At 40.7% G+C, this 60000-nt stretch overlaps 1 protein-coding gene across 3 annotated transcripts; it reads right to left on the bottom strand.

Annotated features, from left to right (window-relative positions):
• Positions 1-7053: 7053 nt before the first annotated feature.
• On the bottom strand, positions 7054-33814 carry LOC135208573 (zinc finger protein 91-like). 3 transcript variants are annotated; one of them, XR_010313191.1, is made up of 3 exons: positions 33659-33814; positions 23748-23885; positions 7054-13395 (listed from the first exon to the last, which is right to left on the bottom strand). XR_010313191.1 is itself a non-coding variant. In XM_064240905.1 (3 exons), exon 3 carries the CDS (start codon positions 18664-18666, stop codon positions 14935-14937), a length of 3732 nt encoding a protein of 1243 aa, XP_064096975.1. In that variant the 5' UTR covers positions 18667-19009; positions 23748-23885; positions 33659-33814; the 3' UTR covers positions 13422-14934. The 3 variants fall into 3 exon arrangements, 2 of the variants coding, with proteins under 2 accessions (XP_064096975.1, XP_064096976.1); XM_064240905.1 differs by lacking the exon at positions 7054-13395 and adding an exon at positions 13422-19009; XM_064240906.1 differs by lacking the exons at positions 7054-13395; positions 23748-23885 and adding an exon at positions 13422-19009 and having other exon boundaries at positions 33659-33805.
• Positions 33815-60000: the final 26186 nt, after the last annotated feature.

Here is a 60000-nt window from a genome sequence, read left to right on the forward strand (position 1 = left end):
ATAAGACCGCACCTGGAATGGTGGTTGCCCCCTCTGGAATGAGAACAAAGGGAGGGATCTCTCTAAGGACCAGAACAGACCTACCTAGTGTTTGTACTCCGACGTGTCGGAGAAGGGTTGGGGATTGCAACATTAGCTCGAAGGAGGTGTCAGGCACCTGGGAACCAGCGCAGGTGTTCTTGGCACATAACCTGCAAAGAGCTCTTCGCCGTGCATCTGGCTTTGAAGAGTCTAGAACCTCTGGTGTCGAACCAAAGTAGTGCAAGTAAACGTGGACAACACCACCGCACTGCCTACATCCGAAAACAGGGAGGGACTCACTCCTCGTTCCTTTACGAACTGACGAGAGGACCTTTTGCTTTGGACATCTCACAGGAACATCTCCCTTCTGACAAGGTTCGTTCAGGGAGTAAAGAATGTGAGGGCGGACAGACTCAGCAGGAGGAACCAGGTCCTTCATACAGAGTGGACCCTACACGAGGGGTGTGGTCAAGATCTCTGGTCGCTGTGGGGGCGCTGGGGGGACACCTCATGTGGATCTCTTCGCCACATTCATCTCCAAAAGGCTGGCAGTCTTTTATGCTCGGTCGTGGAAGACCCAAGAGCTCTTATGGTAGACGCCTTCCTGCTAGATTGGTCTCGCGTAGACGTCTATGCTTTTCCTCCATTCAAAAATCCTGGGACTAGTACTAAAAAAAGTTTGTGGCGTCAAAGGAGACGAGGATGACATTGATAGCCCCCTTTGGCCGGCCCAAGATGGTTCACGGAGGTGGTAGAGTGGATGTAGACTTTCCCAGATCCCTACCAAGAAGGATGGATCTTCTCAGACAGCAACACTTCAAGAGGTACATCAAAACCTCCCGCTCGCCTCTGACTGCCTTTTGGACTATCGAAGATCGTCAGAGCGAGAGGGTTTTTTCTCGCGAAGTTGCAAGCGCGATCGCGAGAGCACGCAGAACCTCCACTACGAAAGTTATATCAGTCGAAGTGGGAGGTTTTTTAGAAGGTGGTGTAGAACTAAGAAGTTGTCCTCCTCCACTACCTCTATAGCGGAAATTGCTGATTTCCTACTATTCCTGAGAGAGCAATCTCATCTAGCTGTATCCACAATAAAGGGATACAGAAGTATGCTCTCGGCAGTCTTCAGGAATGAGGATTAGATCTGGCAGATAATAAAGATCTCCACGATCTCATAAGGTCCTTTGAGACTTCAAAGTCAAAGGAACCGGTTCCCTCCGAACTGGAACCTAGACGTGGTTCTCAAGTTTCTTTCATCTGAAAGATTCGAACCTCCTCATCTGGCTCGTTTCGAGACATCACCAGAAAATGCCTATTCCTATTATCTTAGCTACGGCAAAGAGAGTTAGTGAATTACATGCTCTGCAAGATAAAGTAGGTTTCAAGGGAGACTCAGCTATTTGCTCGTTTAAGACCGCCCTGTTTTTAGCTAAGAATGAGAATCCCTCGAATCCCTGGCCTAAGTCATTCGAAGTCAAAGGCATATCGAGTCTCGTAGGAAGAGAAGCAGAAAGATCTCTATGCCCTGTAAGAGCTCTAAAGTTCTACATTCAGAGAAAGCATCAGATGGGAGGCTCTAGACAAGGTCTTTGGTGCGCGGTAAAAGACCCCACAAGACTGATGTCCAAGAATGCTCTGGCATTCTTTGTGAGGAACGTCATTACAGACGCGCATAAGGTCTGTTCTGACGAACAGTTACGACTGTTGAAAGTTAAAGCTCATGAAGTGAGAGCAGTAGCGACGTCTCTCTCGTTTTTCATAAGAATATGTCGCTTAAAAACATCATAGATACGACATTTGGGAGATGCAACTCAGTATTTGCATCTCATTACTTGAAAGACGTTCGTGTGACATATGAAGAATGTTTTTCTCTGGGTCCTTTCGTATCGGCGGATACGATTCTGGGTACGGGAGCCGACACCAATCCTTAAAAGTATATACTTTTCTTCTTTTTTTCTTTTTAGATATGGTCTGGAGTCTCTTCGAACAATGGAGGACTTGGTTTAGCACGGGCGGCCGTCTATGTTGTTCAGTAAGAGAATCTTGTCATATCTAATTAGATGAGTATAATTTTTTTTTAGAAATTATGTATGTGTGCGTAGTGGTTTTTGAGTTACGGTGTTGTGAAGAGTTCGGGGATAACTCGGAACAATCCTTAGTTCTAACATATGGTTAGGATCAGGTGGTCGGATGGTTGTGTGCTCTTCATAAGGTGTATTGTCATATAAGTGGATCAGCACCCCCATTGACAAAGTCCTTTCAGGCTCTGCCGAGTAAGCGGATAAGACCCCATCGGCAGACCCACAAGAACTCTTGGCCATAGATCATATATCTCGCTAAAGTTTCTTGAGGTGATGCAGACTACTGGGCTAACACCCACGAAGTCTACCACCTATCAGGTAGGAACCAAGGTTTTATTTATACCTACAACATAGTGTTTACCTGTCTATTCCATAGTAGCTGTCTCTTACCCTCCACCGAAGGGTGCCAATCAGCTATGTAATATCTCGACAGGTAAGTGATTGTATGAAAATGATAGTTGTTATGTTACAATAAAGTTTCATACATACTTACCTGGCAGATATATACAATTAAAGGCCCACCCAGCCTCCCCGCAGGAGACAGGTGGAAGAGAGAAAATTTGATAGAAAACGGGGATGGTTCCTAGTCCTGCCGCCCGAGGGCAGGCCGGTAGATCACCATGACCTACCTGTAGCGAGTGGCGCGAAAATTTTGAATTTCTGTCGGGGACGACGGAGTCTTAGCTATGTATATATCTGCCAGGTAAGTATGTATGAAACTTTATTGTAACATAACAATATCATTTTCACTAGCCTTACCTTGTAAGTCCGCCATTTTGGACTTCATGTCTCCAATAGTAGCTTTCAGATCGGCGATTTCCGAGGCCGATTCCGAAAGTACACTTTGTGAATTAGACACATAGGGAGAATCTAAATCATTAGGATTAGAATAAGCATCAATAAAAGGCTCAATAGGCCTTGAACTCACACCTTTCAGACGTCTAACCCTATCCCTCTCTAACTTCTTCAAATAAGAAGTTAAAGTCTTCCACTCTTCTGCATTTAATCCCTCGCATTCATGACAAGTATTAGTAGCAGAACACTGAAACCCCCTACATTTACGACATACAGTGTGAGGATCAACCGAAGCTTTCGGTATCCTCACCCTGCAGCCTACATTCACACACATTCTCACACTCACATTTGAATCAGACATACTGAGAAAAATCCAAAAAGCAATTCCAAAAACAGTCCACAGTAGCGAATGCCAAAAACATGATCCAGATACGTCACCAAAAAGCCGATAAACGATGATCAAAGGATGAAATAAGAATCTAAGTCAGGAGGTAATAGCAACAATGTTGATACCACCGGCGACAGAGAAAATATGATAGAAAACGGGGATGGTTCCTAGTCCTGCCGCCCAGGGCAGGCCGGTAGATCACCTGACCTACCTGTAGCGAGTGGCGCGAAATTTGAATTTCTGTCGGGGACGACGGAGTCTTAGCTATGTATATATCTGACAGGTAAGTTGATTGTATGAAAAGAGAAAGTTTATATATCTATGAAAAATACAAAATACATATCTTGATTTTGCAATTTTGGCATATCCACAATTTTGTTTTTATTATTTGTTTTTCATAAAGAAACTATAAAGTAACCCTTTACTGTTACTCTTATTTTTACCTACTTCTTAATGTTGGTTGAGATAATCCTTGATGAACGAGTATGTATTGTATATTTCGGAAGGAGACCCTCTCGTAGACATGTTTTGTTAAAAATGACTGCTGCTTCAGCACTATTAATCTTATAAAGAGTCTTCTCTATCTTTCTGATGACGGCTTTCTCGTTGTTGCTTAGACTGGCGAGCAACGCACCAAAGGGCATGGTAAAATTCGGTTGAGTCATTTGATTTATTATTACTTATACAATTCTCTCTCTCTCTCTAACGCGACGTTTCCTCCTGATCGACAGGACTTTACCAAGCGATAACTGCTGAGGGACTGAATTCCAGTGGCGAGTCCATCTATTTTTATCGTGGTGTTGCGAGCTCTTGAGTACGGTCAGAGCACGTCTCCGGCAGGTCGGGTTCTCATTGGTTCCCGGGAAGGTGACTCATATGGCGGGCGTTGACGAGTCTTGCAGACCTTCTCAGGTGGGGGCTATCACCGGGAGCCTCTTGATTGGCTTCTACCTGAGTGACGTCACCCCTGGTATTATTCTCATGTCCGGAGTTCGTTTCATGCGCGCTGGTACTTTCGTTAGGGGGGAGGGGTGTGGTCCTCCTCACACGTCGGTATCAGGGACGCTTCTTGGGTGGTATTAAGGGGAGGCTTTTCCTCGAGGATGAGCAGCGCTTCTAGGAGACGCAGACGTCGTGGGTCAGGTGCTCTCCCGATGATCTTAATATTCCTGACGATGTCGTCTCTCGTGATGTTTCTGCGGTGTACTACAAGGGCGTGCTGTCTAATGGCGCCCTCCTGGGCGTGGCAGGAAATCCTCTTTGACAGGCGCATCGTCGTCATGCCGATGTAAATCCCAGGGCATCCTTGGGCGGGGCATACATATCAGTAGACGACATTGGACTGCTTCAGGGGGTCTCCTACCGGTGGGGAGGGGATGTTCTTCATCAGGAGGTCTTTCGTACGCCGATTCTTGTAGTAAATAATGAGGGATACTCTCTTTCCTTCCTCCATGGGCCGGACGTGTTCCTCTATTATTTTCTTCATGGCTGCTTCTTCCTCCTTGTATTGGTGGTGCATGAAGGCTTTATAGAAAAGTTTGATATCCTCCGGGGGCGGAATGTTCCTTCTCTCTTCCTCCGTCATGTACCACTTGTCAAGGGCGGCTCGAGTTTCTCGGTTTACGAGTTTGTTCGAGTACCCATTGTTAATTAGCATCTGGGATGCTCGGTCGAGTTCGAGGTGTGTGTCCTGCCACGTCGAACAGTGCGAGAGGCCCTCCTGACGAAGGCCCTGACGGTGGTGGAACCACACGTCAGCTCCGTACCACCAGCCGTTCAGGGCTTCGTCAGGAGGGCCCTCTTGCACTGTTCGACATGGCAGGACCACACACCTCGAACTCGACCGAGCATCCCAGATGCTAATTAACAATGGGTACTCGAACAAACTCGTAAACCGAGAAACTCGAGCCGCCCTTGACAAGCGGTACATGACGGAGGAAGAGAGAAGGAACATTCCGCCCCCGGAGGATATCAAACTTTTCTATAAAGCCTTCAAGCACCACCAATACAAGGAGGAAGAAGCAGCCATGAAGAAAATAATAGAGGAACACGTCCGGCCCATGGAGGAAGGAAAGAGAGTATCCCTCATTATTTACTACAAGAATCGGCGTACGAAAGACCTCCTGATGAAGAACATCCCCTCCCCACCGGTAGGAGACCCCCTGAAGCAGTCCAATGTCGTCTACTGATATGTATGCCCCGCCCAAGGATGCCCTGGGATTTACATCGGCATGACGACGATGCGCCTGTCAAAGAGGATTTCCTGCCACGCCCAGGAGGGCGCCATTAGACAGCACGCCCTTGTAGTACACCGCAGAAACATCACGAGAGACGACATCGTCAGGAATATTAAGATCATCGGGAGAGCACCTGACCCACGACGTCTGCGTCTCCTAGAAGCGCTGCTCATCCTCGAGGAAAAGCCTCCCCTTAATACCACCCAAGAAGCGTTCCTGATACCGACGTGTGAGGAGGACCACACCCCTCCCCCCTAACGAAAGTACCAGCGCGCATGAAACGAACACCGGACATGAGAATAATACCAGGGGTGACGTCACTCAGGTAGAAGCCAATCAAGAGGCTCCCGGTGATAGCCCCCACCTGAGAAGGTCTGCAAGACTCGTCAACGCCCGCCATATGAGTCACCTTCCCGGGAACCAATGAGAACCCGACCTGCCGGAGACGTGCTCTGACCGTACTCAAGAGCTTGCAACACCACGATAAAAGGAGATGGACTCGCCACTGGAATTCAGTCCCTCAGCAGTTATCGCTTGATAATGTCCTGTCGATCAGGAGGAAACGTCGCGTTAGAGAGAGAGAATTGTAAAAGCAATAATAAATCAAATGACTCAACCGAATTTTACCATGCCCTTTGGTGCGTTGCTCGCCAGTCTAAGCAACAACGAGAAAGCTGTCATCAGAAAGATAGAGAAGACTCTTTATAAGATTAATAGTGCTGAAGCAGCAGTCATTTTTAACAAAATATGTATTGTATACTAATTATTTCGTGATAAGACTTCCTCCCTTCTGACTTTTACATAATTTTGTTCTGTGATATTCATTGTCTTATTTAATTTCTATCATGCACTGATCTTGGACTTCTTGTTGGGTTTTAGATCTCTACGTTGGTGGTCCCTTATAGATATTTGAAATACAGAATTGTTCTCTTACCTGTAATTTTGCTTCTTGCAATATTTTTCACTTTTGTATTTTACATATACAGTGGTATCTCAGCACTTGAATGGCTCCCAACTTGAACAATTTGCTTTGCTTGAGTAGAAAATCACATGGTAGTTGACCATTTGCTTGACACTCAAGTGAGTAAATATGAGATGTGACATGTCATGTGCAAGTTTCCCAGCCAAAAGAAAGGGAAAGTAGTCATTCAGTATGCAATTCTGCTAAACTCTCATGTTTCTTTGTAATTTTTTTTTTTTGTAAAAATATTATTGCTTTAATACATAACCTTTGGGTCTGAGAAGATTACAGATGAATGCAAATAAAAAAGAATAAGTAGAAAATTATAAAAATTAAAATATACTCATAGCAAGATATGACAGTGGTGTCTGCATCACTGACCTCACGAGAGTTGCACATGTCAAAATAATTTGCAAATAAGCAAAACTGCTAAGGGTTTTGTTCCTAACAAGTGCTCAATTTTGATGAGACAGACTTACTCTGGAAAAAAAAAATCAAACATGAGTAGTCATGCCAGAACAAAAGCCAATGAAAGACATATTCACTCATTGATTGTTTGGGACTAAAAGCAGGGATTTAAGTCTCTAGTCTGCTTCTTTACCACTCAAGAACCTGAGGATTTTCAAGAAAAATAGTCATGAAAAGTTAATTGTGTGAAAGGCTAATAATACTGCCTGGGTAACTTGCCAATTTTTTTTAATAGAAGGGGTTATTGAAATGGTTTGTTTTAGTGTCAAGAAATACCTTAAGGAGATAATTACAATTGTCTCTGAAGCCAGTATGTTGGAAAATGCTCATGCTCATCCCCCCTGGCTTGTAGGCTGAGTTTAATTCCATAACTGTGAAGTTCTTGTCCCCTAACACAGCTTCTCTCAGCCACCCCAAGGACCAGTAGGTCTTATCTAATATTAAGACCACTCCAAACCCTCATTCTAGAATTGCTTTGAAGTGACTGCTGATACAAAATTGACCCTCTGAAAATAATCACTTCAGCATCCTCCAATGTATAATAATCCTCATAGACAAAGCCTCAGGGGTAAGTCTTTTACAGGGACATGAATTCTGCCCAGCAAAAATATTGGTCAGGTACTGTAGCAAAAAGGGACTTTGAATGCTTTGAGGTTGAGCCTGCTGTGGAAGATAATGTCTCTGGGCAAGTCCGTGGGCATGGCGGGTGGTGATCATGATGTCGAGGAGCACCAAGTAGAGCTTACCATGGAAGAATTACAGGACCTTCAGATGGAGCAGCAAAAGATGGCCGCTCAAGAAATGTCTTTAGAGGAGGGGGGAAGGAAGAACGTCTCTAGTTCTTCCAAACATCATCTCTTCTTCACCTTCTCCCCATATTTCAAGGACTCTCCTAAGTATGAGCAAATTATTTTACCTATTCTATGTTGCATTTAAATTTTTATATTATTTCTGCATAAGCATTAATACTTCAAGTTAAATTATCCTTGTTAAAATGTTTGTATCTTGTATTTTTGGGGGTCTGGAACAGATAGTAATACAATTTACATTATTCCTGACAAAAAAGCAGTTCAGTACTTGAACAAGTCAGCACTAAGACATCTTTTATGTACCAGTTGAGGTTGAATATTGAGGTATTTATGTACCAGTTGAGGTTGAAATGACAAATTTTCTAAGACAATTTGTATTTTTCATAGCTAAAAACCTGAGGTCTTAACAATAGGATAATTTCTAGCGCCCAGCTGGATCCAGTCAGCACTAAGACATCTTTTATGTACAAGTTGAGGTTGAATATTGAGGTATTTATGTACCAGTTGAGGTTGAAATGACAAATTTTCTAAGACAATTTGTATTTTTCATAGCTAAAAACCTGACGTCTTAACAATAGGATAATTTCTAGCGCCCAGCTGGATCCAGTTAAAAAACAGATGAAAGCAAGGAATCTTGTGATATCTGGCAATGCATGCATAGATCGGGTGAAGAATGGTTGAAGACCATTCACCTATGATTGTGCTTCAGTCTTTCCCAACTCAGGATGTTGTAAGACACAGAGGGGCGGCTAGAGGCGGGCAGTATAATGTTAAGACCTCAGGTTTGTAGCTATGAAAATTACAAATTGTCTTAGAAAATTTTTCATTTGTTCATACGCGAACAAACCTTCGGTCTTAACAATAGGATAGACTCATACTTGGAGGGAGGTATAAGACACCCTAGACCAGCTGGGGGCCTACCCACCAGTCCAGCTCTCAAAAGGAATGGTTTTTGGAGAGAGACTGAAGCCCGTTGAGAAGCTAGATAAATTGATATCTAATGACTCGGAACCTGAGTGACGTACAGTGATATATGGGATAACCATTGTATAGGGAACCAAAGAGAAACTTTGACTGTCCAATAACAAACCAAGACACTAGGGTTTGTATTACTCCCAACCCCTTCTTGCCAAGGAGTGGAGCATATGCTACGAAATAACGGGTAAGATATTTGTATATTGCACGACCACACTATCAGTATGACTACCTTACTCACCTGTATCAAACCAGTCCAGCGAATGATGTGTCTATTCCTTAAACCGCCCAAAGGAAGAAGGAAAGGTACAAGAGAAAGAAGACCAGCCAACTCACTCATTCTCTCATCCACACAATCATCTTAGGTAAGATACAAAGGTGCCCTGTTATGGGCAACCATGAATTACACAACCTGTTGGGCAGCCACCACAGGACCCAGGGAAAACGTGTCCTGAGATCTGTGGGCAACATCCTTCAGATAGGAGATGAACCTGGACTGGCGCAACCAAGCACCAGCGCTCAGGACTAAGTACAGCCAAGTTCTTTTTGAAAGCCATAGAGGAACCAATACCTCTAAGGTCACACGCTCTAACTTGCACAGACGTGGTGGTAGAGTCATCAAGAGATAAGTATGCCTGTCTGATGGCTTCCCGTATCCAAAAAGAGATAGTATTCTTAGACACCTCTTTCTTTGTACGGCCTGTGCTAACATAAAGTCTGTGGCAGCCTGGTCTAAGGTGCCGAGTCCTTTTAAGATAGCAACGCAAGGCCCGGACAGGGCACAACAAAAGCTCTTGAGCATCACCGCCCACAAAGTCAGTCAGCGATGGAATGGAAAACGAAGTGAACCTTTCATCATGCACAGAGGGATTTTGGGTCTTGGCCACGAATTCCGGGACAAATTCGAAGGACATCGACCCCCAACCACTGGTGTGCTTCACCTCATAGCTCAGACCGTGGAGCTCTCCTACCCTCTTAGAAGATGCCAAAGCCAGAAGGAAAACTGTCTTGAGCGTCAGGTTCCTGTCAGATGAGTGACGCAAGGGCTCATATGGACTCTTAGTGAAGCTCTTAAGAACCAAGGAAACATCCCACGTCGGAGGCTTGAGTTCTTCAGAACTCGACTGCTCAAACCCCTTAACTAGCAGGGAAAGTTCCCAGGAAGAGGAGATGTCGATACCCTTAAGGCGTAACACCAAACTCAGGGCCGCCCTGTAGCCTCTAATGGTAGAGATGGACAAACATTTCTCATCTCTGAGGAAGAGGGAGAGACGCCTAACCTACCGATGGCCCCCTTTACCTCTGCCCCTTGGGCCCCTTCTCGGGTTAAAGGAACGAGACCGAAAGGGGCGATGATCTTCTGACTTAGGCTGTGTCGAACGGGAAGGCCCTGCCGAACTCGAGGTCCTCTTGACGGCCTATCAGGCAACGATCTCCTTGACTGCTGCTGGACCGGGGGAAGAGGAGGAGCCGGACGACTCCAAGGACAAGACTCCGACTTAGACACGGCCTGGTGCACCAGTCTGTCTTTGGTGTCAGCCCGGCGCCAGTCTATCACATTCTTGAGTTTTGTCCGAGGAAACAAAAACTGGGACTCCAACAGATCTCCGTTCCTCAATGCCAGCAAGGACTCAGTGTCAAATGATCTCTCCATCCTAGACGAAGCCGTGTCCCTTCTAATCAGAAGAAGATTAGCCCATAAATTAGCACCGAGGCGAGCCAAATATGAAAACGCCTTGTCCCCAGACTGCAACAGACTGGCAAGCGAGGAAGCACTCACCAACCCTTCTGGGAACCTGTCGGAAGCTATCTTGGCAATAACCACAGACCAGAGGTCCAGCCAAGAAAACGTCTGCAACATGGAGGCCGCCGTAGATTCCAGTGCTTAAGCATCTTGCGGAGACAAGGATGGAGCCACTGACCTCACCTGTTCCAAAGTCAATCCCGGCTTCAGGCGAATAACATCTGGGTAAAGATGGCGTAACAACAAAAATGCAGAGCTCGTAGCATAGTACTTCCTATGTCTTGTGAGAGGCGGGGGTAGTAGTTTAGTGGAGCCCCTAGAGAGAAGCGAACCGTCCCGGTCCAAAACAGAGGCATTAACCTTCTGCAAGACCGACTGAACGTGCCCTGACAGAGGAAGCTGAAGAGATGATTTGGGGTCCTGAGTAGCTCCCACCAAGGCTCGAACACTCGAGATCGAAGGAGAATCCCTTAGAGTCAAACTCATAGTACTTCCTATGTCTTGTGAGAGGCGGGGGTAGTAGTTTGGTGGAGCCCCTAGAGAGAAGCGAACCGTCCCGGTCCAAAACAGAGGCATTAACCTTCTGCAAGACCGACTGAACGTGCCCTGACAGAGGAAGCTGAAGAGAGGATTTGGGGTCCTGAGTAGCTCCCACCAAGGCTCGAACACTCGAGATCGAAGGAGAATCCCTTAGAGTCGAACTCTTGGAAGGACCAGTGAGAGAGGCAGGCAAACACTACTGCTGCACTAACTCCCCACTCACTACCTTCAACCTCTTGACAGGCACCTTGAAATCCTTACGGCGACGAACAGGCCTTGGAGAAGAAGGAGCACTAACATCACGAGCACGGGCAGGGGAGGTTGCAACACGCTCGCGATGTGCATGGATGGGGGGTTGGGGGGCTAACACGCCCGAGATTCGAAGCAGAGGACGAAGCATCTCCTGCAGATCGCACACCACTAACACTGCCCGAAACAACAGCACACTCGGGAACACGTCTGCATTGTTCCTCCCTTGAAGGCGAAGGAAGGGCAAAGTTCTTAGCCTTCCAACGCTTGATATGCCGACGGGGAATAGAAGGGGAAGAGGGAGAAGAAGACTGCACTGGTTTCTTATGCGCACTCTTCTCAGGAGGCGGGGACAAAGCAACACGTTTCCTACCAGTCCTCCCAACCGATAAGACAGCCAACTTCACATTCAATACAGAGTCCAACCTCTGAAGCACTGCCTGGCATATGACCTCGGACTGATGTGCCAGAGAAGGCTCCAATGACAAGCAAGGGAGACGTAGCGAACTGGGCGGCAGTGATAACTTCACTGCAGATCAGAGGAGACGACTGGGAGAGACGTCATCGATGGGAGTGACGTCACAAGTGGACGGCTTCCCCTTGGTGCGAGGGGGAAAGAGACACCACTGGCGGAGGAATACACAAAGACGAATCCCGTGACGTTGTCAACGGGGCTGACGTCACAGCGTCACTCCGGCTCGAAGCGGCAGCAGACACTGGTGGAGCCATACAAGATGGCCGACTGCTGCTACCCACGAAGACGAGGCCAGGAGGAGGGGGGATAGCCTGGCCAGACCATGGAGGGGGGGTGCGAGCCTCCACAAAATGCACTGGCAACCCCACCAAGGACGGGGGACCCCCTACCCCGAGCGTCTTCCAAATCGCCGTCATTTTGGACGGCTCCAACTCTGGAAGAGAAGAGATTGATGAAAAAGCCTCACCCCTCTCGGGAATCAAATAAACTCCTGAGGAGGAAGGGGCTACATTACAAACATTAGCCTGGTGGCCTCCCGATACTTCGATCGATGAATCAATGGAGGAAAAGGAAGAAAAGGAAGGAGATGCAGGGACAACGCTACTATGAGGGTTGACTACTGCAGGAGACGAAACATTGGTTAGAGGCGCCTAACCTTCCCAAATAGGAAGAGTCGAAACCCTCCGATGTTCTCTCTTGCCATAAAACATCCTCCACTGCTCTTTAGGCCATGCCCGGCATTCCATATAAGGATTCGTAATAGTACAAAAATTAGAACAATACCTACTGCACGTGATATGAGGTCGGTCGCTGCCGATGCCAGAAAACAAGAACACGGAAAACCTGGAACTCCGGGGGCACATACGCTGATGCCGAGGAGCAGAAAAAGCTATAATACCAGCCAAACACACACACACACTAAACAGAAGTGAAACGGGCAATGAACCGGAAAAAGGCCAAGAAAGGTTAACACAACTCTCGCCCAGGCGGTCAAAAGAAAGATTAATGCGCGATCATAGGTGATTGTCTTCGACCATCCTTCACCTAATCTACGCATGCATTGCCAGATATCACAAGATTCCATGCTTTCATCTGTTTTTTAACCAGATCCAGCTAGGCGCTAGAAATTATCCTACTGTTAAGACCAAAGGTTTGTTCGCTTATGAACAATATTGAGGTAACACTATGAACATTTTACATTTGGGCATAAAGTTTTTGAGCCACAGTTATTCATTTTTGTGTTCCAAATTTCCACCTAGTCAAGTGGTCCCTTCACCATATGCACAAAAAGGTTCACAGATGTATTTTACTTTCAGTAAATCTAGTGTTGAAATATTTTTAGCAGTGTGATTTGGGTGAATACTGTGTATGGCCAAATGTCTTTTTGTTCTAATACTTTTGTCCATTAACTTTAGATAATTATTAAAAACCAAATCTTCTATGTTCTCATATAAAATCAAACCCTGATTCACAGATGTTTTACATCACAAAAAAATAAGTTCTTGAACAAAAATTTGGAGAGAAAAATGCATTTACCTACTGTAAACAAAGGAGACAAAACATTTCCCAAACAGCTAAATTTTTACAACAGATCTTGCTTGCTTCACAAGTGTGCTGGAAATTCCACGAACTGCTTGTTTGTTTTTGTTTTACCCCTATAAAATAAGATGAAAAATGGGTGACTTCACTAAATCAAAAAGAAATCCAAAAAATAGACAGGTTGAAAAAAGATCATGGTGAAGAATGAAGCAGTTTACATGTGTCCAATGCCATCAATGCAGCTGATGTTGTGAAAAGTGAGTACTTAGGAAACAGTGATTGAAAATAACAAGGTGGAAAAACTTGCTGATTTGAATACACAACAAACAGTTATGGGGTGTGGTGCTTAAGAAGTGCAATTTTAGCTAATTATTGTTATAATATGAAAGTTTCATTACCCAATTTTCTGGGGGTGTGGAACGGCCATTTTATGTATCTTACTGGAAAAACTGCATGGGTGACTTACTGGAAAAACTGCATGGGTGACAAAAAAGGGATTTTGACGTAGGAAAAATCTATTTCTGGGCGAGGAAGCCGTGTCGCCCAGTGAAATGTGTCCCCTTTAGCACTATTTCTAGTAAAATATTGCTATGATACCAGAGAACTGCTAAATTGGACATGTCAGAAGTCTCTGACTCGCTCACCTAAATAAAAGGTGTCGGTATAGAACTGGGGCGAGTGTTAAACACTACCACAGCAACCCCTCCAATTAGCCTTTTCCTCGTCAAAAACCGTGTCTCCAGGAATGGATAAGCTTGTGAACCAAGGTACCACTGTAATTTTTTTTGTTGGGAATGCAGTTTTTCACTTTTGCTTAGTTTATCCTCTTTGTTATTATATCAGTTTATATAATACTAATCACTGTGCTATGTTATGTAACACATTCTTACTTTTATTAACTGACAAGTACTTCAGCTTCCTGACTTAAACTGAAGTGGTTTTTTAGCAAGTAATTTTTTTTATTTAAAATAACATTACGACCAAAAGTCAATCCAGAAAGAGTTAAATTGAGTAAGGGAGGAATTTTTGTTTAAGCTAGACAATGAAAAGTGTTACCATGAAATTACATGTACAACTTCTGCATGATATTTGATTGTAATATTCAAACCCCATGTTTTGCAAAACAATAGTAATAAATTTATTAGAGCTAGTGCATTCCCCTGAAATGAACATACCAGTGTTTCAGTGTTGGATACCATCCTAGTTTTAATTATTACAAATACTACATACGATTAAAAGCTTTGGTCATGAAACCTTCAAAAACAGCCTAGGCTATGTACTTTTCCTAGACACTGACAAACTTATGGCAAATGAACAGTCCTTGATTTTTTTAAATTGATTTACAGTTTAAATGTAGTAAAGCATAGCGTAGAATAAGAGCTAGTCTGTTCCTTTAACTGCATTTGCATTTTTTTTTTTTTTTTTGTTCTCCACTTTAAAACTACCCTAAAATCAGATTTAGGCAGTTGCTCCTCTTCTCTTTCCAACACCAACTATTCTTAATGCTAAACAAGGAAAGGTATAATGAAAATCTTTTTTACATATACCAATCTTTAAAAATGTCTTTCATTATCAATCTTTGTACAAAATATCACAATTTCATGTAAGGATAAAGACAATAAAACACTAAGCATATTTGGAAGTGGATGGAGGACTCACCGTAACCATAGTATCACATTTTTATCAATTCCTTCATCTAAGTTTTCTTCAATTTTTATGCTGTTGATAACTTTATCTGTTGAATGAGCTGTTGGTTCAAAATCTTTCAAGTCTGTTTTTTGAGATGATTTACCTGACAAAGTAGTTTTATTGTCCAATTGCATGGAATCTTGGTCACCTGATGGTATTAAGGGTATGAAAGGTTTACATTTCCTTAAAGAAACATGCTTATTGTAACCTCTACTTTCAATAAATCCCTTTCCACAAACTTCACAATGATAGGGCTTCGTTGTAGCATGAGTCATCATGTGTCTCTGAAGGGTGGCATTCACTGAAAATGCCTTGCTACACACACCGCAGTGATAGTTTTTCTCACCTGTATGAGTTATCATATGCACTTTTAAATGAATATTTTGAGCAAAGCTCTTACCACAAACCCGGCAAGCATACGGTTTCTCACCTGTATGAGTCATAAAGTGTTTACCTAAAGAAGTTTTTGTCAGAAATCTCTTATCACAAATGTGACACTGATGTGGCTTTTCACCCATATGCCTCTTTATATGCGTTTTGTAAACACCTAGCCTGGCAAAATCCTTACCACATTCTTCACACTGATATGGCCTTTCTCCTGAATGACTCTTCATGTGCTCTTTTAGTGAAGTTTTTAATGCAAAGGTCTTAAAACACACTTCACATCTTTTGGGCTTATGCTTGGAATGAGAAAGTAAATGTGTCTTGAGACTACTTTCAAGAGCAAATTCTTTATTACACACATGGCATGTGTGTGTGGGCTGTATTGAGTGTATTGGAATATGATTCTCCAGTTTTCTGTGAGTTTTGAATTTTTCCCCACAAACATGGCAACGAAAGTATTCTGGATCTTTAAAATAAATTGAGTTATTCTTTGGTTGTTTGTGTGTCTGTGTCATATGCCTTTTCAAACCTGCAGGTAACCTGAAAGTTTCACCACATAATGCACATGAGAAAGGTTGATCTTCACTGACACCATGAGTTTTAAGGTGCTTTTTGTAACTCACATGAAGAGCATATGATTTGCCACATATACTACAAACGTAAGGGTTCTCTCTTGTGTGTGTTTCCATGTGACGATTGTAACTATTTTTATGAGTGTATGTCTTGTTGCATGCAGTGCACTTAAAAATCTGATTTTTTTCCTCCACAAGAGTTACCATTGATAAATCTAGTTGGTTATCATCAGCCAAAGCTTGAATGCTCTCTTCTGGCTCTGTGGTCACCTGAATGGTCTCTTCTGGAACCTCGTTTATGTGAAGAACAGTATGGAGACTTTCCAGCTGATTCTCACTAGATATTTCTACACCACTTGATTCTATCCATGTTATATTTTCATCTGGATCATCACTTGCATTTGGAACCAAATAAATACCCTCTCCCGTGATACCATATGGGTCTGTCGCTAATGGAGCTGGTTCTGAAGCTTCTTCATTAATGATTGTGTTAGGTACAAACTGCATCTGATCATAAGGAATATCAGTTTCAGGTTGCTCTTGGAAAAATTCCACATGTTCAAGAGGTAAACTGTCTTTATCATTTGGTATATCACTATGTGTTTTTATATGGGCTTTCATGTTTCCTTTCTGTGCAAATTTCCGACCACAAACAGGACACTTGTATGGTTTAGCACCTGTATGAATGTCCATATGTCTCTTCAAGTGACTTCCTTGTGTAAAAGCACGCTCACATATCTCACATTTGTAATTCTTTTCACCAGAATGAGTGAGCAAGTGAACTTTCAATGTCATTGGCAATTTAAAACGTTTTCCACATAATGAGCATGCATACTTCTTTTCATCTGAATGTACAAGCATGTGCGTATAATACGCACTACGATGCTTAATTTCTTTATAGCATATAGGACAGGAATATGGAGGGCCCTGCTTTTGACCATGAATCTTGGTGTGCTCTAAAAGACACTCATTCCTTGAGAATGTCTGTGAGCAACTATCACAACTAAAGGTTTCATTTGGAGATGGAATCTGCATGTGGTCATTAAGTCTTGTTTTATCCATGAATCTTTTACCACATTCAGGACAAAAGAAGGATTTAGGTTTCACACAAGTATGTACCCTAAAATGTGATCGAAGACCACTTTTCAGGGCAAACCTCTTATTACACACTGTACAATGATAAGGCTTTTCTCCAGTATGAGTAGCCATGTGTGCTTTAAGAGTTCCCTTTAAAATAAATCGCTTCTGACAAACTTCACAGCAGTGTGGTTTTTCATCTTTATGATGGAAAAGGACGTGTAGTTTAAGCTGGACATTCCTGACAAATTTTTCTTCACATATGGAACATGCATACCTCTTGTCACCAGTATGTTCTCTCATGTGTGTGGCCAAAGTACCCTTCTGTCGAAATCTTTTCATGCATAAATTACAGCCAAAAGGCTTTTCATTTGTATGCACAACCATGTGGGTAGTCAAGTGAACTTTTTGGACAAACCTCCTCTTACATTTTTCACACTGATAAGGTTTTTCATCCTGATGAATGAGTACATGTCTGTCAAGGACAGACTTGGTGTAAAACCTTTTGTTACAGATATGACAAGGGTATCTCCTGTCACCTGCATGAACTCTTAAATGCTTAACAAGTGAGTTTTTGTGAGTAAATTTAAATCCACATTTATGGCATACAAATTTTTTCACACCTTCATGAGCATCCATATGTCTTGCCAAAGAACTTTTAAAGCGATACTTTTTACCACATTTTTCACATTCATAGTTGTATTTCTGTGAATGTCCCAAAACATGAAGACTCAAATAAGTCTGTCGTGTGAAGCTTTTATCACAAATGTCACATTTAAAGGGTCTATCTCCTGTGTGAATCATATTATGTTCTCTAAGGGATCGTTTATTGGAAAATGCTTTCCCACAATGCTCACAAGGATATGGTATGTCATCAGAGTGTAATTTTAAATGTTCTCTCAAGGTCTTCTTGTGCGAGAATTGCTTGTTACATACATGACACTCGTTCACTTTTTCACTTGCGCTTGGTATTGAAATTGCAGCAAACTTGCATTCAGTGTCATTTTTTTCCTCTTCAATAGGACTTTTTGGGCATTCACTAACTTTCTCCTCTTTCATAAGACTTTTACATTTACCAGTTTTCTCAACAGAGTGGACTTGCAAGTGCACTTTAAACTTCTTCTCTGATGTAAAAACTTTGCTGCACTTCTCACATCTTAGAGGTTTTAAATCTGAATGAGTAAGCTTATGTTTTTTTAGATTAATGAAAGATCTGAAATTTTTGCCACATTCATCACATATATAGTTCTTCTTTGCATGTATTTTCATATGATTCTGAAGATTAAACTTTAATGCAAACTGCTGGCCACATACACTACAATCATGTGATTGTTCTTTAGGAGGACTTACCTCATTTTCATATGTTACAGATCTCATCTGAACATAAGTTTTAGCAATTGCCTCAATTTTCTCTTCGTCATCTAATTGTGATAAAACTTCATCTTTAATATGGTCAACAGGGGTAGTAATAAATATAATTTCACTTGTGTGTGCTAACATATGCTTATCCAATTCTACTTCAGATGAGAAAACCATATGACAATCAGAGCACTTAAATGCTTCGCTATCATCATGACTTAGTAAATGAGTTTTCAAACTACTATTTAAAGCATATGTTTTCCCACACTTTGGGCAAATATGGGACATTTTGCTGCACTTTGACATTTCTTAAAATTTTTATAAATGCACTTGATCAATATTTTAATACTGGACATAAGCAAGCATCTGCCCATCAAATAAATGCATCACTTATGGATACCATTTATAAATGATTGCAACCAAATAGGTATCTCAAATTAAATATAAAATTTTACAAGTCTATAACTCAAATTCAGCCATCTCCTATGTGTGAAATTATATCAAAGTAGGCCAAAAAATATATATGAATTACTTGACAGCATTAGTGAAAACAAATTTTATCCTTGGTTGCACATAAAGCCTTGACATTTCTTCAGCTTACAGTGTCTGGGGTCCTTGACTACGCAACCTCTTACGACTTCTTATTTTCCTGAAAAATAAGAAAGGAGGTTGTTTACCTCACCTTCCTGAAAAATAACAAAGTTGTTTACCTCACCAACATGTCTGCAGCAATATTGCTACTTGAAAATGCTCTTATTAAAATTTATGTTTTTTGTGCAATTAGTATTTTTCCTAGGTATACAAACCAGAGCCTTTTACCAAGGAACAATTCCTCAGCACAAGTTGGAATGGGTCACTTGCGAGTTGGTCACTAAGCATTCTTCTTTTGGCAGCAGGTTCAAAGTTGGGTCTTTGCAGTGGGGGTAATATAATAAAATACTCTGGTTGGCTTGTATACCCAGGATTAAAAAAAAAAATCACTTAAAAATTTATTTGTACCTACAGAAACACAAACCATTGCCTTTTATTTTTATGCAAGAGACTCACTCCTTAGGTGGAAGATTGTCTCTGTAAACCAACTGGAAATTGCAGACTTACCCAAAAAGTTACTGTCTTGGCCCCAGATGCAAGTAAGTGGAGTTATGACTTCTGTTAACTTCCTACACAGTTTGTCATAGTGATGCCTGAGGTTCAGACAAGCATCTAAAGTGCTGAGCTCCAGGACAGTAATAGTGATGTGACCCCAATTAACCCAAGAGAATTCCATAGTGGCAGCAGCATCTTATAACCCCAACAATGTGCCTTAAGCTGCATGATACTAGCCCAAGGTCCATGAGCTGTTGATTAAGGGTCGACTGTTGTGAGTGCAACATAGGCATCCACTCAAACCTCTCATTCCAAAAGTATTCAAGACCATTTCATCAATACTATGTACCAGGGGCTGGTCATGAGCGAGTGCAAGCTGGAAGCATGGGACTGAGTCAAGCCTGTCCCTCCTGTAAAACCAGAGGTATTTCTAGGACAAAAGTGCTGGTAATCAATCAGCTAAATGACTGACACCAAGCATGATGCTGATCCTTGTAACAGACATTGTGACATTATGAACAATGCATGTTACCAGTAAATCTTCCTTGAAGGAAATCCTGTAGAGCAGAGGACCACAACTTCTAGTTGGGGGGACCAACTACTTCTCCCTGTACTTGGTTCCTGAAAGGAGCAAGACCAGTGCTCCTTCTGCAGCAAAAATCTGGAGAATCTTAGCAGATGACCCCTGAGATCCTCACTGACTTAATGACAGGTTGGGCCAGATGCAGAAAATTGACAGGCCAGGGAAAAAGAATCTAATGCTGCAACAGTGAAGACCTGGAAGACAGCAACCAAGGGTTTGACTAAGCCACAACCCTTGGGGAAAAGATCTTGAATGAGGTCAAGACTTCATGGGGAGTTTTTGTACAACAGACTTCTCTTTTCGTAAAGTGGGCACAAACCTGTGTGGAAGAAACTGTACATGTGCTTCACAATCATAGTCCTGGCAATTGGACAAGGAGTTCAGAGTTTCCCTTACTCTCCAAACACCATGTGCAAAGGGCAGAATTAGGAGATAAGAGTCCTTGGGAAGAACAAGAGAACCACCAGGTATGAATCTGTGGTTAAGATGAGTACAAGGAAGCAGGCAACAATCTTTACAGTTTTTAGCTCTCTACCATCATCCTCCTTTACAACTGCCATCTCCAAGGACTAAGGGAAACATCACCTATTGATGGGTGGTCACAGTCTCAGAGAATGGTCAGGGAGGACACTGAACTAGACCTCCCAGAGAAGTCAAGCTGGAGGTTGGTCATAACTATGGAGACACCTATAGCTTTTCATGGAGCTTTAGTCCCACAGAAGGAGTCAAAGCCCATTGCCACTTCTACAGAAGATGGAAATACTTAAGTGAAATCCCAAAGGATAACCCTGAGAAGACTTGGGGAAACTCTCAGCCTTTCTTCAGCAGTCTGAAGAGCTAACAGGAATGAGAGAGCAGGACAGAACCCAACCCAGGCACTCCTCTGGAATGTAGCAAACAATCTACACCTACAAAAGAAAGTATTTGATATTTATCATAACTAATAAAGTTCCTCTAATGCTGTCTGTGATGAAGAATTAGATGAAGTAGTATATGTATTCTGTAAACCAAGAGACTTAAGAGAATTTTGTTAAAAGAAAACAAATATTACATGAAGCTAAATTCATTTGCTGTTAAAGTATCCCTAACATTAAATAACCACAAACGCAAAAAAAACTATTTAATAAAACGTTATTAGCAATTGTTTTTCAAGCAAGCCTGGTATTCTGAACAACCACCAATACAAATATGACTAATGTTGTCAGTTATCTTTATTTTTGCTAGGTATACATTCCAGAGTCTTTCATGTAAGAATATTCCTAAGCATGAGCTGGAATCAGTCCTTAAAACTTGGTAAAAAGGTAGTTTACTTGGAAAAGATTCTGGTATGTATACCTTATTTATTAGGGACTTTAGCATCTGACATTATTTTTCAGCAAATAAAGAGGAATAATTAAAAATAATGGATTTTACTGATCCCAAGAAGAACCTGCCACTGGTGAGCTGGCTGTTCAGCCTGTGACAGGAAGGAGTGAGCTACAGACCTGAACATCTGCAACCTCTGGTCCAGATAAAGAATCCTCTGGCTGAGAAGCTGACTGGACTTTTCCAGGTTTACCACAATGCCTAGGCTCCAACAAAACTGGAGAAGACGATCCCTGTCCCAAACCAGCTTCTCTCTGGAACTTGCCAAGACCAGCCAGTCGTCGTGGTATCTCAACAGGCAAATCCCTCGAGCATGACCCCATGTTGAAACTAAGACAAAGACTCTTGCGAACACTTAAGGGGCTTTAGTCAAACTGAAGCAAAGGACCTTGAACTGGAAGACTTGCTCTCCAAGGCTGAAGCAAAGGAATTTCCTGGATGAAGGGTGAACTGGAATCTGGAAGAGATGACAAGGACTCAGAACCCACCAACCCTGCACCTTCGACAAGGCTGTGTTGCTCCTAACCAAGAGAAGGTTGGCACCACAAATTAGCACTGAGATGGCCCAGGTAAGAGATGGCCTTAGCACCAGACTGCAGCAACCTGAAAAAGGAGGGCGAGCTAATGGAACCTCCATCAGAGTGACAAGACAAGTAGACCATAAGTCCAGCCATGACATGTCTGGAAGACAGAAGCAGTAGACTCCATAGTAGAGGCCTCTTGAGAGGTCTCTACTATGGAGAGGTCAACGAGGGGCCCTCAGCCCTTACCTGATCCAGGGTCAAGCCAGGTTTTAGACGGATCACGTTTGAATGAAAGAGACAAGGCATCAGTTGAACTACATTAGTAGAATAGTATTTCCTATGCCACACGAGAGGAGGCGGGAAGAAGCTTAGATGACCTATCAGAGTGTAGAGAGCCATCCCAACCCGAGACTAATGCATTAATGTGCTGCAAAATTGATTGAGCATGCCCAGAACCAGGAAGCTTAAACGAAGCTCTAGCATCCTGCCTCAGACCAAGCAAGGCCTCTAAGCCTTTAGGGGTCATTAGTAACTAAAGGTGTCTTATATTAGCAGAATAGCCTAAAATGACTACTGTACAGTAAATGCCCAGACAAAGTTCAGTCCCATTATATCCGATTTTACAGAACATATTGTGCATAACTATATTTGTATTTCACAGATATGAACAATTGCTTCACAAATACATTCTTTGCCAGTCTTGGAACTCCCCCGAAATTCAAAATGTTATATCAGTAGTGAGCAAGAGCATGCAGTGTGGTAGTACTGGACCAACAGGAGTGCAGTCTTATTCATAACATCCCAAGGACTAGTCAAAGCATGTCCCAGGACATACCATGTTGACTGAGGAACTAGGGTGGCTGATGGTACAGGAAAGTACAGATTATTCATTTTGCACCTCAGGAGATTCACAGACATAGAAAGGGTAATGGTTGGCTCTCTTCACCTAAGAAAATAAAAAAGGCAACTGGAAATGAGCAGAATCATTCACTAGCCAGCTCATGAACTGATCCATTTCCACTATATATACCCATAGTCAGGTGATACCACAAATGGTTAAGATGCTCTGGGAGAGATTTCTAAGCCTTATTGCTGAGGGCTGCCTGTAAAGAATTCTTCCCATGCTTCCACCAGTAAGTGGATGAGAAGGAAAACAACAAGAAAGATGTGGGTGAAGTGTGCCTATGCTTCTTTAATTTCTTCCAACCAAGGGCAGCCACTACACTTAACAAAGTGAGGAATTCAAGACACACCTCTGTAACATTGATTGCCCTGTTATGGCCTATGCAAGAATGACTTCTAAACCTCAGGTCTCTTCACATGGACACCCCAAGAATTGAAAAATTCAAAAAAGTAAAGAGATATTTAGAATTGAAACTGAAGAACCTATTTTCCCTTGGTTTGAGGGCCCTCTAACCTACCACATGGTCGACTCAAAAGCAAAGAAACCTCAACCAAGGCAGAAACCTCTAAGCTGTACAATATGGGAAAGGGCTGTGGCCCACTACCACAGAAACATTGAGAAACCTAATGCTTTCCAAACCATCAACAAAGTTGTAATGTTTTGAGATTTTTCTTTTAAGCACCAATTATTATACATATCACTTACATTGGTTTCTATTACAACCACTGTCTGAAAAACTATGACATTTGTAAGACCATGATTTGCATCTGTGTACATATTAGCATTTTATTACTGTATACTAAATCCACTACAATAATTTTTTAGCTGGACCATTTCTGTTTTCAATACAGGCCTAAATTTATTTGAAAATTTCAAATCTGATATTGAAGTAAAATGAAAAGTTCAACATAATTTCAGTACCTACATTGTTATTTACATCACCAACACAGCATTGTTCAGCAATACATATGATTTATTCTCCATCATTACTGATGCATGAAGACCAAGAAGAAATGCAGAGAATGATACAATGGCCCATCTTCAAAAGAAAAAAAGCCTTCATCTGAAAAGAATTGAAAATGCTATTTTAAATTACTTTATCCTCATAGAATGATGTGTCTGAAGTACAGTACAAAAATAAATAAATAAATATACCATTTACATTTTATGAGAATCTTAATTACCTTCTTGTTGACAAAGAAAATTGAACATAAATTCCAGCTCTACAACACAATCCACTGGGTGTTCATGACACTTTCCAACTGAAATCAATGTTGGTAAAGTATTCAATAAAGACAATACAATTTACTGAAGGCAGAATTCTTGCTGCAGCTATTCACTCTTCCCAAATGCTTTACAGCTGATGATACATGTTTCTAAAATCATATAGTTTGTTTGTTTGTATACTGTTTTTACGTTGCATGGAACCAGTGGTTATTCAGCAATGGGACCAACGGCCTTGCGTGACTTCCGAACCACATCGAGAGTGAACTTCCATCACCAGAAATAAACATCTCTCACACCTCAATGGAATGTCTGAGAATCGAACTCGCGGCCACCGAGGTGGCAGGCCAAGACCATACCGATCACGCCACTGAGGCGCTATTTTAAAATCATTTCACTCTAAAACTGGAGTCAGTTTCTTATGAAATATTTCAACTCAAATAACATACCCACTTTGGGATGCTGAGCAACTACCATTACACATTTTCATTCTAGTAGTCCATGTTAGGGCAGCAAATGACCTACTAAATGTATAAAACTGGCCTTTTAGGCAGGTCTAAATGATGATAAAAATTAAAAATTGTTATTGTTATAACTACAATTAAGTTTGTTCATACTTACCTGGCAGATATATATATAGCTGTATTCTCCGAAGTCCGACAGAATTTCAAAACTCGCGGCACACGCAGTGGGCGGCCAGGTGGTAGTACCCATTCCCGCCGCTGGGAGGCGGATATCAGGAACCATTCCCATTTTCTATTCATATTTTATCAGTGCCACTGTCTCCTGAGGGGAGGTGGGTGGGCACTTAATTATATATCTGCCAGGTAAGTATGAACAAACTTAATTGTATTATAACAATAACATTTTGTTCATGAAACTTACTTGGCAGATATATATATAGCTGAATCCCACCTTCGGATGGTGGGAAGAGACAGAATAGGATTTGTAGGAAACTTAAATTAAGTAGATGATATACACCTTGGTTCCTCACCTGTTAGCAAAGTAGACTCTGTGATTACTGTCACTACAGCCTGCTTGTGCTTAATCAGAGTTGCCAGCCAGGTGGAGACCTGTAGTGCTGGTGCGCTCTGAATGCTCTGTCAACGGGGACGTGACCTCAATGTGACAAGAGCATAGAGCCATACAAATGAGGGCAACGAAGCAACTGACCACCACCTGACCAACTAACAAAGACCCCCTGAACACTAAGCTAAAAGATGGGAGGTCTTCACCAAAGCCTCACCACAAAAAACACATCAACTAAAACCTAACCTAAACCTAACTAAGGGATAGGGAGAGAGCTACCTTCAGCCCCCAAGACTGTGTCTGCAGAAACGTATGGCCCAAGAGAACAACAGTCCTCGTATATCGTTCTCACATCTCTCAAGTAGTGTGAGGCGAATACTGAATTGCTCCTCCAAAAGTGGCGTCAAGGATGTCCTTGATCGGACATGTTCCTTTGGAAGGCAAGCGAGGTTTGCAACAGCTCTGACCTCGGTGAGCTTTCACTCGCAAGAGGCTCAAATCGATCTGTGTGGAAGACGAATGAGCCTCTTTAATGACGTCCCTCAGAAAGAACGCCAAAGCGTTCTTGGATAACGGTATATCGGGTCGTTTAACCGAACACCAGAGATTATCTGAGGGACCTCGTACTTCTTTAGTCTTGTGGACATAAAACTTTAGAGGCCCTGACAGGGCACAGGACTCTCTCATGTTCTTGGCCCACAAGGCTTGTCATACCCTTGATTTCAAAGCTCCTTGGCCAAGGGTTCGACGGGTTTCATTCTTTGCTAAGAAAGTGGGACTCAAAGAGCAGACAGCATTGTCCCCCTTGAAGCCCACTCTCTTACAAATGGCCTGAATTTCGCTAACTCTCTTCGCCGTCGCCAGAGCAGTTAGGAAAAGAGCCTTCTTAGTCAAGTTCCTAAGAGACGCTTCATGTAAAGGTTCGAAAGGACTCGACATTAACAGTCTAAGGACTAAATCCAGGTTCCAAGAAGGAGGCCTCGCCTGAGGTATCTGGATGTCTCAAATGATCTCAGGAGATCGTTGAAGATCCCTGTTATCAGACAGGTCTAGTCCTCTGTGTCGGAAGACTGCCGACAGCATGCTCTTATATCCCTTGATGGTCGGGACGCCAGTTTCTGCACATTTCTTAAAAATAGCAGGAAATCGGCTATCTGGCTCACAGAGGTAGAGGAAGAGGAAATTCCCTCCTTTCTACACCATGCCCTGAAGGAAGCCCACTTCGACTGGTAAACAGCTCTCGAGGACGGTCTCCTAGCATTGGCGATCGCCTTTGCAGCTGCTTTAGAAAAACCTCTCGCTCTGGCCAGCTTTTCGATAGTCTGAACGCAGTCAGACCCAGAGCGGAGAGGTTTCGGTGATATCTTGCGAAGTGGGGCTGTCTGAGTAGATCTTTCCTCCAGGGCAATGTCCTTGGAAAGTCTATGATGAATGACATTACCTCTGTGAACCATTCTTTCGCGGGCACATCGGGGCGATCAGGGTCAACCTCGTCCCCTCCGATGCCGCGAACTTCCTTACTACTTCCCCATGATCTTGAATGGCGGGAAGGCATATAAGTCCAGGTTCGTCCAGTCCCAGAGCAGTGCGTCTATCGCGGGACTGCTCCCGGATCCAGCACAGGAGAGCAATAAAGAGGCAACCTCTTTGTTCTCGACGTCGCAAAGAGGTCGACTAACGGACACCCCCACAGTCTCCAGAGCTCTCGACAGACGTCCTGGGCAACGTCCATTCCGTCGGCAGGATCTGATCTTGTTCGGCTGAGGAAGGTCTGCTCTGACGTTCTGGACTCCCGCGATAAATCTCGTCAGGATCCTTATCCGTCTCGCATCTGCCCACAGCAGAATCTCCCTCGCAAATAAAACAGAGGACGGGAGTGTGTACCTCCCTGCTTCTTTAGGTACGCCAGGGCTGTGGTGTTGTCCGAGTTGACTTGGACTACTTTCTCTGCAACCTTTTGTTGGAAGAACTGTAGCGCCAGAAAAAACCGCCGCTAGTTCCTTTACATTGATGTGCCAGGACACCTGTTCCCCCTTCCAGGTGCCTGACACTTCCTCCCCACCTCCCAGTGTTGCTCCCCATCCCGACACCTAAGCGTCGGAAAACAACACTAGGTTCTGGGCGGCTCAAGAAGCTTTAGGGACAACCCCTCTCGAAACTTCCGAGGATCTAACCACCATCTTAGATGGTTCTTTTCTTCAACCGATTCCCCCCCCCCCCAGTGATGAAAAGGGTCGCATCCAGATCCTCTCTGACTCTCCATTCGTCTGCTAAGAAAAACTGGAGAGGTCTGAGGTGTAGTCTTCCCAGGGAAACAAACTTTTCCAGCGAGGAAATGGTTCCCAGCAGACTCATCCATTCCCTCGCCGAGCAAGCTTCCTTCCCCAGGAATGCCGAGACTTTCTCTAAGCCTTGCAGCTGTCGTTCCTGGGACGGAAACGCTCGAAAAGCCACTGAATCCCCAGATACACGATGGACTGTGTTGGGGTCAGATGCGACTTTTCGAGGTTGACTAGAAGTCCCAGGACTTCGCCAAGGCCAACGTGAAGTGAAGGTCCTTCAGACACCTTTCTTCTGACGATGCTCTGATAAGCCAATCGTCGAGATACAGGGACACTCTTATTCCTGCAGAATGTAACCATCTCGCTACGTTCTTCATGAGCATGGTAAATACCATCGGAGCCGTGCTTCAAACCGAAACAAAGGGCTCGGAATTGCCAAACTTTGTCCCTTAGCATAAACCTCAGAAACTTCCTTGAAAGAGGGTGGATAGGCACGTGAAAGTATGCGTCCTGTAGGTCCAAGGACACCATCCAGTCGCCCGGTCTTAAGGCTCCTAGAACCGACTGAGGTGTTTCCATCTTGAATTTTTTCTTTTCTACGAAAGATTCAGGCTGCTTACGTCCAAGACTGGACGCCACCCCGACGACTGCTTTGGTACCAGGAAAAGTCCTGTTGTAGTATCCTGGTGACCCCAGGTCTAGGACCTGCTCCACCGCTCTTTTCGAGATCATTTGTTCCAAAAGATCTAAAAAAGAACCTGCTGTTTTCTCACCCTTGATACGACGGGTGGGAAAGATCTCTGGGAGTCGTTGAAAGAGGAGGAGGGTCTACAAAGGGGATCTTGTACCCTGTTCTACTATCTTGAGGGACCACGCATCTGTATCTCTCCTCTCTCCACGCCCCCGCAAAGAACTTTAGCCTGGCTCCGACAGGCATCTGAAGGACTTTTCTTTTCATTTAGAGGTTTAGGTTTGAAGCCGAAAACCTCTTCTCCTTGCAAGTCCTCTCCCTCCGAGGAGCAGCTCTCGAGGGAGGAGCGCTCCGAAAGGGTTTAACCTTCCTAGGAGGTCGTCCCGACGACGACGTGATAGGGACTGCAGGAGTCTAGAAGACTGGGCCAAGAGATCCTGGGTAGCCTTCTCTTGTAGGCTCACTGCCAGGTCCCTTACCATAGCCTGGGGGAAGAGATGGCTCGAAAGAGGTGCAAAGAGAAGCTCTGCTTTCTGCGATGCAGAAACAGACTTCGCTGTGAAAATTGCATAATAGCGCTCTTCTTGAGGAAAGCAGTGCCGAAATGAGACACTAACTCTTCCGAACCATCCCTGACGGCCTTGTCCATGCATGACAACACATTGGACAGCTCCCCCAGACTCAAAGAATCAGGACTCCTAGATTGAAGATCCAGGGCTCCTAGGCACCAGTCTAGGAAGTTAAAGACTTCCAGAGTCTTTAACAGACCTTTCATGTGATGGTCTATCTCCGTTGGTGTCCAAGAAATCTTCGCGGACGACAAAAGGGATCTCTTCTGGGCGTCTACCAGACTAGCAAAGTCCCCTTGGGAAGAGGACGGGATCTTAATTCCTACTTCCGATTTGGTCTCATACCAAATGCCGCCTCTCCCACTCAGCCTTGAAGGAGGAAGGGCGAAAGTCGACTTGCCCTGATCCTTCCGACATTCCATCCAGTCCTGCAATTTCTTGAATGCTCTCTTAGTGGATAAGGAAGTCTCATCTCCACCACTTCCGAAACCTTGCCCGACTTCGAAGAGGAAAACTGAGAGGGCGGAGACTTAGGAGCTGCAGGCTGGAACTTCTCCCCAAACAAGGAACGTAAAAGTCGTACCAGCACCTTGTAGTCGGAAACCGACGAAACTGACGGCTGTTCTTCCTCCACCGAGTCAGCCGCTACTACTATGTTCTCCCCTTCCTCCCGAAGAGGCAAAGGAGATAGAACCTCTGGAGATGGGCGTGCCCCCGCCCAGCGGGTCTAGCCTTCAACAAAGGCTTCCGAGGAAGACTAACATCCGCCTCTTCAAAGCGACCGACCTTCTGTCGATCTTTAGAGCTCGAACCACGAAGAGCTTCCTGACCTCGCTGCGCGTCAAGAGAAGGAAACTCCCTAAAAGTTCCCCCCTCCTCCCCTCGAGGAAGACCGTTCCCCCCCTTGTAAACCCGCTTGACGCTCAAGCGTCCAGCTTTTCGCTTTCAAAGCGTCCTTCTGAGCGCTCTCAAAAGCCTTCTCCACAGCAAAGCGTCAAACAAACCGCCAACGAAACGAGCGTAGCGTCCTTCCAAAGCGTCCTGCCGAGCGTCTTCAAACGCGTCCTCCAAGGCGTCCTGTCGAGCGTACCCTCAAGGAGGCGTCCTGACGCGCGGGCGGAGACAGCGACGAACGAGGAGACAGAGAAGGAGACTGCCTCGTCCTCTTTGACAGGCAGGGTCTAGCGGTCCTTCCTTCGCTTAGGCTCAACTGCTGCTGGGCGAGTCTTCCGAGCCATTAAGGTCGACAATTGGTCTTGAAGCGACGCAAGAATACTCTTCGTAGGTGGAAGAACCGAGAGGAGGTGAAGGGCTGCGCCTGCGAGAAAAGACGAGGGGCGGGGGGGACGCCTCCTTCCTTCTCACAGGAACAGCAACCTGCCTCTCCGAGGCGCGGAGAGAAGCGCTTCTCAGCGTCGTCCCATCGGACGACGTCCTACCTCTCTTCTGTGGAGGAAACACGCGTCATACGACGCAGGCGACGACGCAAACAAGAGAGCGGAGAGAGGGGACGTAAAGCGTCCTCCCTAGGAAAAGTCCTTTTCAACGGACGTGAGTCACTCGAGAGCTCCACCCCTTGCGCGGGGAGGGCGCCTCGGAGGACGAAAAACAGTCCTTTAGGATGCGAGCCTGAGCACGCTCCTTGGCAGCCTGGGAAGTAGCAACAGGTCCTGCCGAAGGGACGCCAGATCGGTGGGGAGCCCCCCGTAACCCTCTTGCGGCTTTCGACATGCCCACTCCCTGAGGTCTGGGAGTCCGACAGAGGTCTAGACCTAGAGGCATTATGGGGCCGATCTGACGCCCCCTCCCCACAACACTAGGGGCACGATCACACACTTTAGTCGAGCCGTTTTCAAGGGCCAACACTTTGGACTCTAGAGTGCGCAATGACTCTAGAATCAGAGAAAAGGGCATTACCTTCTCCAGACACAGAACTAGGGCCCTCAGGCAAACAACACAGGATTTAGGTTTGAAGCAAATTCTACTGGTGTTAATATAGGCGAAATGTTACTTCCCTTACCTTTCGTAGAACCGCTTTTAGAGGAGACCTCCTGATCCTATCGCGTTCTAGCTTACGCCGATAGGATTCATACACCTTCCATTCATCCTCAGTCAAACTTTTGCATTCAATGCAACGATCAACTAGCAAACAAACATGGCCCCTACACCCCATACATACTGTGTGGGGGTCTACCGATGCTTTCGTAGCCTCACCGTTGCAATCACTTCTCACACACACTCTGAAGCTCACTGAACTTGATCCCGACATCACGTTCATACAAAAGCCAATCCAAAATCCAAAATCCAAAACAGTCCCACTATCGCGTATGCCAATCCCCAACAATCCAGAGTCAAAACCAAAAGTCAATCCAGATACTTATAACGAGTTAAATCCAAAAACCTCCTGGGCGGAGGTCTGTTTAAACAGGGTGTTTTTTTTTTGCCCTTTACCGACCGGCAACAGAAAAAATATGAAAATAGAAAATGGGAATGGTTCCTGATATCCGCATCCAGCGGCGGGAATGGTATACCACCTGGCCGGCGCCCACTGCGTGTGCCGCGAGTTTTTGAAATTCTGTCGGACTTCGGAGAATACAGCTATATTATATCTGCCAAGTAAGTTTCATGAACAAAACTATAGAGCAAAAAATTCCTCTTTGGCATGGTAAAACTTAGCTCTCTTATAAACACTTACTTCAAATTGCATGCATTGGCTAGTATAGTACCATCAAACAACACCTATCTTATACATTCATGTAAGTTTGTTGCACCTTATTTCAAGCAAGGGTCCGTGCTGGTACAATGACATCTTAATCTACCATCAAAAAGGAAAGTACAGTATGAGTTTCATGTTTCACTATGTACAGCTGTGCCATACTGAAGTAGTATGAAAGAACAGAACAGAACAGTCAGGAATGTATATGCGCACCACTATCATGGACAAGGAGTGCAGATACTCCCATATGCACTAAAGACAGTGTAGAACAGTTAGAAATATTGAGAGTTTGGACAGAGGAGCCCTTTGAAAGACTGATAGGAAAACCATGCAAAAGTTGGTGCCTGCAGAAAGATGAGTGTGTGTGTAACATACATCATTCCATCTCCAGACTTCCACCAACTGCCTCTGCCTATATCTCATAAAATATGCACAAATAGGTACCTAAGCCCACAATGGATGGTCTCCGGGTGTGGAATGGTCTTGCATGGTTCCAAGGCATCTTCAGGGAAGAAGCCAAACTGAACCTTCTTTGGAAGTCAGGCAGAGGGTTGGTCATGAAGCTTGCAATTAACCTATTACTTCTCCTTGATCTCTGGTTCTAATGACATGAGGTCAAAGACCGGCATCTCTTCTAAAGAAGAGAACGCTCAAAAGGAAGGAGAGAACAGGATGACAAGACAAAACTTAGGCACTCCTCTGAAAAGTACCAAGTATCAATATATGAAAGTATGGATTTTCAATAATAATAGTTTCCCTTATGAACAAACCCAAATCTTGCTGCAAAGAGGAATTAATATATATTCAGTATGAACCATGGTATAATAGTTATGATGCTGAAAACCTGACAACTTTAAAACATATTGTTGTAAGAAAAAAGGTTGCTGAACAACCACAAAAACAAGTAAAAGTAATGAAACTTACAATTCTTGTTTCTAAATCCCTGAAATCCTAAACAATCACCAGCATACAAATTAGGTAAAACTGAAAACACTGCTACGGCCTCATTCCTACCAGTTAATGACCAAATATTTACTGTCGTTATGTTTTTGTGTTCATTCCTGAAGGGTTGGTACTAAACACGGTATAAATTTTGCCGGTAAACAGGTAGTTACAGAACCAGAGGGGTGAGGTAATGGTCTACAGTTTTACTGCAAATTATATTATACAACACTAACGCAAAACTTCAAAATGCAGATAAATTCTGCAATCTGAGCGCCATAATAGCAAAAATGTGTAGACCCAATGGTGGTCGAAACAAAGTAAATGGATTACAAATAAATTAAGCAGAAAGCGCCCAACCACTCACCTACCTGCTGCCATTAACTAAACAACCAAAACAGCCATTGTCAAAGGATATCCACACAAAAGACACAGGTTTTGTCTCCTCATAGGAAAAAACCTAATACCAGCAGTATTATTTTACTGTAATACCAGTTCTCAATAATATTGGAGTTTTTTTGTTTTTGTTCTTTGGTTAAGTCTCCTTAATAACTATAATAAGAGAAGCATTGTAAAATCTAATTCAACTGTTCAGTTTGTGCCCTCCCCCGCCCAGGTAAGGGAATGTCACCCTAAGTTGGGTTAGGTAGGTAAGGATCTGGCATTATAGGAATGGTTACCTAGGTCTATTCATGTAGGAGGAACCTGTCCCAGTCAACGACTGGCAGGAATCAGACCGATTAACTAGGTTTTGTAAAGTTTTACCCAAAGATCCTATTTAGGTAGGTAGGCTACCATCATGTTTCAACATGCACACCCATGGAGCTGGAGCTGAACCCTAAAATTTATATAGTACCTAAGCATTGAATAGGATTCCTTTAATAGGTTAGGCTACATAGGATAGCTACTACCTAGGTGCTCTGCCACTAACTATACCTAGTAGCTAGTACCTACCTAAATAACCATATTTCAACCAATGGTGCTAATGGACTCAGAATTGGTGAGAAATCAATGTTGGTTATAAAAGTTTAACCAACTTTTGCCTATGATACATAAGCTTACTAGTAGTAGGTTGAGGGTGGACAGCCCCTTTCCTTGTCAAGTCCTAAATTGTCAACATCGCTGGGAAGTAGGCTATAGGTAAGTCAGGGATAGGTATTTAAGGGGTGTTCAATTGCTAATTGCAGTTATTCATTATTTAATCTTTCCGCCCTGATTAATTCAAGCTTATGTTAGCTTATTGGTAATCACACACTGATTCCATAGGCTTTTAAGCAAACGGTGATGGACAGGGGGTAGGCCTACATTGTTCTGACTTGGGGAAGATAAATTTAGACTAGGTAGTCACTCGTCCTATGACATTTCAATTAAACATTAACATACCTAGTCATAACAAATAGCGCAATTACGTCACAACATAGGCACATGAAGAGTCACTTTGTTTCATGTCAAACAAGACTTTGGTAAACAAATCTTCGTCCTCTTCCTCTTGACTTATGCTTCTTCTTTCTGACTTAGGAGGGAATTTTAGGGAAACTGCTCGTCAAAGTTGTCAATGAGGGGGATAGCCGTAAAAATACCCTGGAATTTGTCATGACAAATAATATAATTGAAATCCACTTATTATTTAATCAAAATACAATAGAAAGTCATTGAACATAATCGACGAACACAAGTGAAGGCAGAAATTCATAAGATGAAATGCAAACGATCTGAAGAAGCCCCGTCGCTTAGCGAAAGGATTTAAAAACTGATCGAATTACTGTGTAGCACAAATACAATTTTGAGAGTCAAGAATATGAAGAAGCAACAAGATGGTGTTCAATAAAGTAGAGTACAAGGTATTAACTCCGTAGAAGTGTGCAAAGTGGTAACAGCGGAAGGAAAATAATTTGGTTGTTTCCATTTCAAGATTTACAGAAAGTATGAAAATCTATTTGAAAACATAGTTCAGGTAGAAGAATCAGGAATACAGTAGGTTACTAGGCTACGTCGAAGGAAAGGCTCTAATGTTACATGAGGAAATGGACTTGAGGATCAGTATTACTTGAGATAAGGAAGAACTACGAGAAAGGGACAATAGTTAAAATAAAAACAATTAAGGATGCTAGACATAAGGATGTAGGAAATACCTATATCGCACCGGACTTGCCATACAAGGAAAGGATTTGGGATACATAATTGAGAGGAGCGCAGAGCCAGGAGAGATCATGGATCGAGAAAGGAGATGGTATATTAAAAAATGTAGAACTGAACATTTTGACAGGGATAACAAGGAACAGAAGGATTGTAACCCAAGGCTCAATATAAATTAATTAGATATACAAGTACAAATATGTCTACTAAATATACTAGGATTAGCAGAAACAGAAAGGGAGTTGAAAGTGTAGAATGGTTCAAGACAAAATACTTTTCTGAACCAAAAATTAGGTAGTCTATAAATTTTAAATATAAGATTGATTAAGTTTGAAAGTATACGGGGCACAGTTTTAATGATGCTATATAAGATTTTGATGAATAAGATATGACAACAAAAATAGAAACTGGGCTTCAGGACAGGATACAGAGAAATTTGTAACACTGGCATCTGCTCGTATGATGACGTCTAATATCCAGCATCAAGGTTTGTTTTTGTAGGCCCATACACTGACCCTCATTAGGTCTATAAGGTGGGCTCCACTTATTTATAAGTAAAATGTTATTATTTCCATCAATCACTTCATGTAGGCCATATATTTTTTAAACATACGTATGATTTAGTTTCTTTTTTCATCTCGCAACTTACACATCTTTTTAGTTGGGGGGGGGGGGGTGGGGGGGGGGGGGGGCGAGGCGTATTGAACATTCAGAGTGAGGTGGGGTCAAGCTTATTTTTAAACCCCGTGACATCAGAAGCCTCTTTCTTGTAATGACAAACTACCCCGTTATAGAGACTGGTTCTTGCTACAGGAACTATATATCATTGGTTTCGTTGTGTGTGTGTGTGTGTGTGTGTGTGTGAGAGAGAGAGAGAGAGAGAGAGAGAGAGAGAGAGAGAGAGAGAGAGAGAGAGAGAGAGATTTGTACTTGAATCTTCACGTTTTAAAATTTCCCATTTTCAAAGACTATCATGTTCTCACCTGGCATTTCCCAAGGACATTGGAAGACACGTGCGCCAACCTTTTACTACTATATCTATGGTTGACAACTCGGTGATTGCATACGTCATTCCAGGAGCAAGTCACCTGGATGTGCGATGCTTCTCCCGGAGTCATGGAAAGTACCACAGCTTTCTCCTGGAGTCATTTCCTCTGTTTATTTGAAACCAGCAGCCCGTGACATCTCATTTGAAAAATAACAGAAAAAAGCGGTTTAATTTAAGTACAACATTTTGGTTTTTCGAGATTCAATCTACTTCAATCAATTCGATGTGTTTGTGAGTTTGTGGGTGTGCGTAGAGAGAGAGAGAGAGAGAGAGAGAGAGAGAGAGAGAGAGAGAGAGAGAGAGAGAGAGAGAGAGAGAGAGAGAGAGAGAGAGCTATCAAAGGACAGTGACCTGTGAGTTTAGAGAGAAATGACATAAAAACTATAAAAAAAATCATTTGAATTCAATAACAATTTTACCACGTGGCTGTGACACGAAAGTAATAACCCCACAAAGAAACAGTGGAAAATTGATATATATTTTTTATTTACTCATTATAAGATACACAATTAAGGTCAAACTCATCGCGATCTTCGCCAACAGAGAAATTCCGGCTAATTTTCCTGTGTGGTGAGGATCACCCCTTGTGTATACAAAATGCTCCGCCATCTTTCTTTGCGAAGGCATGTGCCATTAATTTAGGGATTGGGATGTGGCAGAAAAAGTGAGATAAGGGAGGGAGAAATGGAAGAAGAGTGGAAGAAATGGAGGAAGAGTGGAAGAATGAGAATTGGGGGGAGAAAGGGAGGGAAGGAGTGACGAAGGAGAGAGAGAGAGAAACTGAAGGAGGGAGGGAGGGAGGATGTGAAAGGAAAGGGAGAGAAGGAGGGGTAGAGGAAAGACGAGAGAGAGGAAGGCAGAAAACACAAGACCAGATAGGGACGGAGGGAGGAAGGGAGAAAGAGAGGACGAAGGCGGAGGGAGGGAACAGGCAGGGCGCAACCATCGGCGGGGGAATGAATATAACGGTGCACGATGCCCCTCGTGACCCAGTCAGTCCCTCTCTTAACACAGTGGCCTACCAAAGGTGGCCCACTTTGCCCCGCCCTGGTCAGCCAACCGCCTGGTCGAAGGAGTTGCGAGTCTTGCGACCGCTTCTCCTCAGTCCTCCCTCACTCTCGGAGAACGGGAGAAGTCGCCAATCATGGAAGACAGGTGTCTCTTTCTTATAGTCTTCGTTTTCTTTGGTCGTTGCCAGTAATTAATGTATAATAATCACTCTGCTGACTTTCCAGGTTAATTGCGAAGCATGATCACCTGAACGGAGCCACTGTTGTATAAGTGAAACTTGTTTATTGACCAAGTAGGAATGTCGACACTGAGCCGTTGCCTTTCCGAGTGAATACACTTTCATCGCTTAGTTTACGATATCAATGATAATCAGTGCGTTCGGGATCGGGAAAACAGTTGTTTTCATAATACATCCTTGAAATCGACAGCAATGGCGGCTCGTCCCATTACTGCTAATGCACCCCTTTTAACGGGCTGCATAAAAGAGCAACAACTCTGACTGGCATAAGGCCAAAGTACTCTCAAATATTAGAGTCTGCCACGGTCTCTCTTTCTCTTTTACGGGCTACACACACACACACACACACACACACACACACACACATACAGAGCCCACGTTGGTATCAGGCCAGCTTAATCGAACGAAAACTGGAATGCTGACAAGTCGTAGGATAAGAAATACCGAAATGAAGAGGAACAATAGCATTAAAATATATCTTTTATGGTATAATAAAAAGGTAGTTTGTATACTACTATGTTTTGCAATTAAGTCGAATACTGATGATAAGTAACTCTTTACTCATAATAAATAACCCCACTGAGGAGGATTGTGGAAGGATGAGATGAAACTGTTGATATTATTCACTTCAGCCCAAATTAAAAATATGAGAGACAAATCTTTTGAAAGAGAAACATTGTATATTAAAAAAACACACACACACATCGGAAAACACAACCACGATAAACAACCGACCCTGAAAGCAAACTATAAGCAGCAGGCTAGGACATCCAAACGCAACGCCCCCCCCCCCCCCCCCCTCCCCCGCAAAGAAAAATTAGGACATTTAATTTAAGTCAGAGAGGATACCGTTAGCCTTAGAAACTGGAACTTGGTGGTGAATCTTGCTGGCATTTTTCATTGTTTGTGAACTTCCAGCAAAGGTAACTTTACCCGTTCATATGTGACCGGCGAGAGATTTCCTGGGAGGGATGTGAACTTCGAGGGGAAGTTCTTAGAAGTTCAAAGTAAGAGAATGAATTTCAGCGGCGTTAAGTCCTCAAACCCGGAGAGAGTCCCCAGACCCGGATGAGAGTTCTGGCGGAGGGGAACGAGAAAGTCACAGAGGTCATTTCGATTTCACCATCTTATTCATCTTCACTCACTTCCTCCTCCTCCTCCTCCTCCTTCTTGGAAACTTACTCAGCTAGATCATGGTCTTGGAATACTTGTTTATTATGAATAACAATGAATTCAAATAAGAAGCTTAACCGATGCGAATAAATGAATAAAATCAATAGGAAAGCCAGCTTTCCGTTTATCTGCATCACGAACAATTAGAAATTATTCCTACTGCTGATGAACCGGGGTTAATTATACACCAAAGACTGCGGCCTTCATATATCTTACATAGGTATACAGTCTCTTGGCTTACAGGACGCAGCAAATCAAATAAGAAAGTTTTAAGAGAACATCAACGCGTAGCGCAAACTTTGACAGACTCCAACCATTCTACCTGAGAAATTAAATGTCAGCGTCTGTACGCAGTTTATCTTATAACCTCCTCTTCTAAATCCTACATAATGAATGCTAAATGTTTATAGTAGAAAGAAGAAACAGAAAGAAAAACTAAAATGATTTATAAGTCTTTGGAGAATTGATGGAAAGGGAGAAAAGAGATGCCAAAATTAAGTCGTAAATCAAAACTGAGTGATTTTAAAGTCCCATCTCATTCTGATTTTACGAGCGCGAAATTAAAATGGAGTTAGGCCAGTACTAAGCCCGGATAAAAGAAGGAGGCTGAGGTTTTCGGAAAACTAAAACAAACTTTAGCATTCTTTTGCGATTGATTGATTGTGAATTATCTGGTGTTACAACTACCAGGGTCACCGTCGCCGAACTCTTTTGCAAGAGGCAGTGAGTCGTCATAAGGAGAAAAAAAAAATCGCAATGTGAAAGGTTGTGAGGCTGTGATAAGAATAAAAATCAGATCACTGAAAAAAATATTGCAGGATACGGCTGCAGCTTCAGAGGGAATCCCATAATCTCTCGAAAGTAGGAAAGCGGAAAGAATAATTCCGAAAAAATTTCCCTGGAAACTGGTTCAGCAGCATCAGTGCCGATGGAGGCGGCCAAGAAGAAGGGCGTGCCTCCTACGATATTCAAGGAAACCCGGGAGTCTAAAATTACACATGGTGCTGGCAAAGATGAAAAGGGAAACCGGAAAAGTGATTAGAGAACAGAGAAGTAAAAGTAACTGCCTTGTTCGGCCGATTGCGTATTGACGCAAAAGCAAATCAAACGATCAAATGATTTCGATTTTGAGTGAGAGTGAAATGTACCAGTTCGTCTCTGTAGCTAAGGGAAATTGAATCAATTCGTTTCTTCCCAGCGAGGGAAACTTTGATTATTTCTTGTTGTGGTATAGACAAACTATATTTGCAACATGCGTACTTGAAAAGTAGGTAATTTCGCGAAGATTTGCCATCAACAGAGACTATAAACCTTAATTTTTCCACCACTATTCTGAATCTAAACAAGTTTATATTAGGAACAATCATAACAAGGATAACCGAATGGAATACCCGAATGGCTAACCTAAACAAAAGAGAGCGGGAAGAGAGGGAAAGGGTGAAAGACTCAGATTGATGAAAAGTAGAAACAAAATCGAACGAGGACACAGCAGGCAATCACATTTCGAGAAAGATATTTGGACTCGAGCGAGGAGTCTGTATATTTTTTCTTATTAGTAGCAGCGTTACGCCACCAAGATGTACCACGAGAGGAACTCATAGCAATATACTGCATTAACGATTTATTTGAAGGAAAAACGGCCGGCGAGAAGCCTCACCCCAAAGTCTCTTTCTCTCGCCTGTCAGGTTTTGGAAACTTCATGCTTTCGTTTTTCCTGATTTATAACCTCCCTATAAGGAGGAAGAGGAGGTTTGCCACTACTTTCTAGATTGAAATCTTTCTCCATTCGCAGTATCTATAAAAACAAATCAATCGGTGGTAGCAATGGAGCAGCGTGAAACAAAAATCAAATGAAGAACAACAGGTCAAAAAGGACTTGAGGAAAGAGATGGAGGAGGAAAGCAATACACAGTCAAGGCTGACATGGAAAAGGCGTATGACAAGAAAGTGAAGATTCCGAACCAGTCATGATTATGCTATAGCGGTAACACTGAATTTCGCATGAATGACGTTATTCTCTCTCTCTCTCTCTCTCTCTCTCTCTCTCTCTCTCTCCTTTTTTTTTTATATATATATAATTATATATATATATATATATATATATATATATATATATATATATATATATGAATGAATAAGGTGACGGTACGTGTACAAATATTTTACATACTATACCCACATACATTATCTTTTCGTTTCGTTTCTTCAATTCCAATTTTTTATGAATTACAAGCCCTCTGATTCAGCAATTTCATTTTCTCTGATCAGTGATGAAACTGGGAATGATGCACGCAGGCCCTGATACATCTCTCGTAATCTCATCTCAAAGCCGTCTATTAAGAACTTGATCTTCGGAATACATTTTCTGAAACCCACCAATATCGGCTCCCTTTTTCTTTTTTGCCTTTTGGTTATCCGTGGTAACTTGATATTCCGATCCACACTTATTTTCTTATTAAATATGCACTTAATTTCTCTTTGAATGCATCCCAGAGGAAATTATTTGGGTGGCAGAATTCGTACTTGTAATATCTTTTATACATCTTGGGTCCGTGATGACATAAAATTCGGAAATATTTCCACCATAGCTTAAGGTTCCTTGCGGCTTGCGACATGAGGATTCTGTAGCGCGTACACGGGGATCTCTGCCCTTACAGCCTGCCATTGCCGGATTCGTGTCTTAGTATGACAGACCTATAATTTGACCAGAACTGACGATTTAGTATGACCATATAAGCAGGTTACCTACGGAATGTGGTCGTGGGTCGGAGCAGAGAGCCTCATCGGAACCTTTCGTTTTAAATGGAGGATTCGGGGGATTCGTACTTGGTCAAAGAAAGAATGATTTTTACCCTGAAGAATTCTCTCTCTCTCTCTCTCTCTCTCTCTCTCTCTTTCACAGCCGATTTATAAGGAACTCAAGATGCTGACTTTATGGGAATTTGTTTTCATCAAATTGTTCCTTTACTCTTTTACGGGTTGATATCCAGTTTATGCTTTTGGGTTTTATTTCTACTCGAACTTATACTAGTATTACTCTAAATTTCGGCACTACTATTTTACTATATCTACCCCCTTTAAGGAAAAACCATAATCTTGCTTTCTCTACGTGTGTGTGTGTGTGTGTGTGTGTGTGTTTGTATACTAGCGACACACTGATACACACGTTTCATAATATTAATGTTCTTTGAGGGAAGCCTCTAGATTGACATCTGGAACGGAATTTCATTGATGGCCCAAACCCAGTTTAAGATTGCCACCCACGTTTACATCCCCTGCCCACGAGAGAGAGAGAGAGAGAGATTTCATTCAGCTGGAATCTTGTTCGGCCTTCCTTGTTTTTTATAGCATAGAATTCTAGTTAGATATTTTCGGCTTTTGGCTAACACTAAATCCAGAAGAGTGGTAGGCTGCAACATATCAGAGGCTGAACATAGTTATCAGGCGCAAAGGTACAGTTTAACTCTTGAATAATATTAAATGCGTCTCCTTATTCTTCCTATTCTTTCGGGTATAACAACAATAAGACTAATTTGACATCGCCCAGCCTCCCTAACCACTGGCCCCAACATAAGTAAGCAGGGGGAATATACTTGGGTCCGAGTTGTAAAAAGGTAGGTGTACGTAATGTCCTCAGGGCTGGGACTAATACTACCTCGACCCTTTATTGTATTACCGTTATTTCTGCTAATTTAAAACATGATGATGATGCAATCTAAATTTTCACCAAGAGCTGAATCTCTGAGGCAACATCGCCACTTTAACAATCTATTCATCCACGATAAAACTTAATATTTAATTCTTCCAAAATACAAGCAATTTGTTTTCTGTGAAAATGAAGATTCCGGACATTAATGACATTGTTTGTATTGTGTTTTTACGTCGCATGGAACCAGTGGTTATTCAGCAACGGGACCAACGGCTTTACTTGACTTCTGAACCACGTCGAGAGTGACACACTTCTATCACCAGAAATACAAATCTCTAACCCCTCAATTGAATGCCCGAGAATCGAACTTGCGGCCACCGAGGTGGCAGACAAAGACCATACCAACCACGCCACTGAAGCGCTGACATTAATGACATACTAGCATAATGCTTCTTAAAAATAAAAAAACCTAGGAGACAAGAGAAGGAAAATCTATCAGACAACATCCAAAATTAAACTTCAAAAGCAAGAGATATTATATTCTAATCAACCGAACGTATGTACGTCTTTCCAGCCCAGCCAGGCTCGAGCTCTCATTGGTCTTTTCCTCTGCTCCATCAGGTGGAGAGAGAGAGAGAGAGAGAGAGAGAGAGAGGTCCTGCAGCCTATCACAAAAACTGGTTGTCCCAGATGGTAGATACCAAGTAGCCAGCGGAGCTGGTTGATGAAATTGTACCGGGCAGAGGAATTTTTTTTTTCTTTCTCTTTTGCTGAATAAAAAGCAGATGATCTGAAAACTCAACCTATACAACGGATTGACTTTTTCTTATGTTATCTGTCATGAAAAACAACATTAGTTGTTGGTTCAATTTGAAACTGAAATAGAGGAAAATGTATATTTTATTGACAAAACAAAAATTAGCTCCTGGAAAATGAAGGCATCACATGATAGGTTACCACGGCACACTGACAACCCCCCCCCCCCCCCAAAGAAATCAAGAAGAATTTTTGCCCTTGTTAAACAAGAAATAATCTGCTAATATACAACCATACAAGTTAAAACTCAACTATTGGCCTAAGATAAATAGAAAATAATGAAAATCTAAGAAAATAATGAAAGTGGCAATAGAAAGCAATGGAAGTAGAAGCTATGTTTGTCCAGTCATTCTTTTGGTGAATATCGGGAGTGGGCTTTCTTCAGACACTTGATAGGAGCGATTATTTTGTGTGTGCAAAGCTTCAATATACATCATTCGTGAACACTGGAAGACAGTCACTTGTTAACAAAACAAGCAAATAAATAGAAAATAGTAGTAATCACGATTCGCGCAGCTGTTTTAAAGATATAATTTGCTATATTTCCTGAGGGTTAATAGTTGAATCAAGATGTTTATCCGTATCTGAGAAAATATTTGGTAAAATAAAAATCTAGTCACATAATTTAAAAATATTACAGGTTTACGAGTTGGACCTCGACGTAAACGAGGTAGTCTCTCTCTCTCTCTCTCTCTCTCTCTCTCTCTCTCTCTCTCTCTCTCTCTCTCTATCTCTATATATATATATATATATATATATATATATATATATATATATATATATATATATATATATATATATATATATATATATATATATATATATATATATATATATATATATATATATATATATATATATATATATATATATATATATATATATATGTGTGTGTGTGTGTGTGTGTGTGTGTGTGCGCGCGTGTGTCTGTGTGCGAGAATATATTTATGTGCTATGTATTTCTGTATATGACACCAAACTTAATTCGTGCTTTTGTGAGCATTTACAAACAGTCGCACAGAGAAACCCATTGATACCAGACTTCTCTTAATTTTCTCCAGTTTTTCGTTCATTGCCGTCAGTAATAGTTTTTCATTTTGTTTTTATCAGCTAATTGATTTTTGATGAAAACTATTTCTTAGCGAAAAATTCATAGAATGCAGCTTCACGAAAGCAGTCGAAAACTATATATATATAGTAGATAAGCCAATCACAGGGCTGAAAAATCTCAGTCTCTCTCGAGAGTTCACATAGGCAGGATGTATGTTCCACCTCTCCTGAGGGATACTTTTGAAAGACGTATCGCTCAGGAAAGGTGGAACATAGAGCCTACCCATGTGAATTCCCGAGAGAGAGACTGAGAGTTTCCAGCCCTGTGATTGGCTTATCAACAGCCAATCAGGAGAGTCGTAAGGGATGGCCTAGACTTCAAATGTACGGTTGATGTGAATCTACTATAGCTTGTCGCAGCTGGCCACAGACGGAACAGAATGTTTCTCATCGTATAAATTTCCTTGTACCCATTAATTCGACAAGGTTGAAACATTTTTCCAGGCGAACCAAGCAACACACGAACGAACCTTTTTGTAGGACACCCAATTATCGATCTTCCGGGCCGGAAATGAAAAACGAATGACTGTCGTAATTTCCAGATCCCACAACAAAAGGTGATAAGTCAAGATGAAATAATTGCCGTGTAGGATTGTTGCAGCGATAAATCACAAACGAGGTTTTGTTGTACTCTCTTAGGGCGGAAAACACTCGTCTACGGTGGAGTCACCCTTCTCCTCGATTACAGACTTTCTCTAGAAAGTTTTTGTGACGATGACGAATTATGTAACCTAAATATGCAAATGACTTCCGTAGAAATATACCCCTGGAAGTTTAGCTGCGTGGATTGGTGGTCTCTACAGACTACAAAAAGTTATGGGAAAACCGCAAAGGAGACAAGATACTAAAAAAAAGAAAAAAAAAAAAAACACTGGAGAACAGACCTATATGTACCACGACACTCATGCTAGTCAGTAAGTTTCCCCAACATTAACAAAAAAAAAAGGTGGAAATTTGAAGATATCTAGGGAAGTCATTCAAGATGCATCGATTCAAAATTAGTCAGGAAATGGAGCAAAAAATTACAATAAAAACTAATAAGTCTGATGGACCAAAGGAGGGTCGATAGGAGGGACTCCAATAGTGGGCGATATTTAAACATGCCCTTTCCGAGTTCAGGTTCCATTTCATCTCGCATTAACAGGCCGTAAACAAGACCCAGTAGATCTGTATTCATTCACTCACGGAATTCGCTCACCTAAGGGCCCCTTGTTATCACAGTAAAACACAGCATTCCTCTCAAGAATATAGTTAAACAAATTTCTTTAACCGTTATTCTTTTATTGTTTATTTGATAGCAAATCGTCCCTACATTTTCTGCAATCATTTTATTTTCTTCTGTATGAGGTCCATAGGTCTAGATACAGATATTCACGAAACATTCTGGAGAGAGATGTCGTAGACCATGAGTTAGACCAGATGACTTACAGAGATCGTAAAACAATCACAGCCCTATGGGAAAAACTGTCGTTAAAGTAAGTAATTATTAAATCATTTACGCGCATTAATTCCATAAATCCTCATCCTCGTTGGTGTGGTGTCTAAGTATGAACCCCAGTTTTCCAACTAGAGCGTGTTTGTATCTCACTTTAGGAGGATAATTCCATCATTCATTTCCTTTCGGGGAAACCGTATCGACGGTATTGGGAAACAGAGAAGCCATTAAGAGGTCATTAGGGCCGCTACAGTACATAGAACTGGCGGGCTGTAGCATTCCAGCTTACTAAGTCAAAGGTCCCTGGCCAAACCCCTTAGACTTAGAGGACGGGTGGATGTACTCACTATTAAAATCCAGTGTCTGGATTCACATACGCAGTGAATTATGTAACTGGCAGTTAAAAAACTTCTTTGGTGGTTAGACTTGCGGTAAATAAGGGAAAGAGACTAGGAACCTCATCCCAAAAGACTGGCTGAAAACCGGAAGGCTAAAGTCTTCTGGCTCCACCGTCCTCTAAAGGTTGAAATCCTTGCGAGGATGTTGCATTATATTGCATTGTCTCTAAAGGTGATTTTACACTAGGCTTCACCCCAAATTCTTGTTGGCCAAATTCTTGTTAGCTCTGTCTACTGGACTGCTCATCAAGAGTCACGCCACACCACTAAGTCACCCCAACGAGCAGTCCAGTAGGTGGCGCTAACAAGAATTTGGGAGGAGTTGGTGATGAGTCTAACGCATGCAGCGTGGGGGTGAAGCCTATACTCTGTTTTTTTCCATCTGTCTATCCGCCTGTGGTGTTTTTGTATGGTAACACTGCGTCCCGGGCTTTAGATAGTTACCTTCAGCTTACATTCAACGATTATAATAATATCCTATTTCGAATATTAACGGTGTAATTCGCATACAGTAAATTATTAAAACACTTTTCAGTTGCAAATGTACACCCAGATATCCTTTTATTTACCTAACACTTACACATTGTGTAACTATCTAAAGCCCGGGATGCAGTGTTACCATACAAAAACACCACAGGGGGATGGACAGATGAAAAAAAACAGAGTATAGTGTAAACTCACCTTAATACTGACCTGCCCCTATTCAATGTTTACTATTGGAAACACTCCTAACGGCCCTTATTCGTACCATCACAATGGTCCCTCTCATAATTTCCTTGAATAACTTGTTCTTCCGAGTCAAAACTCAGTTTCTTCAATATCTCCAAGTTTTCGAATTTCAGATCCCATGACAATATACTGAACAGTCTGAATGCCATGTGTTCAGTGACCCTTTTTCCATATCTTTGCTGCACCTTGGCTCAATTATTATCATAATGTTTTTGAAAAATCTTACATTTTTTACTGTTTCAGTACTATGAAGCTCTTAGATACTTTGGTTTCAGATCCTTCGAAGCATTGTATGTTCTGTCAGTGTTCTTTAAAAGGCGATCAAGGAAGCTCAGTTAGGAAGGACGTGACCTTGTCCCCTGGGAATTGATTATTCACAAGTCTGGCTGTCTTTGAGCTAAATGTTTCCTTCGAAAACACGAGCCGCACCCATACAAACAGATAAATAAATAAATAAATAAACATTAGGCCGAAGCATTTATTGTAAGTCCGGCGGCTGATCTAAAAAACAGTGTGGACACTAATTCAAGATGTAAAAAAACTAATACGAGAGAGAAAGAAGTGGAAATTACTTCAGGCCAAAAATATCTGAAAAATTATCAAAGGAGCAGCCGCTTGCTTCAAAACTTGCGTATATATTATTCAAATACGTAGAATCTATTCTAAAACTACTTTTCCTTCAAGTGAGTGATCATAAAAAATATTAAGCCGAATCAAGTCACCCTTAGCAAGGCCCACCCAACGCCCAAAATGGTCCGGGAGGCGGCTTCTGGAATTATTTGCATTGAGCGGTTCATTTTTATACTTCGAACTTTGTTTTATCATAAGACACCATACTGGACGCCATTGTTTCCAGTTTTTTTTTAAAGTATATTATCATATTTCAGGAAAAAAAGTTATCCTCTTGCATATATTCTTGGAGTATATTTTAATAATACAGAATTCTTTAGCTTTCGATGGATACATAAAAAGATATACATAAGATGTTTTGTTTCTTTTTTTCTGCATGTGGTTATCTTCATTGTTTCTTATTTTCCTGAATATGGCTATATTCATGGTTTCTTTTTTCCTGCATGTGGCTATTTTCATTGTTTTTTTCTTGCATATGGCAATTTTCATTCTTTTTTGTCCTGCATGTGGCTATTTCCATTGCGTCTTTTTTTCCTGCAAGTGGCTATTTTCAGTGTTTCTTTTTTCCCACATGTGGCAATTTTTATTTTTCGTTTTCCAGCATGTGGCTATTTTCTTTGTTTCTTTTTTTGTCCTGCAGGTGGCTATTTTCATTGTTTCTTTTTTTGTCCTGCAGGTGGCTATTTTCATTGTTTCTGTTATTGTCCTGCATGTGGCTATTTTCTTTGTTTCTCTTTTTGTCCTGCATGTGGCTATTTTCTTTGTTTCTCTTTTTGTCCTGCATGTGGCTATTTTCTTTGTTTCTTTTTTTCCGCAAGTGGCTGTTTTCTTTGTTTCTCTTTTTTTTTTATTTTATTCCTACATGTGGCTATTTTCATTGTTTCTTTTCTTGTCCTGCATATGGCTATTTGTTTCATTGTTTTCTGTTTATTGTCCTTGCACGTGTGGCTATTTTTCTTTGGTTTACTCTTTTAGTCCTTGCATTGTGGCTATTTTCTTTGTTTCTTCTTTTTGTCCTGCATGTGGCTATTTTCTTTGTTTCTCTTTTTGTTCCTGCATGTGGCTATTTTCTTTGTTCTCTTTTTCTTTTTGTTCCTGCATGTGGCTTATTTTCTTGTTTCTCTTTTTTGTCCTGCATGTGGCTATTTTTCTTTGGTTTCCTCTTTTTTGTCCTGCATTGGGGGCGCTATTTTCTTTGTTTCTCTTTTGCTTTTTGTTCCTGCCATGGGTGGCTATTTTCTTTCTTTCTCTTTTTGTCCTGGCATGTGGCCTATTTCTTTGTTTTCTTTTTTTCGGTCTTTTTTTTTTTCTTTTTGCGCTTGCATGTGGCGCTAATTTTTTCTTTGTTTCTTTTTTTGTCCTGGCATATGGCTATTCTTTCTTTGTTTCTTTTTTGTTCTTTGCATTAAGGCTATTTTGCATTGTTTCCTTTTTTGTCCTGCATATGGCTCATTTTTCATTGCTTTCTTTTTTTGATTTCATTTTTTTTGTCCTAATTTTTTTGTCCTGCATATGGCTATTTTCGGCTTTTTTATTCATTTGTTTCTTTTTTTTTGTCCTTTTTTTTGTCCTGCATATGGCTATTTTCTTTGTTTCCTTTTTGTTCCTGCATGTGGCTATTTTCTTTGTTTCTCTTTTTGTCCTGCATGTGGCTATTTTCTTTGTTTCTCTTTTTGTCCTGCATGTGGCTATTTTCTTTGTTTTCTTTTTTTTCCTGCATGTGGCTATTTTTTTTTGTTTTTTTTTTTTGTTCCTGGCCATGGGGCTATTTTCTTTCTTTCTCTTTTTGTCCTGCATGTGGCTATTTTCTTTCTTTCTCTTTTTGTCCTGCATGTGGCTATTTTCTTTTGTTTCTTTTTTTTTTCTGCATGTGGCTATTTTCTTTGTTTCTTTTTTTTCCTGCCATGTGGCTATTTTCTTTGTTTCTCTTTTTGTCCCGCATGTGGCTATTTTCTTTGTTTCTTTTTTTGTCCTGCATGTGGCTATTTTCTTTGTTTCTTTTTTTGTCCTGCATGTGGCTATTTTCTTTCTTTCTCTTTTTGTCCTGCATGTGGCTATTTTCTTTGTTTCTTTTTTTGTCCTGCATGTGGCTATTTTCTTTGTTTCTTTTTTTGTCCCGCATGTGGCTATTTTCTTTGTTTCTTTTTTTTGTCCTGCATGTGGCTATTTTCTTTGTTTCTTTTTTTGTTCCGCATGTGGCTTATTTTCTTTGTTTTTTTTTTTGTCCTGCATGTGGCTATTTTCTTTGTTTCTTTTTTTGTCCCGCATGTGGCTATTTTCTTTGTTTCTTTTTTTTGTCCTGCATGTGGCTATTTTCTTTGTTTCTTTTTTTTGTTCATGGGTTATTTTTCTTTGTTCTTTTTTTGTCCTGCATGTGGCTATTTTCTTTGTTTCTTTTTTTGTCCCGCATGTGGCTATTTTCATTGTTTCTTTTTTTGTCTTGCATATGGCTATTTTCATTGTTTCTTTTTATGTCCCGAATATGGCGATTTTCTTTGTATCTTTTTTTGTCCTGAATGTGGCTATTTTCTTTGTTTCTTTTTTTGTGTCCGCATGTTTGCTATTTCTTTTTTGTTTTTTGTCCTTGCATTTTGGCTTTTTTTTATCTTTGTTTTTTTCTTTTTTTGTCCGGCTTGTGGGCATTTTCTTTGTTTTTTTTCCCTGTGTCTGCCATGTGGCTTATTTTCTTTGTTTCTTTTTTTTGTTTGTTCCGCATGTGGCTATTTCATTGTTTCTTTTTTGTACTGCATATTTTGGCTATTTTGGCTATTGTTGTCTTTTTATGTCCGCGCCGCAGTGGCTATTTTCATTATTTCTTTTTTTGTCCTGCATAGGGGGTATTTCATTTCTTTTTTTGTCCCGAATGTGGCTATTTTCTTTGTATCTTTTTTTTGTCCTGAATGTGGCTATTTTCTTTGTTTCTTTTTTTATCCTGCATGTGACTATTTTCATTGTTTCTTTTTTTGTCCTGCGTGTGTCTATTAACTTTGTTTCTTTTTTGTTCCGCATGTGGCTTTTTTCATTGTTTCTTTTTTTGTCCAGCATGTGGCTATTTTCTTTGTTTTTTTTTTGTCTCAATGCTTGTGGCTATTTTCTGTTTTTTTTTTTTTTTGTCCTGTATGTGACTATTTTTCATTGTTTTTTGTCCTGCATGTGGTTATTTTCTTTGTTTCTTTTTGCTTTTTTTTTTTTGTCCTGCATGTAGCATTTTGCTTTGCTTTGTTTTTCTTTTTTTTTGTCCCGCAATGTGTTCTCCTTTTCTTTGTTTTTTTTTGTCCAGCATGTGGCTGTTTTCATTGTTTCTTTTTTTTGTCCTACATATGGCGATTTTCTTTGTTTCTTTTTTTTTGTCCTGCATGTAGCTAGTTTCTTTGTTTCTTTTTTTTGTCCTGCAAGTGGTTATTTTCTTTGTTTCTCTTTTTTTTGTCCTGGATGTGGTTATTTTCTTTGTTTCTTTTTTGTCATGCATATGGCTATTTTCATTGTTTATTTTTTTTGTCCTGCATGTGGCTATTTTCTTTGTTTCTTTTTTGGTCCTGCATGTGGCTATTTTCTTTGTTTCTTTTTTTGTCCTGCATGTGGCTATTTTCTTTGTTTCTTTTTTGTCCTGCATATGGCTATTTTCATTGTTTCTTTTTTGTCCTGAATGTGGCAATTTTCTTTGTTTATTTTTTTATCCTCCATGTGACTATTTTCTTTGTTTCTTTGTTTGTCCTGCGTGTGGCTAGTTTCTGTTTCTTTTTTTTGTCCTGCATATGGCTATTTTCATTGTTTCTTTTTTTGTCCTGCATGTGGCTATTTTATTTGTTTCTTCTTTTGTCCCGCATATGGCTATTTTCTTTGTTTCTTTTTTTTGTTCCGCATATGGCTATTTTCATTGTTTCTTTTTTTGTCCCGCATGTGGCTATTTTCTTTGTTTCTTTTTTTTATTCTACATGTGGCTATTTTCATTGTTTATTTTTTTGTCCTGCATGTGGCTATTTTCATTGTTTCTTTTTTTGTCCCGCATATGGCTATTTTCTTTGTTTCTTTTTTTTGTTTTTTCCCGCATGTGGCTATTTTCTTTGTTTCTTTTTTTTATTCTACATTGTGGCTATTTTCATTGTTTCTTTTTTTTGTCCCTCATGTGGCTATTTTCTTTGTTTCTTTTTTTTATTCTACATGTGGCTATTTTCTTTGTTTATTTTTTGTCCTGCATGTGGCTATTTTCTTTGTTTCTTTTTTTTGTTCTGCATGTGGCTATTTTCTTTGATTCTTTTTTTTTATTTGTCCCTCATGTGGCTATTTTCTTTGATTCTTTGTTTTGTCCCTCATATGGCTATTTTCTGTTTCTTTTTTGTCCCGCATGTGGCTATTTTCTTTGTTTCTCTTTTTTATCGCATGTGGCTATTTTCTTTGTTTGTTTTTTCTTCTCTGCATGTGGCTATTTTCTTTGTTTCTTTTTTTTTTGTCCCTCATGTGGCTATTTTCATTGTTTCTTTTTTTTTGTCCCGTATGTGGCTTGTGATATTATGTATACCATGTCTCCGTTCTCTGTAATTATGTCACGTGTATATACTTATTCTTGTAGTGGTACTCCTTCTTACCACTAGGTTTGTAACACTTGTTTTCCTGTTTTGACCTTTTGTATCCTTGCCTATCTTATCTTTTCGTTATTTTTCGTCATTTAAGTATCCTTGTCGTTCATTTAGTTTACTTTTGCTTAATATTTTGAGGAGGGCATAGTCGCTCTCAGGCTACCTTAACGACAACATATTCTGTATACACGGTGTAGGATAATCATCTTCCTATTGTTAATGTAAGTCAGTGTGTTTTCTTTTATTTTGTGTTCGTTGGTAATTTAATTTAAATTCAGGTGTTTTGTTTAATTGTTTGTCTGTGTGTTCGTTCATTGGTTCATATAATTGTGTTGGTTTAACTTGCGAATAGTTTTCTACTAAGGTAAATGTCCATGTAATTGCTTGTTATTTCTATTATTAAATTGTTATATTTTGTGATCTGTGTTTTACACGTTCATTCATTGATTGATATTTCTTAAATGTTCTTATTATAAGCTGTAACAGGCTAGGCTAAGGCTTAGTTTATAATAATTGGGGGCCTGTCCGGGATCTTAAATAAGTAAACACACCTGATTAAACTACCAAAGTACTGACAGTTAAGTCATCGTGAATGTTCGAACGTACGCTAACTTAAATTTGTATACATTGTGATTATCGAATAGATCTATTACAGTATGTTGCGTGGGTTCTTTTCTCCTATTTATCTTATAGCGATTTCTCTCGACATTTAAGTCATTCCAATTCATGTTTTCGGACATCGCTATTATAGCTGCGGTAGTATCTAAGTTAATGTAGAAAGTAACCGAGTTCATTTACAATGGTTCGCCTTGTTTCAAATAGTTTTGGGAGAAATATTATTTGAAACTTCGTCTTTATGACATCATGGCATCATATTACCTTAGCGCCGTGTAATAGAGTAGGTTTGGAGCAAGGTCTAAAGAATACTTAGCCCTTGGTTTGGAGTTTGACTGGCCTGACATTTCCGTATCTACGCTATTCGAAGCATCTAAGTATTATTGCTTTTCATATCGCTTCATTCGTACAGTTTTGTACCGTTAATTATATTTACTACTTTATCGAAGCATCCAAGTATTAACTTTTCATTTTGCTTCCTTCGTACCAGCAATTATAATTATTTATTCTTACCCGACTTGCGTAATGTAAGAATAGTTCAGTATTACGTCACGTGATATATATTACGTATTCTGTAATTGTTTATACTATTGGGAACACTTTTCGTTGACTTTGCTACGTTCTCTTGTGGATTTTCAGTCGCAATGTTTTCAGTAGACGCATTTTTCAGTGACCCTAAGGGAAAACTCAACACTATAGTATATGCTAAAAAGAGTGAATTGTTGGCTTTGGCAGATAAGTTTGAAGTAACTGCTAGTTCAAGAGACAGGAAAGATGACATAAAAAATGCCATTTTAGAATATATTATAGAGGAGGAAATTGTAGAAGAACACGAGGCTAGGAAATTCCTGAGTGCCAAGAAAGCTCAGACGTTGAGCATATGAAGTTAGCCATACAGTTAGAACAAGTAAAGTTAGAAGTAGAAAGACAAAAGTTAGAGGTAGATAAAGAGAGAGAAAGACAAAAGTTAGAAGTAGAAAGACAAAAGTTAGAGGTAGATAATGAGAGAGAAAGACAAAAGTTGGCCATAGATAAAGAAAGGAAAAGGTATGACCTAGAAATGGAGAAAGCTAGATTAGATCATGAAGCTAGTCTAACTCAGAATATGGAAACTGAAAGCAGTAGGATTAGTATAGAACAACATAGTAAACTAATGGACCTAGAATCTAATCAACCACTCAAGTTTGACTTGACTAAGAGTTTAAAGTTAGTCCCTGAATTTACAGAAACCGATGTAGATTCCTTTTTCCGTAATTTCGAAGATATTGCCTCAAATATGAAATGGCCAGTAGATCAATGGGTTTGGTTACTTAAATCCAAAGTCCAGGGTAAGGCTGCTATAGTGGTTAGTAATTTGGTAGGGGAAAGAAATTATACAGTAGTCAAGCAAGCTATTTTAAATGCATACATGGCAACTGCCGAGGGTCTTAGACAAAGATTTAGACAATACATTAAATCAAATGCTCAAACTTGGTATGAATTTGCAAATGAAAAACTAAGATTATTTCATAAATGGCTTAAGGCTGCCAATGTTAATAATTTTGAGGAACTCATTAACCTGATTGTGACTGAAGAATTCATGAGAAAACTGCCACAAAATATTAGAATGCATATTGCTGACCGCGAGGAAGAGGATTTAAAGAAATCTGCTATGTTAGCTGACCATTTTTTCTTGATACACAAAACACACCAAGGTACTGAGATGTTTGTAAAGCAAGGCAAAGCAACAGGGTTCAGTGGTGAGATAGAGGGTGTTAAACATTGTTCATATTGTAAACAACAAGGTCATGACATAAATGAATGTAAAAACCCAACCTGTAAGAAATCTAAGTTTTTTGGCTCTCAGCTGTCCTACCCCGATGTTGGTAAATATAAAGACAGTAAATTTAGCGTAAAAGGTAAAGGAACTATGCATTGTAGTACGCCTGAAAGTGATGCCTTGTTTGCTAATTATATTTCAGAGGGTACAGTAACAATTCCCAATGGTACTCCTGTTAAAGTAAGAATCTTACTTGATACTGGGTCAACCCAAAGCATGATTTTACATAGCGCAGTGCCTAAAATTTCTTTGCTTGATGAAAAGGTACTAGTTAGGGATTTAAGTCACACTAACAGTTTGTCTTTAGCAGAGCTCAATTTAAACTGTGAATATGTATCTGGTAAAGTAAAGATTGCTGTTATCAAACACATTCCCTGTACATGATGTTCAAGTATTACTTGGGAATGATTTAGCTGGTCAACTAACTTTACCTAACCTTATTTTGTATAATCAGCCACTGGATAATAACTCTAATGATTTGGATATCTTTGAACATGTAATTAAAGTAAATAATTTCATTAGTGACTTAGGTGAAAATGACATTGAGGAAGTAGAGACCGAAGTAGAGACCGATCAATGTGACCAGACTGAGAATTTTGTTGGTGTCGTAACTAGGGCAAAAGCCAAACAAGCTGTGAATGAAGGTGTCACAGATATAGTAAAGACAAACATTCCCTGTACTAATTCTGATTTGATAAACTTACAACGAGCAGATGCGACTTTAACTAATGCACTTAAACAAGCTTCCACTAAGGAAGGTAAGGTACCTGGCTATTACTTTGATAAAGGAGTCCTGTTTAGGCTGTACAGACCTAGAAAGCTGTCATCTAATGATACCTGGGCTAATAAAGAACAACTTGTAGTACCATTAACTTTACGTAAGAATATTTTGAGTGTTGCTCATCAAGCAGATTCCCATTCAGTAGTGTCAAAGACTTACAACCGTATAGCTAATGATTTCTTTTGGCCAGGTATGAAACATGATGTAATTGAATTTGTTAAAGAGTGTCATGTCTGTCAAGTAGTTGGAAAACCTAACGAGGTAATTCCAAAAGCACCCCTCATACCAACTGTAATACCACACGAACCTTTCAGTAAAGTCATAATTGACTGTGTAGGCCCATTGCCAAAACTAAAAAAGGTAATCAATATATTTTGACTATACTTTGTCCTACCACTAGATACCCTATTGCAATTCCCCTTGGTAACATTTGTGCTAGAAATATTGTGAAACACCTCCTTAAAGTTTTCACCACTTATGGATTCCCAAAAGAAATACAGAGTGATCGGGGTACTAATTTCACAAGTGACCTTTTCAATGAAACTTTAAAGGAATTTAATGTAAAACATACTCTTGCATCACCATATCACCCACAATCACAAGGTGCTCTTGAAAGACACCATCAGACCTTAAAATCATTACTTCGAAAATTTTGTATGGAGACTGGAACAGACTGGGATGAGAGTTTAGAATTAATAATATTTGTAATTAGAGAAGTCCCTAATGATTCCTTAGGTATGTCACCGTTTGAGATGTTATTTGGACATAAAGTTAGGGGGCCACTACAAGTACTTAAAGATAAAATGTTGAACAATGATACCTTAGATAACGTAACTGTAGGGCAGTATGTCGATAAATTGAAATGTAATTTTAAGAAAGTCCATAGTATTTAATAACTTAACAAGTAGTAAAGATGCGATGAAGGAATATTTTGATCTAAAAACTAAAGTTCGTAAGTTTAAAGAAGGGGATTTTGTACTTGTATATTTCCCTACTTCTAGTTCTCCTCTCCAACATAAATTTTCTGGTCCTTATATAATTCAGAAATGTGTCAATAATAACAATTATATAATCAGTACTCCAGACAGAAGAAAGTCAACCCAATTAGTTCATGTAAATCTCATCAAAAAATATCATGGTAATCCTCCAGTTGCTTTGCATTGTCTATCAGACTCTAATGTATTAGATTCTAAGAAATATAATGCATCAGCACACCAAAGTAAAACCCCATTGCCACATGATGCAGATTTATACCACTCTAATGATTTTTTCTTGGACAGACTCTGCTAACCAGGAAATATTGCAGAATATTCTAGTATATTTACAGCATCTACCCCGAAAGCAGAGGAGCCAGCTAGCAGAATTATTCCACAAATACAAGAGTATATGTGGGGATGTGCCTCAACGTTGCAGCGATGCTGAACACGACATTGAATTACAGCCGGGTACACGACCAATTCGTCAACACTATTACAGGACCAGCCTGGAAAAGCAGCAACGGATGAAGGAGGAAATATCGTATTTACTGAAGAATGGACTGGCAACTAGAAGCACATCAGCTTGGGCGTCACCATGTCTTTTAGTTCCAAAACCAAACTGTAAAGTAAGGTTATGCACTGACTTTCGCCAAATAAACAATGTTACTATCAAAGACAGCTATCCATTACCAAGGATTGATGACATTTTAGATGCCATTGGTAATGCCAAATATTTTCCACAGATCGATCTATTGCGTGGATATTATCAAATTCCACTTACAGATAGAGCAAAGCAAATATCTGCCTTCATGACCCCCTTTGGATTATTCCAATATGAGAGGCTTCCATTTGGTTTAACCAATGCCCCCGCCACCTTCCAGCGCTTGGTGAATAGTGTAATTCAGGATCTTGATGGTACATATGTGTACATCGACGATATTGTTGTGACATCTGACACCTTGGATGAGCACATCCATCGACTGAAAGCATTGTTTGGTCGTCTTCAGGAGTTTGGACTTACTATTCACCTAGGAAAATCTTCATTTGGTAAAGGGAAGGTTAGGTATTTAGGTCACATCATAGGTAGTGGAGAAATTGTTCCAAAAGATGAAAATATCGCTGCTATTGTTGAGTTCCCTGTCCCAAGAAATAGGAAAAGTCTTTTAATTAAGATTTCTAGGCATGACCTCCTATTACAGGAATTTCTGTAAAAATTATAGTATAGTACCGACTCCCTTGATTGACCTCACCAGCCCCAAAAATAAATTTGTATGGTCTTCTAATTGTCAACAATCTTTTGATCAACTAAAGAATATACTTTGCTCTAATCCTGTCCTTGTTGCTGCTGATCTTGCTCAACCTTTTATCATACAGATTGACGCCTTTTGATACTGGCATTGGTGCTGTCTTGATGCAGAAGAGCAGTGACACACAGATGTTGCATCCTGTTAGCTACTATTCCTGCAAACTCAAAAAACACCAACGTTCCTATGCGACCGTAGAAAAGGAGCAGCTGGCAATCATCCTAACCTTGCAGAAATATGAAATATATTTCTCATCCAACATCCCGATCACCATCTTTACGGACCATAACCCACTAACCTTTCTCGGACGAGCGAGGTTAACAAATCAACGTATTTTCATATGGTCTTTGTTTCTGCAAAACTTTGACCTAACCATATACTACATCAAAGGAGCTAAGAACTGCATTGCGGATGCCCTGTCTCGGACCCACATGGACTCCTGATAGTCTTCTGGAATACTCTTCATGATCCTTATAATGTCCTGATAGGCCATTTCTTCAACGGGGAGGAGTGTGATATTATGTATACCATGTCTCCGTTCTCTGTAATTATGTCACGTGTATATACTTATTCTTGTAGTGGTACTCCTTCTTACCACTAGGTTTGTAACACTTGTTTTCCTGTTTTGACCTTTTGTATCCTTGCCTATCTTATCTTTTCGTTACTGTTCGTCATTTAAGTATCCTTGTCGTTCATTTAGTTTACTTTGGCTTGTAATATTTTGAGGAGGGCATAGTCGCTCTCAGGCTACCTTAACGACAACATATTCTGTATACACGGTGTAGGATAATCATCTTCCTATTGTTAATGTAAGTCAGTGTGTTTTCTTTTATTTTGTGTTTCGTTGGTATATTTAATTCAGGTGTTTGTTTAATTGTTTGTCTGTGTGTTCGTTCATTGGTTCATATAATTGTGTTGGTTTAACTTGCGAATAGTTTTCTACTAAAGTAAATGTCCATGTAATTGCTTGTTATTTCTATTATTAAAATGTTATATTTTGTGATCTGAGTTTTACACGTTCATTCATTGATTGATATTTCTTAAATGTTCTTATTATAAGCTGTAACAGGCTAGGCTAAGGCTTAGTTTATAATAGGCTATTTTCTTTGTTTCTTTTTTTTGTCCCTCATGTGGCTATTTTCTTTGTTTCTTTTTTTTGTCCCTCATGTGGCTATTCTCATTGTTTCTTTTTTGTCCTGCATGTGGCTGTTTTCATTGTTTATTTTTTGTCCTGAATGTCTCTATTTTCATTGTTTCTACTTTTGTCCTGCATGTGGCTATTTTCATTGTTTATTTTTTTTGTCCTGCATGTGGCTATTTCCATTGTTTTTCCTTTGTCCTGCATATGGCTGTTTTCATTGTTTTTCTTTTGACCTGCATGTGGCTGTTTTCCTTGTTTCTTTTTTGTCCTGCATGTGGCTATTTTCATTGTTTAGTTTTTGTCCTGCATGTGGCTGTTTTCATTGTTTCTTTTTTGTCCTGCATGTGGCTATTTTCATTGTTTAGTTTTTGTCCTGCATGTGGCTATTTTCATTGTTTAGTTTTTGTCCTGCATGTGGCTGTTTTCATTGTTTCTTTTTTGTCCTGAAGTGGCTATTTTCATTGTTTCTTTTTTGTCCTGCAATGGGATCATTGGTTTAGTTTTTTCTGATGTGGGTCATTGTTTCTTTTTTTGTCCTGCATGTGGCATCATTGTTTATTTTTTTCCGCATGTGGCTATTTTCATTGTTTAGTTTTTGCCTGAGTGGCTATTTTCATTGTTTAAGTGTCTGCCATGTGGCGTTTTATTGTTTCTGTCCTGATGCTGTTTTATTGTTTGTTTTTGTCTGCATGTGGTGTTTTGTTTTCTTTTTTCGAGTTTTTGTCCTGCATGTGGCTATTTATTGTTTAGTTTTTGTCCTGCATGTGCGTTTTACCATTGTTTCTTTTTTGTCCTGCAGTGGCTATTCATAGTTTCTTTTTTGTCCTGCAGTTTTTGCTATTTTCATGTTTCTTTTTTTGTCCTGCATGTGGCTATTTTCAATTGTTTAGTTTTGTCTGCATGTGGCTGTTTTTCATTGTTTTAGTTTTTGTCCTGCAGTGGCTGTTTTTCATTGTTTCATGTCTGCATGTGGGTCGGTTTTCATGTAGTTTTTGCCTGCATGTGGTGTTTTCCAGTGTAGTTTTTGTTTTTCCTGCATGTGGATTTTATCATGTTTAGTGTTTTATGCATTGTTTGCTTTTTTGTACCATGTTTCTTTTTTTTGTCCTGCAGTGGCTATTTCATTAGTCTGTTTCTGCATTGTGGCTCATGTTTTTTCTTTGTTGTCCTGCCATGTGGTATTTTCATTGTTTCTTTTTTGTCTGCATGTGGCTGTTTTCATTGTTTCTTTTTTTTGTCCTGCATGTGGCCGTCATTTTTTATTTGTTTTCTGAATGTGGCTGTTTTGTCATTGTTTAGTTTTTGTCCTGCATGTGGCTGTTTTCATTGTTTAGTTTTTGCTGCAGTGGCCTGTTTAACATGTTTTTTTTTTGTCCTGCATTGGCTTTATTTTCATAGTTTTTCTTTTTTGTCCTGCATGTGGCTATTTCAATTGTTCTTTTTTTGTCCTGCATGTGGCTATTTTCATTGTTTTTTTTTAGTTTTTTGTCCTGCATGTGGCTGTTTTCATTGTTTAGTTTTTGTCCTGCAATGTGGCTTTTTTCATTGGTTTCATGCCTTTTCATTGTGGCTAATTTTCAATTGTAGTTTTTGTCCTGCATGTGGCTGTTTTCATTGTTTCTTTTTTTGTCCTGCATGCTCTATTTCATTGTTCGTTTTTGTTCCTGCATGTGGCTGTTTTCATTGTTTTTTTTTTGTCCTGCATGTGGCTGTTTTCATTGTTTCTTTTTTTGTGTCCTTGCATGTGGCGTCATTTTCTTTTTTGGTCCTGCATGGTTTGGTTTTCATTTTTTGTTTTCCTTTTTTGTTTCTTTTTTGCATGTGGCTGTTTTCATTGTTTCTTTTTTTTGTCCTGCATGTGGCTGTTGCACTGTTTCTTTTTTTGTCCTGCAGTGCTGGTTTTTCTTGTTTTCTTTTTTTTCCATTGCTTTGTGGCTGTTTTATTGTTTCCTGTCCGCATGTGGCTATTTTCCATTGTTTCTTTTTTTGTCCTGCAATGTGGCTGTTTTCATGTTTCTTTTTTGTCCTGCATGTGGCTATTTTCATTGTTTCTTTTTTGTCCTGCATGTGGCTCATTGTTTCTTTTTTGTCCTGCAGTTGCTTTATTTTCATTTTTGTCCTGTCCTGCATGTGGCTAT

The sequence above is a fragment of the Macrobrachium nipponense genome, chromosome 35, assembly GCF_015104395.2.
Source record: "Macrobrachium nipponense isolate FS-2020 chromosome 35, ASM1510439v2, whole genome shotgun sequence".
In the NCBI taxonomy this organism is placed as follows: domain Eukaryota; kingdom Metazoa; phylum Arthropoda; class Malacostraca; order Decapoda; family Palaemonidae; genus Macrobrachium; species Macrobrachium nipponense.

Bases quoted from the DNA above. Each gene is read 5' to 3' on its own strand.
- LOC135208573 (XM_064240905.1), bottom strand. From the start codon at position 18,666: ATGTCAAAGTGCAGCAAAATGTCCCATATTTGCCCAAAGTGTGGGAAA.